Here is a 72,089-nt window from a genome sequence, read left to right on the forward strand (position 1 = left end):
TAAGTGAGTTGGTTTCGCTAGTGTGTTGCAGATGAGCTGTTGCGGATTAAAGGGTTGTGAGATAAGTATCTCTAGTTGATTTAGCTAAATTTTCAGTGGTTCGCATGGATATTTGATTGAGTTATGAGATCTGATATTGGAGTTGGTTTTTTAGTTGTTTGGTGTTGATCGGTGTTCTAGATTATGCTCCACATTGTAATATCTTGGTTTGTAGATTTGGCCGAGTGTTTGGGATGTTCATATGTGTCCTCAATTCAGATGGTTCGTGATTTGGAGGTCTGCAAGTGAATCTTTTAGTTTGATAATCAGTACAATTATGTTCTTGAAGTTCGGTATGATGATGATTCTAGTAAGTGATGTTGGTGCGGTTGTTGTTGGTGTAATTAATGATGTTTGTGGATGTTTCTAGATTGTGTCCTATTTGTGTTGATGGTCTGCATTGATCATTGTTCTCATTGTGGATGATTTCTCTGGTATGTTTGTGTTACGTGACATTCTTAGCTGACCAGATGATTGTAGTATGTTGTGGATGTCCGAGACATAGCTCTTGGAGGTGGTTCATATTCAAGGTGTTGATTTAGGTCCTGTTACTACTTATTAAGTTGCCATTAGTTTTATATCCAAAGTCATTCAATATACTCTAGTCGGTTACCTCTACCGAAACATTCAGTCGGTATGCATAGAACAGTCGGTTAAAGAAGAAAGTATTCACAGAGCCCAGTATACACTAAGCTGGCTACCAAGTATCATTCCATGTCTACCGAGCAACAACAATGATACATTGAGTGAAACATTTTACCAGATTCATTGAACCTAGACACACATGTGGAAACGTGTTACAAGATCGAGGAACATAGAATCGTTATCACATTGGAAATTGCACTTAAGGATTGTGTATGATTTTGAGGTCATCTAACCAATGAAATATTTTGTATGGTTATTCATTCAATAAATCATGTTTGTAAGATCGAAGCAATGAATCAGATCACCGACATAAGAGATCTATTTATACAACATGGATTGAGATCATATATATACATGTAGTGTGATAGAGAGAGAGATATAGAGGTGTATGAAGAAAGACATGTGTAATACATAAGAAAGCACTAAGTGTTATTACTGTTACAGAGACACAGAGGTCACCGAGAAGGATTTCAGAGAACAATCAAAGAACAGAGTAAACAGAAGGGTTTACCGAGTTACTTTATGGGTTACCAAGGTATGCTATAAGCAAGGTAATCTTATTATGAGCACATAGAATCTGCTATAACATTCCAGATGTAAAGTTGTAGATATTTGTAATGATTTATTGTAATATTGTGAAGTTGTAAGAGAAACCTTTAACAGGGTAAAAGACTCTAACAAAGTCTATAAATTGTAAAGCCTTTAACCAGGTACAACATTTAGAATAAGTGTTGTAAAATCCTTTAGCAAGGTAGATCTAAAGATCTTAATACTCCTAACAGGGTAAGCTATCAGAAATAGCTGGACATGTAGCTCTAACCGAGCACTCTTTATTATTGCAGTAGTGAAGTTGTTAGTGCTATCCCCACCACAGTTTTTCTCTCTAACCAAGAGTTTCCGTGTAACCAAAATATATGTGTTATGGAGTGAATCATGTATGATTGTTATTTATTTGTTTTAGCTTTATGTTATGTTGTAGCAGTTTTTGGTTTATGCATAACAGTAAAGATATTGTTGTTGAAAGGTTTTGAAGTACTGATTCACCCCTCCCCTCTCAGTACATTAGCTTTCCATATTGGGCCTAACAATTGGTATCAGAGCTTGAATCTTGGAAAAGGGTTTAACAGCCTAAAGAGAAAGATCTTATCAATGGAAGGCTATAAACAATCTCAAAAAATTGTGTATCTGCAAGAAGAGTTGGATCATGCTAATCAAGTGATTGCAGACATGCAAAGACAAATGCAAAAATCATTGAAAGTGAGAAGAAGATTATCTAATGATTTACAGAACTCTCAAGAGCTAGTTGAACAAATTGAAACATCATTTGAGAATAGTATATCTGAAGAGACTGAAGAAATCATTGGAGTACTGAAAGAAAAGAACAAAGCACTGGCTGATTAGCTAAAAGAAATGAAAAGAGGACATGAACATTTCAGCACACAGATGACTGAAAATCTTGATGCATTGAGGACAACTGAAGATAAAGTAAGAGATCTAGAAAGAGAAAAACAACAGCTTGAAGCATTAGTATCTAAAAAGAATGATGAAATCACAAGGTTGACTGGGATTCAACAAAATCTGTCAGATCAATTAGGTTATGCACATCATGAAGCAAATCTAAAAGATAATGAGAATCAAGCATTGAAACTTGACGTATCAAGGTTGACCGATGAACTTGAAATAGAAAAGAAATCCAAGGAAACACTAAAAAGGAGTTATGAAGCATCAAAGATGTTGGATGAGCAACTGAATACAAGAAGACCCAACAAAGATGCAGGACTCGGTTACAAAGGAAAAGACTCTACGGAGAAGGGAATTCATACTACCGAGAAAGGAGAATCATCAAAGCAAGCTAGAAATAGGAAAAATATTAAAGGAAAGAAGCCTATTTGCAACTACTGTGGAAATCAAGGTCATACTGCTAACTTGTGCCAAATTAGAAAAGGTAAGCAACCGAATGTCACTAAGTCTAATGGTTATTGTTACAATTGCAATAAATATGGTCACACATCTAATCAATGTAGGACAAAGTCTATTAACAATTATCAGAAGGCAAAATTCAAAGGGTTTTGTAAAAACTGCAATAGATATGGACATAGTACCGAGAAGTGTTGGCTTAAGCAAAAGAACTATATGTGGTCTGCACACCGAGCAAATACTAGAGGTTACCGAACTCACACAGATCCTTACTAGCAGTATTCTGCAGTACCATGGGATTACAATACAAGGATATGGTGTGAATGTTGTGGAAGATATGGATATATAAGTGTCAACTTCTTTATAAGGTTTGGAATGAACAACCGAAGATCATGGAGAAATTCTAGTATGGCATGTTTTCATTGTCACAAAGTTGGACACTTCGCTAGAGATTGCAGAGATCAACCTAGAGGAGACACTGAAGAAATAAAAGGCAAATTACAGATGATTTGGAAAAAGAAGGAAATTGTGTCAAATGAAGAAAGCACCTTATCTATAGAGTTAGGTGCACATATTCCAAATTAATGGGTAAAGGTATGAAGGGACTGCATTCTCTCAAAGATTAAATCTTAACAGTTCCTATTTTATTATGTACTTAATTCAAAATCTGCATAACTAAGATGTATTAGTAAGTTTGAAATTCTATCAAAGTCTTTTGGAGCACTTTACAGGAAGACTGTCAAGTCAGTGAATACAGGATGCCTGTCAAGTCAGTAAATGAAGAAAGTCTGGTTACTCAGTTAAAGTGCAAAAAGGAAAGAAATTTTAGTGGAACCGAGTGCATTTAATGTTTTTGACCTAACCTGCACGGAGCCCGATAAGGTATATTGTGTACTTAAAGCATTTACGCGGTCATTTTTCACTCACCAAGTTTTCAAGAAAGTAGAGCAAAGCGAATCAAAGGCGATCAAATCACCTCCCGAGCTAATTTCAAAGGTATTTACACTGGTTTACCGATCATATCAAGTTGTTATTATCTGCTAAGTGTGAAGCGTCTGCTGTTTGAAAATATTTAAACCCTAAGGATCTTTTGTTAATTCTTATCTGAAATCTACAATGGCACCTAAGATCTAGAATCCTATTGTTGTTGAGAACATCGAAAAGCCCTCACTAAAATACTCTTTAACTCCCAAAATTGCATCTGAACCGGATGACAAAACTACATTTTCACTCATCCTAGATAGAGTTTTATTAGTCGAGGATGTGAGATTCTTTACCAAATGTCAAGTTGAAGAACTAGGTCACGTTGAAATCAAAGACACATATGATGAATTGTGCACCGATGGTAAAATGGATAGCAAGTATGAGCACATTAAGATCAAGGGATTGACTGAAGCCCTAACCTATCCCCGTGTCTTCAAACCCCAGTGGATCAAGTTTGTTTTAAGCAGAGTTCATGATGACTTCATGTGGCTAGAAGAGCAACCATTTAAGATCACCAAGGAAATCATTCATTTGATCATTGGTTACCCTATTTATGATCATGCCCGAGCTCAGAAAATGATATCACAGAAGGAATTGATCAGTTTAACAGGAGTAGAATCTGATTGCAGAGGACTGAAATTGAACAATGTCACTGATGCAGAACTAAAGTTTTCCATTAGAGTAATAGGTTATTGTTTCTTCCAATCAGCAAGGGAAAATAGTGTACCCTGTGCATCAGTAGACTTAGCATATAAAATTGTGAAGAAAGGCATGAAAATTGATTTATGTGAGGTGTTGCTGAAAAACTTGTTTGAGAATCTGAACACCATAAGGAAACTAAAGAAGAACAATTTGGCCAATACACTAAAGTTTGGATCACTGTTAATATGCATATTTTTCTATTTTGTAAAATTCTTTCCATCAGTCGGTAAAGTTGTTTGGGAGCTACACCGACCAATCACCCATCATATCAATGAATTCGTCAAGAAGCTAGGTGATAATTTTAATGATATTATGGATGATTATTTCAGCAAGTTTCAGGAAAGGATGCATAATAGGTACCGGATTCCACCCAAGCTAGTGGAGAAATACAAGGATGACATATGTTTTGAAGTGGACATTGATTACTGTTATGTGAATGCTGTGGAACCAAGAACTCAATCTTTGCCATGGGTTATGAGATCGATTTTGACATAACACAATAACAAATAGATGCTTTTATGACATTACCAAGGCATGCTACCGAGCTGAGGTATGGAACATATGAAGAAGTTAAGGAAAAAGTAAAAATGAGCATTGTAGTACCCAAAACTACAAGGAAGGCAACAAAGATGATTAAGACATTAATGGAGAAATTTGGAGAAGGTTCTTCCTCCATACCTGTCAAAGGCACTATAGTAATCACTGAAGAGGAATCTGAAGCCCAAGAGGTAGCTATAACAATAAGCACCGAATTGCCTAAGGGAAAAGTGTTGAAAAGAAAGGAATAGGATACATCAAAAGTATCACCGACTCCTCCTGCTAAGCGACCTAACACAAGAGCATCTGCAGCTTCACCGAGTAAGAAAACAAAGAGTGTTGCCGCACCAAAGGTAAAAAAAACTTACAAGAAATCTACTCGGAGACTCATTTTGGCAAAAGAGTCTAGTGACACTGAATTTGAAGATGCAAGGAAATTTCAGATTGTCAAGAGCAAAAAGGTAAATGTACATAGTGTTGAAATTTTTTGTGCTAATCTAAAGAAATATGGTGGATTTGGAGCATTCAGATACGTTAAGTATGAATCCAGATCTGATGATGAAAAGAGACAAATTGAAGAAGCTGTCATCTGCACACTATTGAAATTCCGATTGGCTCCATTGGAATTATCTAAGTCACTTCCAAATGAATTATATTTTCATATTGACAACAGATGGAAGTATGTCATGGATATGGAGAAACAGATGAGAGAAAGAAGTCTGGTACATCTTTTCCCAGACATGTCAGTAGATGAGATTACCGAACATCTGACAAACTGCCACACAAAATTCCTAGTCAAGCAAAGAGTTTTGAAATTGATGAATGGCCTTTACTTGGGTGTAGAGAATGAGACCAAGGAAAAATGGCAGGAAATCTTTAAAATCAAGAATGATGGTGAGCAAGATGAAGTTGAAATAGTTGATGTCACCGAGCAAGATCCTGATATCACCGAGTAGGACCCTGCTGACACTATACAAGTAGATGAAGATATCATGGATACAGAGGCACCGAAACAAGAAATGATAGAAGGGAATGCTTATGCCCAACTTGTATCCAGTGAATTAGTTCTAGAGCATGTTCAACCCTATCCTCCGGTCAATCAACCTATTTCAACTGAGGCCCCCAAGGATACAAAGCAAAGCACTGAAGGTCACAAGACAATAGCAGGAGAAGGTACTTCTCAAGAATACACCTCTCAAGCTCCTTCTAGCGTTGAAAATGTTACATCTGAGACCCCAAGCACTGAAGCCCTGATGGACACAACAAAGGATACATCAGAGACTAAAGAAACTGACCAAAGTGTTGCCTCTACTGAGCAACCTACCGAGGGTCAACAAGCCTCACAAGCCATTGTTTTAGTCCAACCGCAAAAAGGTAAAGAAAAGAAGATGAAAAAGCATAGTTTCAAATTAGATTTGTCAAAACCAATAGTGTTGCCCAATGTTGATATATCCAAATTAAAGGGGCAAGCACTCATTGAATTTAGAGAACTATGCAAAGCCAAAGCTGAACAGGAGAAGCAAATGGCTATTCAAAAGAAAAATAAAGTACTTTAGAAGGTAAAAGCACTCTTAACCGATATGCTACCTGAAGCTATAGTAACCAAAGATGCAACCATCCACATTCAATTGGATGAACTCCTAACCAAGATAGAGACATCTGGAGTAGATGCATCCAAATATTTGAGCAAGTTAAAGGACAAGGAAATCACTACTAAAATGATTGAAGAGGTACATAAAGCTATTGCCATTAGCAAAGTTAAACTTGTCAAATTTATTGCTGAGTTGTCCCCTCAACTCAAGCACATTCTTTATTTATTTCAAAAACTCTGTACATTCTCTCTATTCATTAAGGACATAAAAAATAAAACAGAAGCAATTGAGAAAGAGATCACCGATCTCTCAAATAAGTTGACCACTGAGCCTAATTCCATTCATAATTTTTATACCAAGCTACAACAGCTCATGGCTCAACAATTGGAACTAAGGAATGAAGAACACAAGATAAGGATGGACATAATGACACTTCGAACATTATTCCTTCCTCATCTTTCATCTGTCCAATAAAAGATCAACAAAGCTACCTCTCTATCCACTCAGCAAGAGGGAATCACCTTAGATGGACTCATTTCACTGTTAGTTGACATTCAAGCACATAATTCACTCATGGATAGTGTTAAGGATGCCCTCTCTGTCGCTCTCACCGTTGCCAAAACAAAGTACAAATCCATTTTTGACCAGTTGCCACCACTGAATGGTAATTAAGTCTTGATGTTTGTCAAAAAGGGGGAGTGAGTATCATATCAAAGTATACAGGGGGAGTATATATTGAGTATATACCAAGTAGGACAGAGTATTCAAATTTTGACAGTGAACAGAAAACAAAGCAGTGAACCGAGCAGTTATCACAGAACATTGATCACCAAGCATGCAAAATTGCAAAATCAAAGTTTTGTATAGTATAAGTGATAAGGGGAGTATATCTAAATATACTATTTCATTGACTAATGTATATACTATTTGTTTAGTCAAATTTTACAAGTATATAGATTTTTTGAGTTATGACTTTGAAAGTAGTTTTGTCAAAAATCTCAACTAATGTCAAAAGGGGAGATTGTTACTACTTATTAAGTTGCCATTAGTTTTATATCCAAAGTCATTCTATATACTCTAGTCGGTTACCTCTACCGAAACATTTAGTCGGTATGCACAGAACAGTCGATTAAAGAAGAACTTACTCACAGAGCCCAATATACACCGAGCTAACTACCGAGTATCATTCCATGTCTACCGAGTAGCAACAATGATACACCAAGTGAAACGTTTTACCAGATTCATTGAACCTAGACACAAATGTGGAAACATGTTACAAGATCAAGGAACATAGAACTGTTATCACATTGGAAATTGCACTTAAGGATTGTGTATGATTTTGAGGTCATCTAACCAATGAAATATTTTGTATGGTTATTCATTCAATAAATCATGTTTGTAAGATCAAAGCAATGAATTAGATCATCGACATAAGAGATCTATTTATACAACATGGATTGAGATCAGATATATACATGTAGTGTGACAGAGAGAGAGATATAAAGGTGTATGAAGAAAGACATGTATAATACATAAGAAAGCACTAAGTGTTATGACTATTACAAAGACACAAAGGTCATCGAGAAGGATTTCAGAGAACAATCAAAGAACAAAGTAAACAGAAGGGTTTACCGAGTTACTTTATGGGTTACCGAGGTATACTATAAGAAAGGTAATCTTATTATGAGCACATAGAATCTGCTATAACATTCCAGATGTAAAGTTGCAGATATTTGTAATGATTTACTGTAATATTGTGAAGTTGTAAGAGAAACCTTTAACAGGGTAAAAGACTCTAACAAAGTCTATAAATTGTAAAGCCTTTAACCAGGTACAACATTTAGAATAAGTGTTGAGAAATCCTTTAGCAAGGTAGATCTAAAGATCTTAATACTCCTAACAGGGTAAGCTATCAGAAATAGCTGAACATGTAGCTCTAACCGAGTACTCTTTATTATTGCAGTAGTGAAGTTGTGGGTGCCATTCCCAATGCAGTTTTTCTCTCTAACCAAGAGTTTCCACGTAACCAAAATATATGTGTTATGGAGTGAATCATGTATGATTGTTATTTATTTGTTTTAGCTTTATGTTATGTTGCAGCAGTTTTTGGTTTATGCATAACAATAAAGATATTGTTGTTGAAAGGTTTTGAAGTACTGATTCACCCTCCCCTCTCAGTACATTATCTTTCCATATTGGGCCTAAAAAGTCCATACTATGTCTTAGCCGACATTATTTTGGTTCACATATGATATTGTAGTGTGTATGATTGTATTCTTGTAATTAGGAGATATGTGTTGAGCTGACCTTGATGATATTGATCCAAGGTTGATGTCATGTATAAATAAATGTAATAATTATTGTAAAAGGTGTGCAGTGTGTGAATAATGTATTAATCATTCAGAAGTAGAGCAGAAGTATGAAGAAATGTGGAGAGATGTTATGTGCTTAACTGAAACTGTAACCAGGTATGAGGAGATGCTATTCTATTAGTTCATGATCTTTTCAGATGTAATCTGAATCTGTTTGTAAGGCAGTGAGCCTTCCTAAGGTTGTAGCCCTTTTTTGTTTTGAGTAGTGAGCTCTACGTAGTGTGCCTGAATGCATGTGTGTTCTTGATGAAGAGGCATCCTTACACCTAAGGACAAGTCCAAAAGGTTAGGGTTTTACCCTAAAAATGACAAAAATGACCCTACAAGGAAGGACTCCACATCTTAAGGTTTAGAACTACTCTCCACTACTCAAGCCTAACACCTACTCAAGATGAGTAAAAGGCTTTAACTTCTTAAAAATGTCTCACAAGTGACTCCTTCTCTTAGGGGCTTTGGAATTGGTCCATTCATGACATCTAAGAACTATTCCAAGCATTGTTTTTGGACTTAGGCATCAATTCCTTATACCTCCTTTGGAAACCTACCCCTTAGGCTAGTAGCCCTTCTATACCAGTATTTTGGCTTTAACTCCAAAATTTTCCGCACACATAGACAAACTACTCACCATTATAGATACCCTTTTGGAAGTTACACTCATCCCAAAAATGGTTTGGCAAGATCTGTAACCTAAGGGTCTGAACCCCTTAGAAGCCTAGAGACCTAATTAGGGCGATTAGGCCTAATTTACAAAGCAACCCTCTTTACCGGTATCCCAATTGCAAAAAAAATTTATTATAATGTGGGGAATTCTGAATAACCTCTAATTCCAGGGTTGCACACTTGGAATCCACCGCTATTAGATTTTAGGATGGCTGTCCTAATTTTGCTTAAGGTAGTCACATAGAGATTCCCACTTAGGTTCACTTAGTCTTCCCTGCAAAAACCCATGAAAAAATTAATTTACACTGACCAATGTTGCATTCCAACAAAGGAATTAACTTATAAAGGAAGGAGATGCAAGATATGGCCATTATTTCACGAAACCCTAGTCAAACCTTGGTTTCCTGGGTTACAGTAAGAAAAATAAGGGTTTCTCACTACATAGAAATAATCAAATCCTCAAACCACCACTAAATCAAATCTATTTCATTTCTCCGTCTACTCCATGAATGGTGTTGTCAGATTCAAGCCGGTCAAGGATGTACAATCTCTGCAAAACTCAAAATTTCTGGGAAAACTTCAGTATTTCAGTGTTTTATTGCTTCATCACTTCAAACCCCAACAACAACAACCTTGGAAATAATTTCCACAAGGTTTATAAAAATCTCCAATGGCTTCCAACTAAATTTGAAGGAGGTTGGAGCCGTTGAAAGGCTTCCCCCAACTGCATTTTGAAAAGTTGCACTTTTGTACTCAAAAGTTGCATTTTCAAAAGTTGCACTTTTGTACTCAAAAGTTGCATTTTCAAAAGTTGCAATTTTGCACAAAATGTTGTCAAACTCTCTAAGGTTGGGATCCACACACTTGGATCAACCAAACACTCCTAAAAAATTCTAAAAACATATTAAAAACAAAACCAAACATTCTACTACCCCTATTGACCACATTGTCCCAATTGGCTTATCAAATTGCCTAATCAGTGACATTGGTTTACATGGTGGGGTCTTTATTAAATACATGAAACTTGCATAAACATAAGAATTGCAAAATGATCATAAGATCCTAATATTCATCATCAGTTGCATGATTTTGTTGTTGATGAGGTGCTCCTGCACCATACTCCCCAAGAGAAGAGATCTCAAGCCCACTTGAGATCAGAGTTTGGAGATCTGCACCATGGTTGGAAATTTGTTTATCTATCATCCAAACTGCTTCAAAATCTGGTTTGTCCTGCCAAGCCACCAAATACTCTATGTAATCCCAGTTCCTTGTCCTCTTTGTGATTCTTGTGTCTAGAATCTTGCTCAACTTTGGTGATTCATGCCTTGGAATATCATTATCTACTGCAACCTGCATTGGTTCCTCCACTTCATTGCCATCACCTTTGAAAAGTGTAAGATCACACACAATGAAAATGGGTGACAATCCAAGACTAGGAGGAAGTTGGATTTCATAAGCATTCTGTTCACTTTTATTCAAAATTTGACATGGTCCAATCTTCCTCTGCATGAGCTTGGTGTATTTGCCTTTCGGGAGTCTCTCCTTCTTTAAATGTACCCATACTAAATCCCCAACATCAAACTATACATCTCTCTTTTTCTTATCATCATGAGCCTTATACCTCTCTACAGATTGTTGGAGATGAGACTTCACTTGATCATGTACCTCCTTTATGGCTGATACAAAAGCTTCACCATCTGCACTAATGGATTCTTCCTTGGGAAAATCCCTCAACTCCAATACACCTCTTGGATGGATGCCATATACAATCTAGAAAGGAGACTTCCTAGTACTCCTATTTATGGTGTCATTGTATGAGAATTCTGCCTGTGATAGTATGTTGTCCCATTTTTCTCCATGTTGTCTAGTCAAACATCTTAATAGGTTTCCCAAAGACCTATTGACAACTTCAGTTTGCCCATCCATTTGGGGATGGCAGATTGATGAGAAAGCTATGTTAGTTCCCAACTTCTTCCAAAGAGTCCTCTAAAAGTGACCTATGAAATTCACATCCCTGTCTGAAACTATGTTTAGTGGAAATCCATGTATCCTGACTATTTCTTTGAAAAACAAGTCTGCAACATATGAGGCATCACAAGAGGTTTTACATGGCAAGAAATGAGCTATTTTGCTAAATTTGTCCACCACTACAAAAACACTGTCAAAACCTCTCCTTGTCCTAGGCAGATCCAATACAAAATACATGATTATGCTTTCCCATGGCCTAGAAGGAATGGGTAAGGGTTGGTACAAGCCTGCATTGGTGGATTTCCCCTTGGCTTTTTGACAGATTACACATGTCTCTACAAACTTACTTACATCTGCTTGCAACTTAGGCCAGTAGTTATGTATTTTCACAAGGTCAAGCATCTTGTCAAGACCAAAATGACATGCCATTGCTCCACAATGTTTCTCCCTAATTATATTCAGTCTCATTGAACACTTAGGAATGCATAATTGTCCACCTTTAAATAGCAATCTATCTTGTATTAGAAATTTAGAAAATTCAACATGATACTGGTCACCAAAAGTTTCACATACCTTGTAGATCTCTCCAAAGTCTTCATCAGCATCATACATGTTCTTCAAGGAGTCAATACCAACACTTTCCATCTTGATTTGGTTGATAGTTAAGACCATCCCGCTTAAGGCATCTGCAACTTTGTTCTTGACCCCCTTTTTGTGCTTGAGATTGAAGGTGAAAGCTTGTAGGGTTTCTACCCACTTCATGTGCCGGTGGTTTAACTTCTCTTGATTGTTTATGAAACTAAGTGTCTGATTATCAATAAAAAATATGAACTCCTTAGGCAATAAATAGTGCCTCCACTTCTTCAATGACTGAACCAAAGCATACATCTCCAAGTCATAGGATGAGTATATCCTCTTAGCATCATTTAGTTTTTCACTAAAAAAGGCAATTGGCCTTCCTTCCTGACTGAGCACTGCTACAATAGCCATGTGGCTTGCATCACATTCTACCTGAAATATCTTGTTGAAGTTTGGTAGGGAAAGGACTGGTTGTTCTACAACCTTCTTCTTCAAAGTTTCAAATGAGTCATCTGCCTCCTTGGTCCACCTGAACCTGCACTTTTGTCCTCCCTTTATGGTATCAAGCATAGGTGTACAAACATGACTAAATCTTCTAATAAAATTTTTATAAAAAGTTTCTAAGCCATGGAAACTCCAGACATCATTCATAGTTTTAGGTGTAGGCCAAGACAATATGGCACTTACCTTCTCCTGGTCCATTTTCAACTCACCTTGTGAGATTACAAATCCCAAGTAGATGATCTCCTCCTGTATGAACACACAATTATCCAAATTTATCATTAACTGCTCTTCTTGTAACCTTTTGAGGACCATATCTATATGTTTGAGGTGCTCTTCCCTTGAGTGGCTAAAGATCAAGATATCATCTAGGTATACTATTACAAACTTTCCTATGAACTCCACCAATACCTCATTCATCAACCTCATAAAGGTACTAGGGGCGTTGGACAACCCAAATGACATGACCTTCCACTCATACAACCCCTCATTGGTTTTAAAAGTTGTTTTCCATTCATCCCCTGACCTTATTCTAATTTGATGGTATCCACTTTTTAGATCCATTTTGGTGAAATATTTAGCACTCCCCAAGTAATCAAGCAAATCCTCTATCCTAGGGATTGGGAACCTATACCTTATAGTTATCTTGTTGATTGCCCTTGAGTCTGTGCATAGCCTCCAAGTGCCTTCTTTCTTGGGTGCAAGGACTGCCGGTACTGCACATGGGCTTAGAATTTTGCCAATTAGTCCCGATTCAAGTAACTCCTCAATCTGCCTTGCCATTTCTGCATTCTGATCTAGGGTAAGCTTGTATGCTGTTTTATTTGGTAGGGTAGATCTATGGATCATATCTATGCAATGATTGATGTCTCTCACCGGTGGCAGGGATCTTGGCATTCCATAAGAGATGATGCCTTTGTATTTGTCAAGTAACTATCTGACTACAGGGTCTATGTGCCTCTGTCCTTCTTCTTTCCCTTTTGCAAACTGCTCCTTCTTTGTCATTTTAGACTTAGGAATGAGGGCATAGCAAACTGCATCCTTCTCTGCAATCTCCTTCATGAAATGCTTGCCTTCTACCAACAACACTTTGGCATCCTTTCTCATTTGTTCTATCTCACTCTCCATCAAAGGTAAGAGTTCTATCACCTTACTGTCCTTGGTGATTGAATAGGTGTTTCTAACCCCATCATGGTAAGCCTTCAAATCAAACTACCATGGTCTTCCAAATAAGAGATGAAATGCATCCATCTTGGCTATATCAAATAGCAACCTATCCTTATATGATCCAATCTAAAACTCCACCCATGCTTACTCTTCTACCACTGCTTGCTGACCTTGGGTGAGCCATGAGACCTTATAGGGGTAAGGATGAGGCAACCTTCTCATTTTAAGCTTCTCTACCATTTCATGTGATACAAAATTTTTAGTAGACCCGAAGTCTATCAAGACCTTGCATACCTTTCCTCCTACCTTGCAGGTAGTTTTGAAAAGAGACTTTATTTGTGGGGGCTCCTTGTCAGGCACCTTCATGGTGGTTACTACTCTCCTCATCATCAGAGCCTCTCCTCTTTCAGGGTATCCATAGCTATTAGGAGCATTAACACTTTGATAGGTGTTTGCACTTGCCACACTTTGGCAATTAGATTCCTCCACCAAATTGCTCCTCCTTTCTCCCATGGAGCTTGTAGCCTTCTCCGGACACCTATTGGCCATGCGCCCTTCTTGGTTACAATTGTATCATCTAGGAGGTCCTCTACCTTGGGATCTTCCTCTAGAGAATGGTCTTCCGCCTCTAAAGTTCCCTCTTTGATTGTAGCCTCCTCCTTGGTTGGAACCGCTCTCTCCTCTGGTGCCTTCTTGATTAGACTCACCTTGGTATCCAAAGCATTTCCTTTACCTCTAAAAGGGCCTCTTCCCCCTCTTTTCTATCTCCCTTTTCCTCTGCTATTTTGTTCCTACCTTCTCTTTTTCTTTTCCTCCACCTTAAGTGCTAACTAAAAACACTTTTAGACTATCTTTGGGGTGTGGAGGTTCAAATCTTCTTGGATGGAAAATCTCAGTCCATTGAGATATCTCACCACCTTCTCATCTTCACTCTCCTTTACCTTGGTCTTCACACACAACTTCATAAACTCCTTTGTTTAGGAACTCACGTCCATCTCCTTCTGTTTCAAGTTTTGTATTCTCTTATGCAATTGGACATTATAGTCCACTGGAACATAGGCTTCCTTCACCAAAGCCATCATCTTCTTCCAAGTAGTCACTTTTCTCTTTCCCTCTTTCACCCTCTCATCTTGGATGAAAGTCCACCAAGTCAGTGCAGCCCCTTTCATTTTGGATTGGTCCATCTTCACCCTTTGGTGCTCTGGTATGTCTTCACTCTCGAAGAAATTGTCTAAGGAGTCTATCCACTCCATCACTGTATCCGGTTCCATCTTACTGAAAAACACTGGCAGATCCAACTTCACATCCATTGTTCTTCTTTCCATGGAATTGAGGACACTCATCAGGGGTCTCTGGTCTACAAGAACCTCTAGTTCTTCCTGCCCAGGGATCTCCTCTTCATCCCCTTCTTCAACACTTCCAGAGTCTCTCTCTCCCCTCTTCACTTCGTCCTTCAACTGGTCTATTTCACCTCTCAAGGCCTGATTCTTAGCTCTGACTTCTCTTCTCTCTACCATTTGCTTCTTTACCAAGACAACCAACTCAACATTGGTCATCCTTGATGGGATATCTTGGGATGCCTCTTCCTTTGACATCTTGTCTTCTTCTCCTATCCAAAGAACACTCCTATGATCTGATACCACTTGATGCAGAGGCCTCCTTACACCTAAGGACAAGTCCAAAAGGTTAGGGTCTGACCCTTCAAATGACAAAAATGACCCTACAAGGAAGGACTCCACATCTTAAGGTTTAGAACTACTCTCCACTACTCAAGTCTAACACCTACTCAAGATGAGTAAAAGGCTTTAACTTCTCAAACATGTCTCACCAGTGACTCTTTCTCTTAGAGGATTTGGAATTGGTCCATTCATGACATCTAAGAACTATTCCAAGCATTGGTTTTTGACTTAGGAATCAATTCCTTATACCTCCTTTGGAAACCTACCCCTTAGGCTAGTAGCCCTTCTATACTGGTATTTTGGCTTTAACTCCAAAATATTCCACATACTCAGACAACCTACTCACCATTCTAGATACCCTTTTAGAAGTTACACTCATCCCCCAAAATGTTTTGGCAAGTTTTGCAACCTAAGGGTCTGAACCCCTTAGAAGCCTAGAGACCTAATTAGGGTGATTAGGCCTAATTTACAAAGAAACACCCTTTACCGGTATTCCAGTTGCAAAGAAAAATTTATGAACATGTGGGGAATGCTGAATAAACTCTAATTCCAGGGTTGCATGCCTGGAATCAATCGCTATCAGATTTTAGGATGACTGTGCTAATTTTGCTTAAGGTAGTCACATAGAGATGCCTACCTAGGTTCACTTCAAGCACATCATGACCAAGTCTTCCCTGCAAAAACCCAGGCATAATTTACACTGACCAATGTTGCATTCGAGCAAAGGAATTAACTTCTAGAGGAAGGAGATGCAAGATATGACCATTATTTGGCGAAACCCTGGTTTCCCAGGTTACAGTCAGAAAAATAAGGGTTTCTCACTACACAAAAACAATCAAAGCCTCAAACCACAACCAAATCAAAGCTAGTTCATTTATCCATCTACTCCATGAATGGTGTTGTCAGTTTCAAGCCGGTCAAGGACGTACAATCTTTGTAAAACTCAGAATTTCTGGGAAAACTTCAGTATTTCAATGTTTTATTGCTTCATCACTTCAAACTCCAACAGCAAAACCTTGGGAAAAATGTACACAAGGTTTATACAAATCTCCAATGGTTTCCAACCAAATTTGGAGGAGGTTGGAGCCATTGAAAGGCTTCCGCCAACCACATTTTGAAAAGTTGCACTTTTGTACTCAAAAGTTGCAATTTTGCACAAAATATTGTCAAACTCTCTAAGGTTGGGATCCACACACTTGGATCAACCAAACACTCCTAAAACATCCTAAAAACCTATCAAACACAAAACCAAACATTCTACTACCCCTATTGACCACATTGTCCCAATTGGCTTATCAAATTGCCTAATAAGTGACATTGGTTTACATGGTGGGGTCTTTATTAAATACATGAAACTTGCATAAACACAAGACTTACAAAATGATCCTAAGATCCTAATATTCATCATTAGTTGCATGATTTATTGTTGATGAGGTGCTCCTACACCAGTTTCCCATTGTAATATTTATATACTTCTAATAGGGTATATTTATATTTTGGGTCTCAATCCCACTGTGGTTTTTCCCTTAATCGGGTTTTGCACATCAAAAATCTTGGTGTTATATGTGTTATTGACGTGATGTTGATTTATGCTTTCGCTGTTAATTATCAGATCTGAAATTGTGATTGAGTTAAGGAATTTTTTTGAGCAAACCGATTCACCCCCCCCTCAGTTTGCTGCCTTGTTGCCAATAAGATCAGTCTATAGGATACAATGTATTCCTATAATTGTTGCTGGTCCAAACCTATTCCATTACGGTTGGAACATGTTTTTAATGCTGTACTTGATGTTGCCATATCTTAAGAAATATGATATGAAGATTATAAAGAAGTCGGTAAAGACACAGGAAAGAATATGATGAATAAGGGGATAAGTTATTCAATGGGCAACTCTACCGAGTCAGACAATGATGAGATCTTAATTTTTTAGATTGTTTTAGCATCATACATATGTTGTAAAATGTAAAGGTTAATACTATACTATGTTATCAAGCAAAGAACCTATTCAGTAAACCCTAAGGAACCTAGTCGGTAAACCCTAAGGTTATCACAGTCGGTTAATGAAGATAGAATGTCTACCGAGTAAAGTTTAGTATTCACTGAGTTGTAACCAAGCTATAACAGAATGCATTAAAAGTTTACAGGTGATATTTAATGAAAGATGTTGATGAGCTGGAGTGGATCAATGATTGGCAAGCCGTAGATGAAGTTTGTTAATGAATCTAAGGCAATGGAAAGTCGGCAAGAAGATCTACAACTCAGATTAAACCACATTACCCTAACACAAGTTCCAAGGTGAATGTGCAAGTTCCGAGGCGGGGTAAAACATTTTCAGATCGAAAGATATAATGAACTTGGACAAGATTGAAGATCTGATGGCTATGATTGATCATGGGAAATGTGATCAAGGAGATTAAGCGGTTAGAAGATTGTTTATAAATAAGGAACTGTTGATAAACAATGTATGCAGGCAAGTGTATGCACAGGGATGCTACATAGTGATTACCGAGCATAAAAGCTTGAAGACCTGTTAGAATAACCAAGTATTGATGCCCAACAGATAGACAAGATTAGTTCTATGTCTTGATTGTATTGAACAAATAAGAATCTGCTTTAGCATTTTAGATGTGAAGTTGCAGATAGATTGTATTACTAGTATTTTGTGAAAGTGATAGGAAATCTCTTAATCGAGTGGACTTAACAGTCTTATATGTAAATCCTCTAACAAGGTGACATTCTGATTGAGTGTTTGAAATCCTTTAACAAGGTCACTTCTAACAAAGTGAAAATCCTAACAGATCTGAGGGAAATCCCTTAACCGGGTCACATCTAGCAATATGTTTGTAACCTTTAACAGGATTTGCTTTTAACCGAGCATACTCTAGAAGAGTATATTTCTTATTGGGTCCGAAATCCCATAGTGGTTTTTCCCTATTTGGGTTTCCACGTTAAATCCGGTGTTATGAGGTTTATATTGTTCATATGCTTTTGAGTTTGCATGTTTGACAGTTTTTGGTTATATGATTGATATATGTTACCAAGGTTGAATTTGATGTTTTATGGATGATTAAGTTTATATGATTCACCCCCCCCCTCTCATCTTGTTGGATATTGGATCTGTACTTATATTAAGTATTAGAACTATCAATTGGTATCAGAGCTTTGGACTTCGAAAGGAAAGTTTAAAGGCACTTGAGTTAAAGATCCAAAGATGTATAAGAGGGATGCACCTAAGCTGGATAAGTCAAGTTTCTCTACATGGCAGAAAAGGATGAAGCTACATCTATCAAGAGTTGGAGAATATGCTTTATACTATCTGGAGAATGATTTTGTTGCACCGAGCACCTATCCATTGACTATGGAAGAGATAAAGGCAAAGCAAGAACATATTCAAGCAACAATTGAAATAACATCTACATTGACCGATTCTGAGTTTATTGATCTAGAAGGCTGCAATGATGCAAAGGCAATGTGGACTAAGCTCATATCTGTATATGGAGGAGATGAACATGTTCAAAGAGCAAAAGTCGATAGTCTAAGAGGACAACTTGAATCTATGAGGATGAATGAAGGTGAGAACATAACCCAGTACAGTACAAGACTAAAGGAGATTGTAAATCAAATCAAAGGAGCAGGAGGAACTATTGAAGAAAAGGATGTGACAAGTAAGTTGTTAAGAACCCTTCTACCTACCTATGCAATCTGAGTCTCTGCAATCAATGAATTAAGGTCTGTACCTAATATGCCAGTTTCCTTGGATGCTACTATTGGCAAGCTACATGCATTTGAGTTAAGTAATTTTGATAATAGTGGGTCATCGGTAAATAAAGTTGAATCTACATTTAGTTCTTTTCATCTAAATGAATCTAATGTTTACAATGAGAGAAAGTATAAGTACTTTGAAGGAGATCATAGTGGAGCAAGTGAAAGATTTCAGAAGAACATGGAGGAGGTACATAAACTGTATGAAGAAATCAGAAAGCAAGAAGAGTTTGAAGCACTATTGGCCAAAAGGTTATTGAGAGGCAAAGGTAAGTATAAAGGAAAACTACCTTTGAAATGTTTCAATTGGACATATGGCTTCTAACTATCTTGACAAAGATTTCACTGAAAAGAGAGATTACCAAGATGACGGACAAAAAGATAATCATTACAGAGGACACTGAGACTTCAGAAGAAGAGATAGAAAGACATGCTTAATTGCTGATGAGGAATCTGAAGATGATAAATCAGATGAGATTGATACATAGGAAGTTGTTTATGTGGCTATCAAGGATGGATCAGATGAAGAAAGGTATGAAGAAAAAGCCCTAATATCTCACATAAACACTAATAATTCTTGGATTATAGATAGTGGATGCTCACATCATATGATAGGAGATAAACACAAGTTTGTTATGTTAGAAGATTATGATGGAGGCTATGTTAGATTTGGTAATGATGCACCATGTCCGGTAAAAGGTAAAGGATCCATAGAACTTCTTGATAAAGCAAGATGCAATGATGTTTATTGGGTTGAAGGTTTGAAATATAATTTGTTGAGTGTAGCACAGCTAAACAACACAAGTTACCAAATAGAATTTCAGAAAGGAATTGTCAAAGTTCATGACAAGAATGGAAAGTTAGCTGCTACCGGGACACAAACAAAAGGTAATACATTTCACCTTGACTCTACTCACAATAAGTGTTTGCATGCAAAGATTGATAATACCTGGTTATGGCATAAAAGGTTTTGTCATGTTAATTTTGATAATCTGATCAAAATAAGTAAGAAGCACCGAGTAAGAGGTCTACCGAGTCTTGAAAAACCTGAGAATGCTATGTGTCGAGGATGCCAGATGGGTAAGATGACAAGATCCAGCTTTACAAGTAAGTCCTACACTTCTAAGGGAATTTTAGATCTTGTGCACACTGATCTTTGTGGTCCTATGAAAGTTCAAAATTATTATGGTGATAAGTATTTCATATTATTTGTGGATGACTATTCAAGGATAATGTCAGTAATGTTTTTAAAACAAAAATCTGAAGATTTTCAAATGTTTAAGTGGTACAAGGCTAGAGTTGAAAATGAAACAGGAAGACAACTGAAATGTCTTAGATCAGATAGAGGAGGAGAGTTCACATCTGATGAGTTCAACCTATTTTGTAATGATCATGGTATTAAAAGACAAGTCTCTGCACTGAGAACTCCACAGCAAAATGGAATAGCTGAAAGAAGAAACAGATCTATTGTGGATTGTGCTACAACACTGATGATTAAAAACAAGGTTCCACAAACATTTTGGAGAGAAGCAATAAGCACAGCTGTTTACACCTTGAACTGAGTTCAATTGAAGAAAGGTACTTTGAAGACACCTTATGAAATCTGGTATGGCAAGAAACCTAATGCAAGTTACTTTAAGATCTTTGGAAGTAAATGCTATGTTCATAAAGATGATAGAAATGGCAAGTTTGATTAGAAAAGTGAAGAAGGAACATTTCTAGGATATTCTTCTAGAAGCAAAGCATTTAAATGTCTGATCAAATCATCTAACAAAATAGTAGAAAGTGCAAATGTGAAAATTGATGAATTTGTAGAAAGAACTGATGAAAGGAATTCCAAAGAACCGGAAGACTATGATGAATTTGTCTATGTGCAACCAAGAAGTCCTACCGAGATAACTATTGAAGGAAATGACAAAGATATCCAGTTACTGAGTGATGAAGAGGATCATACAGAGCCTACTAAGCATGTATTAGCCAAATATGTCAGAAGACACCATGCATCAAGTCAGATTATAGGAGACAAGGATGATCCAATGATGACAAGGAACAAACTGAGACAAAACACATGTTTGATATCTGAATTTGAACCCAGAATGGTGAAAGAGGCATTTAATAGTGAAGATTGGATAAATTCTATGACTGAAGAGATTGATCAAATCAAGAAGAATGACACATGGACACTGGTCCCAAGACCGAAGGACAAAAATGTAATTGGTACAAAGTGGATCTTCAGAAACAAGCTAAATGAGAAAGGTGAGGTCATTCGGAACAAAGCAAGATTGGTTTGCAAAGGTTATGCCCAAGAAGAAGGAATTGTTATGGTGAGACTTTTGCACCTATTGCTAGACTTGAAGGAGTTAGAACATTGTTGGCATATGCTGCTTTCAAAAACTTCAAGGTATATCAAATGGATGTCAAATATGCATTTTTGAATGGAATATTAGAAGAAGAAGTTTTCATTGAACAACCTGAAGGATTTGTTGAAGACAATAATAAAGATTAGGTATGTAAATTGAACAAAGCTTTATATGGTCTGAAACAAGCACCTAGAGCATGGTATGAAAGATTGCACTCTTATTTGATTAAGATTGGTTTTATAAGGACAAGTGAGAACAACAACATGTACATGAAGAATGATGAAAATGGAATACTAATCTCAGCCATATTTGTTGATGATATTATATTTTGTGGAAATGACTCTTTATTCAAGAACTTTGGAAATGAAATGAGCAAAGAACTTGAGATGTCATTAATCGGTGAGATAAAGTATTTTATAGGCTTACAGATACTGCAAATGAAAAATGAGATTTTCATTACTCAATCCAAATACATAAAGGAAATCTTGAAGAAGTTTGGAATGGAGGATTCAAAGCCAGTAAGTACTCCTATGACTACCAACTGCAAATTATCAAAGAATGATGAATCTGCATCTGTTGATGAGACACTCTACTGATCCATGATTAGAAAACTACAATATGTTGTTCACAGTAGGCTAGATATATCACATGTAGTAGGTATTGTTGCAAGATTCTCTGCAGATCCTAAGGAAATACACATGACAGCAATCAAAAGAATTTTCAGATACTTGAAAGGCACTGAAGATTATGGCTTAGTATATCAGAAAGGAAATGATTTTGATTTAAAAGTTTATACTAATGCTGATTGGGCAGGCAACATTGATGACATAAAAAGCACAAGTAGAGGAGCTTTCTTCTGAGGAGAAAGACTAGTGAGTTGGCTTAGCAAGAAACAAGGATGTGTTTCTCAGTCAACAGCCGAAGTTGGATATGTTGTAGCAGCACTGAATTGTACCAACATTGCATGGATCAAACAATTGTTGGAAGGTATAAATGAGAAAGTTACCAAGCCAGTAACTATATTCTGTGACAATACTAGTGCCATTAATATTTCAAAGAACCCTGTTATGCACTCTAAGACAAAGCACATATCTATCAAATATAATTATCTTAGAGAAGAAGCTCAAGAGAAGAAAGTGGTGTTGGAATATGTTAACACAAAGGAGCAGATAGCTGATATCTTCCCCAAGTCACTACCTAAGGACACTTTTGAATATCTCAGAAGTAAGTTAGGGGTCCTACCTCTATCTTTTACTCATTGACCGAGTTCAGTGAAAGCATCACTTCGATGACTCTATTGAATATCTTTTAGGGAGCTGATGCTGGAGTGATACACTTTAGAATGTTTTTCTGAAAGTGTACTGGAATTAATACTAGGATAATATAGAAAATGATACAAGGAACAGGAATTGTAAACAAATGCTCTGACCGAGACTCAGTTGATACATAACAGCAGGAAATAACTTCTTACAGAAAGAAATTATGTTTTAGTTCTATTCTTTTTGGCATTGTTGTCAAAGGGAGAGAAGATCAAGGAGAAGACCAGGGAGAAGACCAAGGAGAAGACCAAGAAGGAGAAGACCTACCCAGGGGGAGAAAACTGAGAAAAGACTATAGATTGAAATAAAGACTGAAAACATAAGAGAAGTCTGATGTATGGGGGAGAGCATTTCAGCATTTCAGAATCACAACAATCAGAATTTTTAAAGGTCAAATCAATTGGTTTTGCCATCAATGCCAAAATAATAATATCAAGACAGTAAAACATCTTTAATCAGTTAAGTCCATAATCATCAACAACCTTCTCAATATCCTTGTAATATTGCCAACAGTACTATGATGTTATTGAGGTCGATTGTGTGTGGGGTTTCTCCACAACCCATTTTGAGAAGATATATTATGTTTTTAGGCCAACTTATGCCTTGTTAAATGTTTCACATTTTGGGTCCTATTTGACTGACCTAATAGAAGTTTGCAAATGATGTGAAGGATATGTAAGAAACAAATCATTTGTAAAATAGTAGGAATGGAGCATGTGATGAACATATTGTGCAACTTTTAGAATTTATCAAAGTTTATGAAGTGTAAAGAATCAATGTGAAAAAATCAAACCGTGCTTCATAGAGGAATACAATACCAACATTTTGAGATTCTTCTTCTACAATAGTTCAACCAGTATTGTTCATGATAAATATTTCTAATGTTTTGGATATTGTACCTTTCCTTGAGGAAGTGATCTTCAGTCCGCAAGTAATTGTATCTTGCTTTAGGATAGTGTACCTTATCCTGCAAGTCTAGGTGGTAGTGAGCTTCCTTGGTAGTGTGCCTAAACTGGATATTGTAACTATTGATTATATATATTGTGAGATAATCCTCACCATGGTTTTTTCCTTGTTTGGTTTTCCATGTAGAAATTTGGTGTCCTTATGTGGTGAATTCTTTGATATATTCTTTACCTCGACAATTTTGAACTTTATGTTTTAAGTATCATTGAATGAATTAATTTTAGTGTACGCTGATTCACCTCATTCTCAACATCCGAGTGCATTCAATAACTGGTATTAGAGTAAGGTTCTTGTAGCAATAGTATAACAACTGAGGTAGATCTTTCTTTTGAACACATGGGGTCTAGAGGAAGTCTCAAAAGAAAAATTGGATCGAAGGAATGGGATACTAATCCTACTTATGGGTAGGTAGATCTTGAAGAACTCAAGTGTGCCATTAATGATCTGGATGCTACAGAAGCTGAAAATGAAGAATACAAGACCAAACTCAGTAAGGTAGGAAAAAATAATCACAAGTCTCAAAAATCAAGTTGTAGAAAGCAAAAAATACAAAGAGAGACTTAAAAGAGCTGAAGAAGACATAGTCAAATTGAAGAATGACATAAGAATACAAATTGCTTAGAAATTAAATTAATTGAAAAATTGATTGAATACACAAAACCTGAGGAATAAGTGACCGTCTTAAAAAAGGAGTTAAAGGATGTAAAAAAATAAATTGAAAAAGGGATTTAAACTCAAAAGTGGTAGTGAAATGCTTGATAAAATGCTCAGTGTACAAAAGACATCTAAGGACAAGGGCAGTCTTGGTTTTGAACAAGGGGAATGCTCTAAAATTAATGGGAAAGTGAAAAAAGAATCTAAAAGGGTAGAAGGTGACATGGATAACTTCACTAAAGTACAGAGTAGAAAGAAAAACTTCAAAAGGTCATTTCCTAACCAATCCGTTCAAAATAGGTATTCTCAATCCTTTAATGGAAATTGTTTTACTTGCAACAAGTTTGGTCTTAGAAATGTTGAATGTAGAAGCAAGATAAATTAGAATTCATATCTATCTTCAAGATCTCAACAATTTAATGGTTAATGCTTTTCTTGCAACAAGTATGGTCATAAAACTAATGAATGCAAAAGTGGAATAATGAGGAATTGCTTCATGGATAAGCAATGTTAGAAAGTTTCAATATTTTAATGGTTACTATTATACCTACAACAAGTATGGTCACAAGGTTGTTGTGTGTAGATCTAATGTTAGGAGTGGAAATGATCGACAATATGGTCCTACATGTTACAATTGCAATAAAAAAGCACATATTGCCAATTTTGTAGAGTGAAGAATGTAAGGTCTTCTATTCCATAGAAGAATATTGACATTGACCAATAAAAGGGGAAGATGAAGGAACAATGGGTAAAGAAATATGAAGTATGTGAAGGAAAGAATGGGGAAAGCAATATGTGATGGATTTGTACCTCAAGATGGTGTAGGTTCTTCTTCAAGAAACTAAACTAGACAAGCATTACCTAATATGGAGCTTCCTTTGCTGAATTTAATGAATCCCATGTGAAGTATCATTGCTGAAAATTTCAACATATTGATAAAAAATGATTATAACATATTAGTCTAGTGTTTTAGAATCTATTTATATAATTTGTATTGTATTTGACCCTCTTGTAGAAGATTAAAAGAATATTTATAGGTTGCTGGTGTATAAAAGAAATAAAAAGCTGCTAAAATACATAGCATTTAATGTAGAAGTATTGCAACAACTCTGAGGTGTATAAATTCAATATTGAGTCCTTTTTTACTTCATTCAAAGCATCTGAGTCATCCAGGAGCTTAGGAGAAAATAAAAGTTGCAAGTGTGTTGCATACAAACCTTGCTATTGTCCTTCAGGTACTCTGTAAACCCTAAGTTTAGTTGGTTTTAATGGCTACACCAATTATTGTTGATGCTTCTATGAGGCCAAGGTTGAATTTTAAACACTATCCTCTCATCACCTAGGATAAAGATGAAGTTGGAGTATTTTTGAAGGTTCTTATGGACACCGTGCACACTGGAGATGTTAGGGCATACATTCATGCTCCTCTAGAAGAAATTGATCACATGAGTTTTGAGGATTTGAGACAAAAATTGATTATGGATGACAACATCACCTACAAACTAGAGTATAAGTATATCAGAGAGAATGGGTTGGACATATGGAAAGATTTTCCAAAGTTTTGTGATTATCATAAATGAGTAAGAATTATTTTAAGTATAATTCATGACAACATCATGTTTTTGGACAAACCCTACAAAATAACTAAGGATGACATTAAGACTATGATGAGGTTGTGCACCATCAGACCTCTTCTGATGATGAAGGCCATAACAAATGCAACAGTATAAGAATTGACCAAATTGATATTTGACAAAAGATGTATGATGGTGGAAGATTCCAAGGACCTAGGGGTCTGGTACACAACAAGGGCACCACATACAAAATTTACTTTACAAATAGAGAGGGTTTTGCTACATCTACTGCCATCCATATGACATACTTGATGGTGAAGGAAGGTACCAACTATAAACTATGTGAGTTGATGAGATGTCAATTGCTAGACAATCTAAAGAGAACAAATGATATGAAAAGAAGGATCTCATGATCAAAGCTATCCTTTAACTTTGCATCAAGTGACCAACATCAACACACACAACTATGATCTCAAATGGTCAACACTCTATCTCAAACCTCTGTCACCATCTCAACACAAATTGCATAACATTTGATCACATTTATTCTTCTTCTATTTACTGAACCTCATTGATTATCCTCACATCTATATTCATCACACTTTCCTTCCTTTTCTCTCTACACAATTGAATCATACACATCCTTATATACAAGATAGGTCATCAAAGATTAAACCAAGTTGGCCTAAACCAAAATAAACTTTCTGAACAAAAAATGCATGCACTAATCTACTCTAGGAGAAAGAGAGGACCGAAACACATCTTCCAAATATCAATTCACCGATCCGCAATCACTAGAACATAACCAACAACATTACCGCATGGTACACATCCATATAAGCAATTAACAGTCAAAAAATACTCTCCAATGCAAATAACTCAAATATAGATCTCCAAACACTACAATGAGATTCATAACATATCAAACATGCTTCCACAAATCATAACTGGACCAAAGGATAGGTCTTACATAGAATCTTATAACTAACAACAATCAATGCCACAATACTCGAAGAACACAAAGATGTTTCTAGACCACATAACCATCATATCCATGATATCAAAACTATATCCAATGAAGATAGCAACAATACTCAACATCAACAACAAATTCCCGACCCAAGCACTTCTGAAACAATAAATAGATCAATTGCACCAATAACACAACAAGATAAATCTACACCACAAACATTCCAGACCGATCCAAAACAACAAGTTTGATATCAATGACAACTACAACAACACATCAATGTGAGGATGATAAAATGGTCCAAGGTTTAGATGCATAAAGAAAACATAAAATACTAATAAAGCAATCAAGATAGTAAATAACCTTTATACCTTCCCCCTCCTTCGATTGAGCTTGAAGTGGAATGCACCCTTGATGTCCCACTTGATTTGATCCTTGAGATGGGATAGATGTGGATTACTCTCCACTACACAACAAGAGATTGGATTGAGTGATTGAGTAGGATGAAATGGATTGGCTAAGTGTGGAAAGATTTTGGCATTATGATGGTATGAGGGATGATTTTGGAGCTCAATCTAGCAACATAAGATTGCATGAAGAGTGGATGATTTGTGAGGAGGGGAGACTCCAATTTATAGATTAAAGGAGGCCAAAATGGATGACCAAGATTGATTCAAAATGGAGGGCTAGGATTGAAAGAAGGTGGGAGAGGATTGAGAGGACAAGGTGTGGGATCCAAAAGATATGCCATAAAGACATTTCTTGTCTCCACACCCCACAAGTACATGGCGAAGAGTTCTCCAAGTACATTGAGAAGAGAAAAGGAATATAAAAATCCTTGAGGGAAGGGAGGAGGAATTAAAAATTCCAAAATAAAGGAATGTGTGGGAAGACTAAATGAGAAAAAGAATTAAAAATTCCTTGGGAAGAGGGGCATGGGAATGTGAAAAGATTTGACATTCCTTGGAAGAGACATAGTTGGTAGAATTAAAGGTTTGGAAGATGGGATGGGAAATCCATTTATGGAAAAGAGTTGACCCATCCCTAATCAAGGTGATTAGGAATGTGCAAACGATTAAGGGTATTGATTATGTGGGTTAATGAGGGATTAGAGTGCAAGTGGGCAAGTTAGGAGGATAGGACATGAGGAGAGAGAATGAGTGGGTGAATTTAAAATTGAGGAAAATTATGATCATGATTAGGCTAAATGGTAGGATTAAGAATGGTGATTTGTAGAAATCAATGTATTAGCTAGTTAATTGAAATCAATTAACTAATTAGGATCTAGAAGAAATAATGATTGGAATGACTTTAGAAGAATAGGGAATAATTAATTTTAATAAATTAATTATAGGACTATAGTGATAATATTAATTAAATTTGATTTAATTATTCCTAAGAAGAAGAGGATCAACACAATTAAATTAATTAATTATGTGGAAAGAATTAAATTAATTAAATATTAATTTAATTAATTTAGACATCTACAGAGTGCATAATTCCAACAATCTCCCCCTTTATCATTGATGGAAACTCTTGATGACACCTACACATCAAAGAATAATAATAATGCTCAATATCTATCAAAAAATAGACATAAAATATACATCATATTTCTGTAGTATCTCTCCCAATCTCAATCTTCAAACTGCTAACTCAATCTCTCCCCCAAAGATCAAACTCGCTCAATCTCTCCCCCTTTGCCATCAAGGAAAAAGATCACAATAACATTGCACACACCACTACTCCCCCTGAGAGCAACCATACCATCAATCCAGGAAAAAGAAATAGGCATGAAATCTCCCCTTGGAAAGATGCATCCTCATAATGCACCTATCTAGAAGAAGGAGGGGCAATGACCCCAAACTTCTGCTGAAGAAACTCAAATGTATCCTTCACCAATGCGTTAGTGAAAATATCTACAACATGCTCTTTCATAGAAATGTATTCCAATCGAACTTCCTTCTCAACAACTTTCTCCCTTAAATCTTGATATCTGATTAAAATATGTTTTATTCTTGAATGCATAACATGATTGTTTGAAACGTTTATTACACTTGTATTGTTACACAAAATAGGAATTGATTCATCATATGTTACCTTGATATCCTTAAGAGTCTATTTCATCCACATCACCTGAGTACAACAAGATGCTGTTGTAATATATTCTGCTTTTGTAGTACATAGAGAAACTAAATCTTGTTTCTTACTAAAACAAAAGACCAATTTGTCCCCTAAAAGGAATGCACCACCACTAGTACTCTTCCGATCATCAACACTTTCAGCCCAATCTACATCAATATAGGATTTCAACATAAAATCTCCACCTTTTTATACCAAATTCCATAATCCACTGTACCTTTCAAATATCTGAAAAATTCTCTTCACAACTTTGTCATGTGTCATCCTCAGATTTGCCTAAAATATAGCCACTAGACAAACAACCTGCATGATATCTAGTCTGGATATAGTCAAATACAACAATCCACCTATCATTGACTTGTACTTCTTTTATTCAACCTCCAGAGACTCATCATCTTTTCTCAACTTACATCCAACATATAAAGGGGTTGTAACTGGTTTGCAATCATCAAAACCAAACTTCTTCAACATTTCCTTCTCATTCTTTCTTTCAGAAATAAAAGTACTATCTTATAATTGAACAACTTGCAACCCAAGAAAGAAAAACAACTCACCAATCATTGACATCTCAAATTCATTTTTCTTTACATAGATCATCATTTCCTCCAAATATAATATCATCAACATAAACTATAACAATCAACAATTTATCCCCATCAATCATGAAATAAAGATTACTGTCTGTTGTACCTTTCTTGAAATTCTGTTGAAGCAAATACTTGTGTAATCTTGCATACTAGGCTCTAGGTGCCTATTTAAGCCCACACAATACCTTCTTTAGTCTGCACACCATATCCAAATCTTTTGTCAATCTGAATCCATCTGGTTTCTCAATGTAAACATCTTCTTCTAGATCTCCATTCAAAATGCTGATTTGACATCTATCTGATAAACTTTAAAATTCTTGTAAGCAAAAAATGCAAGAAACATTTGAATAGCTTCCATCCTTGCTACCAGAGTAAAATTTTCTTCAAAGTCTATACCTTCCACTTGAGAATATCCTTTACATACCAGTCTTGATTTTTTCCTTGTCACTTGTCCTTTCTCATTCAACTTATTTATGAATAGCCACTTAGTTCCTATTACATTCTTATCCATCAGTCTAGCTACTAGCTCCTAGGTCTTATTCTTTTGAATCTAATTTAGTTCTTCCTCCATTGCCTTTGCCCAACTTTCATCTTTGCTTTCTTCCTCAAAATTCTTCAGCTCAATCATTGATAAAAATCAATAATTAGCTTTATCTTGAGCTTCTACAATCTTCCTTCTTGTCTAGACACCTTTTAATTTACCTCTAATTATCCGATTCTCTGAATGATGCTTCTAAACATACTTAGCAGGAAATTTCTCTGAATTCTTCCCTTCTTCTTCTTCATCATCATCATCATCATCATCATCATCATCATCATCATCATCATCATCATTTGATTCCTTCTCCTTGTTTCCTTTCGGATCACTTGTCTTCTCTGGAACTACTGGAACAATCTCAATACCGGTCTCAGTATTAGGTTTATTCTGATTCCATTCTTCCCATACCTTCACATTTGTACTTTCTACTATTTTGTTCAGCCTCTTGTTGAAACACTGATAAACCTTGTTGTTTGTAGCATATCCCAGAAAGATTTCTTCATATGCTCTAGAGTCAAATTTCCTAAGATTGTCTTTATATCTTTTGATACAACATTTTCTTTCAAAGATCTTAAAATACTTCATAGTAGGAGGTCTTCCATTCCACAGTTCATAAGGTGTTTTGGTATGGTTTACTCTGATCTGCACCCTATTAAGAAGATACATAGTAGTATGAACTGCTTCTTTCCAATACTCATTAGCCATATTAGCATATTTTAAAAAGGTTCTAGCCATTTCAATAACACTCCTAATTTATCTTTCCACAACACCATTCTACTAAGGAGTCCTCGAAGCAGAAAAATATCTTCTGATCCTATGAATTTCACAAAAATTATCAAACTCCCATGAAGTAAATTCTCCTCCTTTGTTTGATCTTAAGCACTTAATCTTAGCATCTACTTGATTCTCAACCATGGATTTGAAAACTTTAAATGTATCAAAAGCCTCATATTTTTCCTTTAAAAATGTAAGACAAGTCATTCTAGAGAATTCATTAATGAGTAACATGAAATACCTTTCTCTATTTAAACCTCTTTGTCCTTGTAGGTCCACATAAGTTTGTATGAATCAGCTCCAAAGGTTTCATAGTAGAATACTCCTTATTCTTGAATCTTCTCTTTGTCTACTTTCCCAATTGACATTCTCTGCACACTGTATAAGTAGGCTTCACAAGTCTAGGAAAAACTTTAACTACTTCAGATCTACAAATCTTGATTATGTTATCAAAATTGACTTGTCCCATTCTCTTATGCCATAACCAACATTCATTACCCTACGTTAGAAAATAGTTACTCTCCTTTCTATCCTTGATATAATATACATTTCCACCTACTCTAACTCCTTCTGCAACTCTTTTACTAGTCTTCTATTTTTTGATCGCACATCCAGTGCTACTAAACAAAAATTCATACCCTTTTCTACACATCCGACTAACACTTAACAAACTATGTCTTAGTCCTTCAACATAATAAACATCATCAATTTCATGCTTATCATCAATAGAAACACTTCCAATACCTCGAATAGCTGCACCATCTTCTCCAACAAACTCCACAAATCCTCCATTACATTTCTTGAGATTAATAAACCCGTCTTTATCAAAGGTCATATGATTTGAACATTTAGAGTATATAATCTTTGAGGAACATAATGGACCATTAAGAGGGGGGGTGAATCAGTGGTAATCTAAAACTTTAACTTTCTAAGAGATCTAAGCTTTAATAAAATAAATCATTAAAGTATGAGCAGAGATGTGAAACACATTTACACACACACACAGAAAACTCATGACACCAAATGTATGAGGAAAACCCATAGTGAGAAAAACCTCGTGAGAAATGTTGTTGGAGTCTATTGCTCCAATCTAGCCTCACAAATAAAATTGATTACAATGTTTAGGGCACCAACCCTTGAAGTTTATTGGCACCAACCCAAAGGAGCACCAACCCCTAGCATTATGGGCACCAACCCAAAGGAGCTCCTACCCCTTCTCTGAGCACCCACTCAGAGATCTGCAATGAACAAATATTTAAACACAAATTAAGCACTTGGTTACAATTGATGTATTATACCACACTAATTATCTTCTGCTCATGAGATTGGTTTGACTCTTTTCTCCTCTATGATCTTGGGCTTCAATCTCATCTCTCTTCTCTCTGTTTATCACTGCTCTTATTCTTTGCTCTCTACTTTATGTCTTCCTTTTGACTCTACTTTGATCAATCTTTCTTCTTTGCCTCTTTGTCTTGACTCTACACTCTTAGATCTCTAGTCTCTGCTACTCTTTATCTCACTCTCTTTGCTCTATAAATTACTTCACTATTATTCTATTGCACATTTCTCAGCTCAGTTGATACACGCTCTTTTCTATTCACCTTACTCTATTCTCTGCAACTTTCCTCTGTGCTCTTCTCTTTAATAACCGATCTTAGCCTAGAATATCTTTTCTCCTCTTCTCCTGCTCGCTGCTTCTACTTCCTTCTTCCTCTGATCTCCTCTTTCATTTTTTAGATTTTTTTGCACACAAATTTTTTGCGATTTTAATAACTGTTCGGGCTTCGTGTTATTGACACCTGCGGAAAATGCTTTTCTTCAGCCTCTGCTTTTGCAAAGCTTCTTCTCATACACAATGACCACTCTAAATTACTCCTTCACACACTTTCTCAACTATCCACTAACTTCACTTAGTGGTAATCTATGTACAGTTGATTTTTTTCCCTTCAAAATAGATATTCAAAAAAATCTTATCAAGCAACTAAAAAATAGTCTACCTTATCTCTTCATTCTAGTCTTCAGCTATCCAAAAATTAAATGCCACAATTCAATTTTCACCAACCTCTGCTTTTTTTATTACTTTTTGTCTTAAGAATACACAAAAATCTTCCTGCCAAAAAGAAATTCAAAAATAGATAGCTCCAACAAAGAAAAATCTCATCTCATCATTTTAGATTTGTAACCGTCCACATTAAATGACTCTTTCCTTCTTTTCTCAATGAATCCCGATAATCTAATTTTTCACTTTACACGCAACCTCCATTTTGAAAATATAACTTCAGTTACAACTCTACTCAACATTTACTCCTCTTCTAGTTTGCTTCTCTGACTGAAAGATCTTCTTTGACAGGTATTCCCCTTTTGGTTACAAAGATCTATCAAAAAGATTTGTCTACCTAACATTCACGTGTCACTTAGCCACATGGCAGATGGTGGGACCCATCAACAACTCCCTCTGCTCACTAAAGATCCACATGTGGAAGAAAATCCACATTGTATTCATGGGCTACATTGATGTTTTTTGCAAGTCACATAACACGCGTGTTATACGTGTCACGAAACAACCAAACCTTCCTTCCTCCAAGCTGTCAGGATAACATGTTGTTTACTGTTTTCATTATCCCACACTATTTTCTCTCAGGACATCTTACCCATGCGGGGCAACGTGATGCACCTCTTACCTCATTCTTTGTTTCCCCACGATGTCATCTTATTTGCATTTTATTCGGTTTGGGATATCAGGGGCCACAATTGCCTTTTCTTATTTTAACTTTGTGCGACCCTTTTACTTTGGTCTTCCTCGATGCGGGATAGAGGGGGACTCCATTCGCCTTTCTTTTATGTTACCTGACAAGGTTATCTTATTCTTGATTAACATGCCACAGGATAGCGGGACAACATACCCTGTCATCTTATGTGCATCCCCTGTCACAATTTTGCATTAGCCCACAGGGTCACTTTCTTCCATCTACCATGTTGTGGGGTGGTAGGGTGACTAACTTGTCAGGTTATTAATGTCATCTGCCACACTTCACCATTACCCCAGAGTGTTATTTTACTTCCATCCTTTATGCCGTGGGACAACAGGGGTCGCATAATCATCACGTTATTGAAATCCCCATAATAGTTTAACATTACCACATAGGGAATTCTATTATCGGTCTTTCTTGCTGCGAGATGGGGGGCACCTAACCTGTTGTGTTATTGACGTTCCCTATCATATTTTGGCGACTAGCCCACATAGTGTTTTGCCTTAGGTGTTTCTTGCAGCAAGATGACAGGGCAAAAAATGCATCATGTTATTGACATCATCTGCCATAGTTGAGCGTTACCTTGCGGTGCTATTTTACTTCCATCCTTCGTGCTATGGGATAGCGAGGGTTGTATAACTATCATGTTATTAACTTCCTTATTGTAGTTTAGTGTTACCCCACAGAGAATTTGTTTGAGGTCTTTCATGGAAGGGAAACATAACCATCATGTTATGCACTTCACCATCATAGTTTCACAACAACCCTTTGGTCAATGCAGTGAGTTGACCACGAGATAGCACTAGAAATAATCTATGTGTTATGTGCTCTGCCTGTAACATTTGTGTAACTAACATGACCTGTTATATACAACAACGACTGATACTCCTTGTAACTGCATCCAACTAACTTGACATGTTAAACACAACTGCAACTATACTTTTTCTGAGTCACAAGCTCACACAAATGCATTTCCAACTCAATTGCCTTTGTGTACCTTGTCTATTTTCACGTCACATTGACTCACTTCCTGCTTTCCTTTTTTTTATCCTCTCGCGTGACTAACACATTGTGTTATATGATGTTGCAACAACACTTTTTCTCTTGGTCAAACCTGTTTGCCCCATGCCATCATAGCTCTATGGCCTTTGGTCTCTAACCACCCATAGGTCTAATAGAAGACTCCATTGTCCTCTCTATCTTATTTGAGGCCATTTACTCCATGCAACCTCCATGCATGTACATTTTGTTGGCAATTGATACTCATCCAATGAATATCAGTTCTTGATTAGTGGTTTAGGGTTGTCATTGATGGCAACTCTTCTTGAGATTCCTATCTAATAATTACAGATCTTGATATCCAGAAGCGGATGTCAACCGGTACCAGTTAATCGGTATTTCAAGTTGAGAAGAGTAGTTTTGGTCCGGAAGCTTTTCGGTGATTGCGGTGTTATGAATCATGCATATGATGATTGGGACAAAATAGAGACATCATTTTATCATCGATTTGGTGATCCAATCAAGCTGACTCATGATTACATGTTACATCATTAGGCTGACTTGACAAATGATTATTTTGTGATTGCAGATATATAAGACCAGTGCAAAAGATCTTTTTGGTGTGTGGTATGATTGATATGTGAGTGAGTGGTGATTGAGAATCCTTTGTAGCATAGTTTCATGTGCGCATTCTTGATCCAGTAGCTAATTGAGACAGGAAACAGAGTAGAGTTGCAGAGAAGATACAATTAGAGTTTTGGTACTTAAATAGAACTCATCTAGGCATTGTTGGATGCTATTTTGGAGTTCTTTCATTGTATTTCATCACTTTAATTAATCAGTAAGTCAGTGAGCCTTCTAGGGTTGTAGCCCTTATTGTAATTGAGCAGTGAGCTCTAGGCAGTGTGCCTGAATGCTTGTGCATTCCCCCTCATGTAATATTATTTTTCTACTAGCCATAGTAGAATAATATTGTGGGTTCAAATCCCACCATGGTTTTTCCCATTTGGGTTTCCACGTAAAAATCTTGGTGTTATGATTTTGTGGTTGGTTGCTTTGAGTTTCTGCAATTCAATTTCATGCTTATACTTCTGGTGGTTTAAAGTTAAATTAGAAAATTTGATAACAGGTAGAACGCTGATTCACCCCCCCTCTCAGTGTTCCTTGATTCCAACAATTGGTATCAGAGCCTAGTTCCTTTGAGGAATCCTAACCGCTTGAGGAAGGTCTGGGAGATTGAATCAATAGATTCTGATTTTCAAAGACAACTTAGTGTGGCACTTGAGGATCTTGATGCAGCAATAAATGAGATCAGTAGCTTAAAGAGAAACCTGAATGGAACTGAATACTTCATTAACAACTTGGAGGATCAAGTGAACTCTACAAGAGTCAAGAGGAAAGAGCTAATGGATAAGATGAAGGAGAAAGAAGATCAATGCATGGAGAACCAGGACAAAGTTGACAAGCTTGAGAGAGAGAATGCTGCATTGAAGAATGAGATGCAATCCATTGTGATGAGGCTGACTAAGGAGATTGAGGACCGAAAGAAGAATGAAGAGAATTTGACTCAATAATTGAAGGAAAGAGTATATGAATGCTTCAGGATTACCTATGAGAATGATCAGTTGAAGCTTGAGTTGACACAATCAAGGAAAAATGGTCAAGAACTTGAAAGAAAAATTGTTTCCCTAAGAGATGAACTTGCTACTGCAAATGAATACAAAGATAAATTCAATGCTATCTGTAGACACCTAAAAATGGTCAACGCTTGCGGAATCATACTTTAACATTTACACATTGCCTTATTTTAGGGTTTTTGCGTCGCATTAACATTTCTCCTATGTCACGCAGTTGGTCTTTATCATTTGTGAGCATTGAGTCCTTCTTCTTCATTCTTCATTTATCTCGCTTTCGAATTTGGTCTTGTCGACAACAATCTTCAGTCATGATTTTGGTCAATCTTATCTTGTCACATCAATGTGCGTGCTAATTTGTCATCATTTTGGACATCATCAATCCTAATTAGGGTTTTGTCCTCTTGTCGATCTTGTCATTTTGTGATCAATTTATCATCGATCGTTATCATTTTCAATCTTGTCATTTTGCGATCGATTTGTCATCGATCGTTGTCCTTCTCAATCGTGTCAATTTGGATCAATTTGTCATTGTTCCTCGTCAATTGGCGCATTTATCAATCAAATCATTTTATCACATTGGTCCTTTGTTAATCAGATTCATGACCGGGTCAATTATCTTTCATCAAGACCTAATTGTCATCCTTGCATTGCTAATTCATCTTCTAAGGTTTCGTGATTTAATCATTTAACCTTGTTTGTCATTTCTCCCTTTAGGATTAATAAATTATTTATTTATCCTAAGTCTTCTCATCGCAATTAAATGTTCATTTAATTGGCTAATTATTCCTCTTTTTGTGAATTAATTAATAAATGACAAATTATTAATTAATTCACCTAATTTATCTTAATTCCTAATTTTCCTCTTTTTCTAATTTTCTAATTTTCTAATTCCTAATTTCAATTCTCTCCTATTTTTCTCCTAATTTCATGGGAATGACATTTCAATTTGTCATAATTTATCATAATTGACAATCAATCAATTTTGACATAGAAATTTGTCATAATTTGTCATAAATTATCAATCAATCAATTTTGCATAGAAAGTGCATAATTTGTCATAATTGACATTTTTGATTTACAATTTCCATTTGAATTGAATCATGCTAATTTGATCATTTCTCCAATTTGTCTATAAATTGGATGAATTTCTTCAATCTCGGCTAATAATCACTTTGTTGAATCACTTTGTCGAATGACATTATCAATCTAATAATCACATTATCGATCTAATAATCACATTATCGATCTAAATAATCACTTGTTTGAATTACTTTGTCGAATCAATCACGCTTTGATTATTCTTGTGCCAATGTCAATCTTGCTTTCACATTAGTTTTTTTGCACTTGAAGGTGAGATCCACAAACAAAGGCTATTTGGAGAAGAAAGAAGGACAATGGAGCCACATGAAGGAGACATTCAGATCTGCATCTGGTTTGCTTAGTTTTTAGTTTTGAATGTTTTGCTTTTCATGTCTTTATTGAGTGTGTTAGGATTGATCATTGCAATCTGCTTTCGTGATTGAGCTATGACTAATATTGATTTGCTTTGATGATTTCTGATTTTCTAGCTACATTAATTGGTGAACCCGATGTGAACTAACCCCTTAATCATGCTTTTGAGTGCATTTGAGATGATTTGCAGGTCAAAAACCCAAGAAACAGGGTAATGCAGGGCTTTCTGGGGACTGCTGCGCCTGTGTGAGACAATCTACGCCTGTGTTATACATTTTGTGCCTATGTCAAGGACATTTTGCGCCTGTGTCAAGCCTTCTATGCCTGTGTTAGACATTTTGTGCCTGTGTAGGGCCAGAAATAGAGGTAAAAGACAATGTTTTTCACTTGCAAATTGTTTTCTTTTGCATTCTGTTTCTGCTTTTTTTGGTTTTTTTGGTACTGATTCTTTGTGCAGAACCTTGGCATACACATGACAAAGACAACAAATGAAACTACTAACACATTTTATGTAGGTTCGGTAGTCAAAGACTAAACATATCAAACTTCTGACTTGGGTTTTGTAGGTTGCCTTGGACTACAACTAAACTTTGTGTTTGCAATTAATGTTTAGGCACCTAGTATGATTTCTAAATAGGATGGAATGAATATATGTTTTCTTTGATTGTTGAGCTTGACATTGGAGTAGGAGAGTATGCTCTCATCCTTCTTAGGGTGATCAGAAATCCAGATCTTCAATACCATGCTCATGTTTTTGATTATGTGTCACCTTTAGAGGGCCTGCCTTCCCGACCATTTGCTTTTGCAAGCAAGTGATAATCGTGAGAAGGGACCAACCCAAAGTGAGTATGGCTAGAATACCTTGGCATTCTAACTCACTATAAACAAATACTTGATAGGTGAAAGCTTTGAAGGAAGGGTTACGTGGGAATTGCAGTTACTTGGGAAGTGATGACCCTTTAACTCTTTCTCATATCAACATCTAAGTAGGGCCTCACGGTCTAAATCGTGCTTGCGCGACTACATTTGTTTGGTATCTTGATGGGCTTAATGTCTCAAACATGCTTGCGTGACATCAAGGAGTAATGCTTAACAGAAATCCTTACTAAACACCTTGTATTTAGAGGCCAAAAATCCTTCTAGTTGCTTGAGAAGGACAAGTTCGGATACTTGGAAGAGATACTAAGTTCACCATGGGGAGATTTCCATGGGGACTGATGCTTGGCTGCCTTGAGAAGTGAGTGCTGTGGAGGGGAGCCCGTGGGGTCAAGCATCTATGTATTCTCCTTGAATCCCATAATGAGTCTACCTCTCAAGTACCTAATGTCCTTGCCTACCATAAGAAATGTGTGAATGAGCATGATTGTCTTGAGTCTAAGTTGAAATATCTTGTCTTCTTTGTTTTTCAAAAGTTGAGTTGTGTCTCATTTAAAAAACAAGACAAAGTGATTCAAAACAAGGTTAAACACAAGAACAATTTCATCCAACAAAATTCAAAAACATCTTCAAACATGGTTGTCAAACATTGTTCAAAATCTTGTCTCATCATTCATGTCAATTGGATTTAGGTTCATCTTAGGTTTGCATTTTGCAAAGTCATTGTCAACTACCAAGGTTAGGTTTCACCTAGGTCATACTCCTTTGCATATCAATAAAAGTCATCCATTTGCATATGTCCTCTTGCATTAGAGTAATACCATTGTCATTCATTCATATTTGCATACCCTAGGTCTCTTCATTAAGCTTAGGTCATTATCATATCATATTAGAGTCATTTGCATGGTAATTGTCCCTTTGCATATAGTGTCAAAACTAGGTTTTGTCATACTTGAGTAATCCAAATCTTTGATAAAACCCTAAGTCATTGTTAGGAAGTCTAGACCTTATCAAACCTTTTCTCCTTTGTCATTATTGTCATTTGGTCAAACCTAGCTTAGTATCCAATCATAATAGGGGAGACATTGTCATTTTGTCCTTTTGTCACTTGGTCCTTTTGTCCTTTGAGGTCTAGACGTCATTTCAATATCCTAAAGGTTTCTTTCTTAGATTTGCATTCCAAAAGTTTGTCCAAAATCTTCAAAAACAACAAAAACATAAGTTGCATTCTTGCCATAGATTGCATTTTCATCTATTTAGGTTGCATTTAGCTACATATCATATATTATCCTTGAAAAATTCCAAAAATATTGCATTTGCATAAGTGACATGTCTATTGAAACAAGGTTCCAAGCACCAATGATGCAAAAAATTTTGACATATCAACCAACAATGCAATCAAATTTTAATCCAAGGCAATCACAATTCTATCCAACCCAACAACAAAGCAACATTGATCAAACTTTTTATGATGAAACAAGTCTCCAAATACAAAAACTCTAGGAGAAACTAGCTCAAGAAGAGGAGATATTGGAACAAAGAGTGAAAAACATCGAGAAGAATAGATCACAAATGTCCAAAATGTTTCAAAAATTTCCAGGTCGAAATCCAAATATTGAGCCAATTGATGTAAGATCTCTTCTTGAACGATCAAACATACCAGCTCTCCTCTCCCAAATAGAGATGATGAAACAATTTCAAGAAAAGAGACAACTTCAATTTCAACATTATGTGCCTCCACAACAAGAACAAGAAGGTGTTTACTATCAATCAGATTTTCAACCATCACAACCAATTGTTCAACAGCTCCAACATTTCCAACAGACACAACCAATGGTCCAACATATACAACCAACACAATCAATGGTCCAATTTCAACAATATGTCCAACCAACTATACAATGTCCACAAATTGTTCAACCAATGGTGGAATATCAATGTCAACAACCACAACCAAATATTCAAAAACAAAGGTTGCGGCACACACCAACCCAAGTTTCAAACATGTCAGAACAATTGAACCAAGTCCAATATCAAAACATGACATCAAACCAAAACCAACTCCTTGCCAAACAAGTTCAAATTCCAGATACAACCATGTCAAAACCTCGAAAGAAAGGTGGCTTTATTGCAAGGCTCTTAAGGAACCTACCAAGTGAGTTCTTTGAAGAAGATAAAGATAATACACTTATGTCTAGCAATGCCTCATCCCCTCACAAGCAAATTGACTCTCCAGTGGCATCTATCCCTACACCTCTAGAAGTTTCACAAGAACCTTCCATATTGTCCTCATCAAACAATACACCCAAGGATGCAATTATCCAAGAGCTATCCATAATTGATTTCCAAAATAATCCAATTCATGATGCACATCCTTGTCATGTTTCAGAAATACAAGACCCAATGCCACCATACACTTTATTGCCATTACCTATTTTAGAGGATCCCATTCGAAGTCCCTCTTCCTCATGTTCAAGCATTGATTCCTTGTCAGAATCCATCATGAATGTTCAAAGTGCATTTCCTTCATCCCAAAACATTGAGCCCTTGTCAGAATCCTCCATGTATATCCAAAGTCCAACCCCATGTCAAGAGGATAATTTAGAGAATGAAGAAATGAGTCCTAAAGAAGATCAAGATCAAGATCCTGAAACCTTATCATCCCATCCAATTGTTGACCAGGATCCCATTTCCCTAGACACTCACGATGATTCCCCTATTCTTGTCCATCCTATCCAAAGTCCTATTGACACTCCATTCCCCGAGCAAGATCAAGATATCCTAGTCCATCCAATCCCAAATGATCCCCTTCCATTTCGAGAACACAATATCCTTTCAAATCCCATTAACATTCCAAATATCCCTTCCATCCTTTTCAATGATCCCATTGAAAGTCAAGAGCAAAGCACCTGTAAAGAGGATTCCAATGATCTTCCTCCTTGTCAAGATCAAATTATTCCTTTAAATCCTCCACAAGATCTTTTTGTTCCTCCATCTCCTTGTCTTAATGCTCCATATCCACTCCAAGATATCATTTCTTTTGATGATCCCGTTATTTCTCCCATTCCATCTCTTGAAGAGCTTGTCATTGAACCATGTCCACTACACAATCCTAGCCCCCCTCATGATCCTAATCCCCTTCATGATTCTAACGTGCAAGTGCAAGATGTTCATGAACCCTCGACATGCATAATGGGTTCTTCCACTTTGGTGCAATCTGATCCACTTCAAGATCTCATTATTTCTCTCATATCATATCCACCTCATAATGGACTTGCGTGTTCTTCCCAAAGAAAAGAGTCTCCTACAAGTCAAGATATTCATAAAGGCAAAGGAGTAGACCTTCATGAGAAAGAACCCCTCCATATCAAAGAAGATCTTAAGGGTCATATCTACACAACTCACTCTCAAGACGTTGGTATCCCTCCATCACAATCCAAACATATCCCTTCCCCATCATCCCTTCCATCCATCTTAGGTCCTTATATCCCTTCATCCTCTATGCAAGGTCAGAAAAGGCACACATCCTTGAGTAAATTTCATCAATCCAAAAGAACTCCATTTCATTCATATCCATCCATGCATTCCTTTCCCCCTCCAAGCAATTTGGATGCCAAGCATAAACGTCATAAGTCTAGCAATCCACATGTATTCAAGGATGAACATGTCCAATATAATCGACATGTCAAAACAAAGAACAATATGATATATAAAGAAAAATAAATATCCAAAAGGCCACAAAGGCCCACTGAGCAAAATAAAGCAAAGTCAAAATATATATGGGTTCCTAAATCCCTTGTGCAAGCAATGCACTCCAAGGAACCACAAAAGCGTGAAAAATAAAAAACCATGTGGATCCCTAAGAAGCTCCTTGAAGCACAAAAAGAAACATCCAACTTGGCATCCAAAATTTCTATTCCTCCATCCAAACCTTCTAAGTCTATTCCTTCATCACCTTTTTCATCCATTTTGGGCCCTTATGTCCCAAAATCCCAAGCTATTCCTCCATCCAAATCTCATAATCTGAGATCCATTTTTCCTCCATCAGTCCATCACCCCTCAAGGTGTGTGCCAATGTCTATCTTGCCAACATTTCCATCTACTAAAGCCCAATTCTTCCAATATCCTATCCATTATCCAATGCATATTTTTCATCCTTCGATCCCTTTGATCCAATCATTTGCATAAATCCTTGCCTTAGTTTCATCTCTTTTTCCATGTCCTTATCCTACCAACATCTTTGAGCATACCTTTAAAGGTCATGATCCATTTTTTTCAAAGCTACTATCCAAACAAAAAGATGCTTGAGTCCTTCTTCCATCCCCTATCATGTGTCCATCTTCTATTGAAAAAGTCAAAATCCAAAAAAAATTGAAAAAAAAGTGAAAAAAAAAGACAAAAGAAAAAAAAAAGTAAAGCAAAAATAATTCGTCCACTAGTGAAAACCTGGCAAACAGGCGCCTTGGGCAAGTACCGTGATGAAAACTTGGCAAACAGGCGTCATGCATAATTTATGAACCTCTTGCACACCACACTTGGGGGCAGGTTTCCTCCTTCATATCCTATTGCCCTTCATTATCCTATCATACCATGTCATACCCCTTCATATCCTATTGTCCCTCATGTCCAGTTTCCCTTTCCACCTTTGATCTTGACAAGGCTAAGGATCTTCATGAGCATCATGCATCTTGTTTGCAACTTTTAGTCCATCATAGCTTTTGGTCTTTATCCATTTGCTTATTACAACCTTTCATCCATATTCCCTGGCTTATTGCAACTTTCTACCACTATCCCTTAGCCAATCCTGACCTTCAGTCTATGTCCCTTATCCATTCTTGGTCTTGCTTATCCTATCCATATCTTATCACTATCCATACACTCTCTCTTTTTCATTCCTTGAGCTTGATCTGACATAAGGATGTGAAATGCAAAACATATTTTTCAAAAACCTCTTGACATGTCCTTCATGCCATGTTCCTGCTTTACATTGTCATATCCAGCCTCTTGTCCCATCACGCAATAGCCCTTGAAAATTGCATTCGTATTGTCTCCATGATAAAAGGCCTTTGTCTTCCCTCTATCCACCATCATTTCAGCAAGCCTATTTATTCACCTATCATATTCCTTGCCTTGCTAGACACTGGGGGTAAAAATCATAAAAAATCTTAAAAAATTGAAAAATGTCCTGAAATAATTCAAAAAAAATTGAAAAATGTCTTGAAAAAATCTCTTAAAAATTGAAAAATGTCTTGAAAAAATCTCTTAAAAATTGAAAAAAGTCCTAAAAAAATCTCTAAAAATCAAATAATGTCCTGAAAAAATCTCTTAAAAAAATTGAAAAACGTCCTGAAATAATTCATAAAAATCAAATAATGTCTTGAAAAAATCTCTAAAAAGTCATATAAAGTCCTGAAAAAATGAACACAAACACATTTCAAAACATTAAAATCCAAAAACAAGCATTTTGCATTTTGTCAATAAATGATCCCTTTGTGCATAGACAGATCGCTGAGCATCCCTCCAATGACACGCAATCAATCAAACACATTGTGCTTTAATAAAATCATGCATAAATAGATGAACTTTTTCACTCAAACCAGACATTCAAACTAATCAAAATTGTCATATCAATCAACCTCAATATCATTTGTCCTTGTCTCTACTATCATGGGTCTTATACAGGGTGCGGTATACTCAGAACCAGATTGTGTCCTGTCTTAGACGGGGTACCACATGTCCTGAAACCAGACAGCATGATCGTCCTATCAACACTTTCAACTTTTGACAATGAAGATCAAGATGTTTGTTTGATTTGTTGGAATTTGTGCATCTTATCTTTTTACTGATTTATTTTTGGCTTTGATCATGTTCCTATGTTGCTCGATGATGTCACTGAGTGATTTAGAGTGGCCGGGATGGTTCATGGTCCCTTTCTTTTTTTTGTTGTGATTGTTGTTTGTTTGCGATGTGTCTGTCTTTTGCAAAAAGGGTTGCATTTCAGCTTTGGCCTTCAACGCCATGATGCTACGCATCCATTTTGCTACATTAAAATAAAGGTTCTCACCTACAAAGTGCATTACTGAAAGCAAGTTTTTCTTCGTCTCTAACTGTCCTCCGTCTCATTTTCTTCTTACTAACATTTCTTCTGTCAATTTGGATAGTCAGTTCGGTTTGGTGCTCCGATTTCCCCAAACACATATGCTGCATCTTGCATCCATTCGATTAGTACATTTGCATTACATCAAACCTCATATCAAGTATTTTATCCATTTCATATTATCAATGCATCAAAAACACATAAAAAATACATCCATACATGTTCCACAATAATACATCAACAGTGCATAAGTCATCCATACATGGAAAATCAACATAAGTCATAACACATTGCATCCCATCATATCAATGCATATCATATCATATATCCACATAATATTGGAGTACAAAATTGGACTGTCTGGCCTAAGTATGGCCCGCAGGCTGACTACAAAATGTCAAGCTACATAATGTCCACTGTCTGTCATACGGAGCATATGCCTCTGTCACTGGGTGCTCCCTCTGTCCTCCTCATCCCTGCCATGTCTCGCGGATGATGTCCCTCATGGTCCTGGCTATGGTGGTCTCATAGGTCCACTCACCCCCATGCTGCTTAACGACCTCTGAGAGCGTGCCCTGCTCTCTGTCCTCGATCATGCCCGATATGAAGCTGCTCTCTGCTCTGGTGGAACTGCACTCTCATATAATGTCCTCCAATGGCGTATCTCCTCTCCGGTCTCTACCAACATCTGTGCCATCTCCCGTGCACTGGCATCCCGAATCAACCCAATATACTCAGTGACTCTCTGTTCTTCTCACCGTGCCTGGGCTATCACTGTATCTCGAGCCACTGTGAGTCTGGCTATCTCCACTCTAAACTAATCATTTTGTCTCTCTAATGTCGCAATATCATCCTGCTGACTCGCTATGGTAGCCCTACACATCTCCATCTCCTCTATGCTAGTTGTCTCTGGCTCTATGGGTATATCCTACAATGCCTCATGCTCGCCTGAATCTGGCTCGTCCTCATCATCCCCCTCCTCATCGTCATCCTCGTCATCCCCCTCATCCTCCTCATCCTCATCATCTCCCTCCTCCTCTCCTGCAAGTGGGAAGTCCTCCTGTCTCCTCGGTACTGGAATATCAGGATCTATCAATGGCACTGGTCGCCGTCGTGCAAACTATCTCTCATACTCCTCTATCATCCCGGCATCCACCACATCTGATCTCCAATCCCACTATCTCTGTTGTAGCTGTGAGAAGTCATTATATGCTATGTGTGGCTGAATAATACTCCCCCACTAACTTGTCTCTCTGTGAGATCGGGCAAAGTGTGCAGTCCTCCTAGGTACATCCTGCCTCTCTCCAAACTATCGTCTGACTCTCTCTGGCAGGTACATCTCAATCACTCTCTGGCGATTCACTGGTCACCCAATCAGGTACCTCTCCTGTCTACAATACAGTAGCTCATCACTATCATCTGAACATCCAGGGCAATCATGATATGGCCTCCATGTGAAGTCTCTCAGTCTGTCTAGCTCGTGTCGCCAATACAATATGTATCCAAAAGGACCCTGTCTCAGTGCTCCCCCATAGCAGTACACATATGGTCGGTGTGGTACTACCTATCTCTTTGCAATCGGTTGACATATGGCTATGTGCTCGAATGCCCATACCCGTAACAATGTGACTCCATAGCTCAAAGTCTACACTCCCTGATATGCTATCTGATGCAACTGAAAATACAGCATAGCTAGTACACATGGTCCCCATGCATACACTGTCCCCTCTATCACCATCTACTCTAGCACTCTTCCCCATCCAATAGGGAATCCATGTCCTCGTCTGTCTCCTACTAGTAGACATGCTATAACCACGACTATCACCGCATATCGTCGATCATACTTTGATGCCATGGTCTCCCAGCCAATCTCCCTCTCTACGATATCCAGATCATCTGCGTTGCACTCAAATAATTTGCACAGAGCATCTCTCCCTGTCACTGGGTCATACTCTACCATCTCTCCATGAATCGAAATGCGGAGGATACGCCATACATCCTCTAGTGTCACAGTCGCCTCTCTAGTCGCCAGATGGAATGAGGAGGTCTCCGAATGCCATCGCTCTGCCAATGCAGTAAGAAGTCTTGTGTTTTCCCTAATCTCAGGCATGAATGTGATATAGTATATCCCAAGTCCTGCTAGTGTATCTCTGTCCGTGCTCCTGAGTCTATGTTGTAACATGAAGCAGTCTGGTCGGTTCTCCCGCGTGATCAATGGATACTGTTGACTCTGCATCACAATTGGGGCATATTTTGTCAGTTTTAGGGTTTGCTCCGACGGGTTGCATTTCCTCATTTCATCCAAAAATTAGGGTGTTTCTAAGCTATTCTGACCTATCCTACCCTTATTCCCCCTTTCCAGATCATTTGCATGCAATTTTGATCAAAATTAGGGTTTACACTGCACAATTGCGCTTGTGTGATGAGTCCTACGCCTGTGTCACATAACCTGCGCCTATGTCCCCTACACAAGCGTAGAAGACATTACACAAGTGCAAGATTCTCCCTACACAAGCACAAAAGTCAGTTTCTACATTCCCTGTGGGCCTTGCAATGTCCCGCCAGCAAGTCAAATTCATGAAATTGAAAACATGGGTTTTTGATATACATACCGCTACTCCTGCGTGGTCCGGTCGTCTGTACATGCATACATGTTCTCCAAGGTGATCTGCCATTGGAATGTTCATCATCTCTCTGCAAGTGTCCTTTTCCAGAGCAACAAATCCTCTTCTTGAGCTAGTGCAAATGAGCAAATTTTTACTCTCTTTGCCTCATTTATAGATCTTTGTCAGTGCATAGATGGACGTGCACCCTATCCATCTTATGTTGGTCGCGGTCTTTTGCATCTTCTTTTGTTTTTCCTTCATGCATCTGATCTCCGATTGACAGTCTGTTCGCTCCTATCATTTTTATCGATCAATTGGCCTCTTTTCTGCATGTTTCCGGCCAATTCCTCAAGGGGGCATGCATATGTCATTGTCATTGTCTGGGGCATTTTCATTATCATTCTTTGAAACAACGCTTAAAATCACATTGTCTCAAAGAGGGGCAAAATGTAGACACCTAAAAATGGTCAACGCTTGTGGAATCATACTTTAACATTTACGCATTGCCTTATTTTAGGGTTTTTGCGTCGCATTAACATTTCTCCTATTTCACGTAGTTGGTCTTTATCATTTGCGAGCATTGAGTCCTTCTTCTTCATTCTTCATTTATCTCACTTTCGAATTTGGTCTTGTCGACAACAATCTTCAGTCATGATTTTGGTCAATCTTATCTTGTCACATCAATGTGCATGCTAATTTGTCATCATTTTGGACATCGTCAATCCTAATTAGGGTTTTGTCCTCTTGTCGATCTTGTCATTTTGTGATCGATTTGTCATCGATCATTATCATTTTCAATCTTGTCATTTTGTGATCGATTTGTCATTGATCGTCGTCCTTCTCAATCGTGTCAATTTGGATCAATTTGTCATTGTTCCTCGTCAATTGGCGCATTTAACAATCAAATCATTTTATCACATTGGTCCTTTGTTAATCAGAGTCATGACCGGGTCAATTATCTTTCATCAAGACCTAATTGTCATCCTTGCATTGCTAATTCATCTTCTAAGGTTTCGTGATTTAATCATTTAACCTTGTTTGTCATGTCTCCCTTTAGGATTAATAAATTATTTATTTATCCTAAGTCTTCTCATCGCAATTAAATGTTCATTTAATTGGCTAATTATTCCTCTTTTTGTGAATTAATTAATAAATGATAAATTATTAATTAATTCACCTAATTTATCTTAATTCCTAATTTTCCTCTTTTTCTAATTTTCTAATTTTCTAATTCCTAATTTCAATTCTCTCCTATTTTTCTCCTAATTTCATGGGAATGACATTTCAATTTGTCATAATTGACAATCAATCAATTTTGACATAGAAATTTGTCATCATTTGTCATAAATTATCAATCAATCAATTTTGCATAGAAAGTGCATAATTTGTCATAATTGACATTTTTGATTTACAATTTCCATTTGAATTGAATCATGCTAATTTGATCATTTCTCCAATTTGTTTATAAATTGGATGAATTTCTTCAATCTCGGCTAATAATCACTTTGTCGAATCACATTATCAATCTAATAATCACATTATCGATCTAAATAATCACTTGTTTGAATTACTTTGTCAAATCAATCACGCTTTGAGTATTCTTGTGCCAATGTCAATCTTGCTTTCACATTAGTTTTTTTGCACTTGAAGGTGAGATCCACAAACAAAGGCTATTTGGAGAAGAAAGAAGGACAATGGAACTGCATGAAGGAGACATTCAGATCTGCATCTGGTTTGCTTAATTTTTAGTTTTGAATGTTTTGCTTTTCATGTCTTTATTGAGTGTGTTAGGATTGATCATTGCAATCTGCTTTCATGATTGAGCTATGACTAATATTGATTTGCTTTGATGATTTCCGATTTCCTAGCTACACTATCTCAACAAGGCTTAATGAGATGCTGGAAAGTTAGAGATATGGAAAGGACATGCGAGGAATTGGATTTAAGAAAGGAGAATCCTTCAAATCTGGACAAAGCAATGCAAAGCCTAAGAACAAGAATCCTTTGGTAAGATAGCCTAATGCTCATAAATTCAATGGTAGATGCTTTACTTGCAATAAATTTGGTCACATGGGGAATCAATATAGAAGTAGGGTGAATAATTGAATGAATAATGTGAACAATGGTCCTACCTTTACCAGTCAGTGTTTCATATGCAATAATTTTGGTCACAAGTCAAACATTTGCAGAGCGGTAATGAATAATTTTCAAAACAAGAGATGCTATTCTTGTGGGATTTTTGGACATATCTCTAACCATCACAGGGGGAGACTAGATGAAATTCAGACCTATGCAAAATGTTGTTTGATGTGCATGCAATAAAACTGGTCACATTGCAAAATATTGCAGAAGCAAAAATATGAACAAGAGTGCTATGGTAGACAAGAACAAAGCATGAGAAGATGTGGGTCAGAAAATATGAATCCAAGGCAGACAATGGATCTGCACCCAAATCCGGTGTAGGATCTTCATCTGGTAACTAGGGATTTTTGCCTTAGGGGGAACTTTTCATGCAGATTCTAAAACCCCCTCTTTGGATGTCTGCAATTGATTCTAGAATGTTGAAGAAGGCTTAAATCATATATGCAAATGTTATTTGAAAGATTTAGTGAAGATTTGATGCCTCGATAAGTGACTCCATGAAAAATCAAGATAACCGGTTGCAACAATTATTGCAACACAAAATTAGGTTTTCGAAGGTTAAAAAGGACATTTCAAAACTTTATTTCTCATAATGCAATCAAGAGAAAGTGCAAAGCAGTAGAGTGAAGTAATTTGGTGATCTAAACAACGATTACAGTGATCCTAAAGTGAATTTCTATCTCCGACTGTGAATTGAGGTATTTATCCGTTTCAAGTTATCAGTTTTTGAAAACCCCAAGTTCTCAATGGCATGAGTATCTGGAATTGCTACCTCGTTGGTTGTGGAAATCAAGGATAGGGCTCAACCTGTTTTCAAGAAACATCCTTTTTAATCAGTTGAGGATGACCTAGAAGGAGCATTTTCCTCTGTACCCTATGACATTCTTCATAATGAGGACATCAGGGCATATATCCAATGTGATCTTCATGAACTCGACAACGCTGACATGTTGAACCTGTACAAGAATCATCTGGTAGATAGCTTGGGGAATCTCAAGCCGAAATATCAACATTTGTAGGTCAAGGGTTTTTCTTAGTTTGTACACTTTCCGACATTTGATAAGAAAGAATGGATCTGGTACATACTCAATAATATTCACAATGAATTTATGTGGTTTGATAAGCCTTACAAGATCACTGAGCAAGAAATCTAGGCCGTGACTTGTCTGAGTGCATCCAGTGAAGTTCCTAGCTTAAGGAAAATATCAAACAACACTGTGATTGCCGCCATTGGTTCTCAATTTGACAACAGAGTTATGACAATCAATGACATTATGAGCATGATCTCAAGTTTGCATGAATGGTGGTTGGATATAAAGTATACCAGTCAAGAAGACAAAACTCTATCTCCGGTACAACAATATACTTTGCCTATTAGATGCTGAAGGAAGATAAGAGGTATGATTTAGGTACAGTTCTCTTGAATGAGTTACTGAGCAATTTGAAGAAAATTAGACAAGACAAGAAGTACACCTTTAAGTTTGGCATATTTATTATCTGTTTGACTCTATATATCATGAATGAAATCCCCGGTGTTAAAGGGAAGGTCCAATGGGCCTATGACAAGCCAGTTGCTATGAAAATAAAGGAAGGGATTATGGGGATTTGTGATGGCACAATTAGGATATCCACTCTGTGGGGTTATTTCAAAACTTGTCAAGCCACGATGAAGAGAAAAGAAAGAATCCCAAAAGAGATAGTGGAGAGGTATGAGAAAAGAATTTGCTTCATGGTTGATAAAGATCAATGTCTAATTGAAGCCGTTGAGCCAAGGATTGTGTGTATTCTTCCAATGGGTTATGAAGTTGATGCTGTTACCCTTGATGTCTATGCTCAATATATGTTGAGTCAACGGGTTGATAAGAAAGAAGGAAGATTCGACACCTTCAAGGAAAAGGACATAGAGTTGCACAAGAAATTCACTGCACCTGCAAGGAAGAGAAAAGTATCTAAGATGGCTCAGGAAGTGGTAGTGCAGATGGGATTTACTTGAGAGGTGTTGAAGCAAGAAAGGGAGAAACATGCTCAGATGGAAGCTAAGGATGAAGAAAGGTTTTTAAGAGTTTTGCATAGGGTGAACACTAAACCTCATTTTACCCCACCATAATATGATGGGAAGTTAGATTCAGATGAATTGATGGATTGGATCTTGGAAATGGAGTAGTATTTCAATTTTGGAAACACAACAAAAGAGAGGAAGGTGAAATATACCTGTACTTGGTTGAAAGGTCATGCATCTCTTTGGTGGGAGCATTTGCAAGTTGATAGACAAAGAAGAGGTAAAGAAAATATTAAGACATGGGATCAAATGATTGGTAAGTTAAAATCAAAGTTTGTGCGGACGAATTATCAAGTGGATTTGTTCTGCAAGTTGCAGAATCTGAGATAGAAGGAATCTAGTGTGAAGGAGTACATCGAAGCATTTTATAAGTTGAACATCAAATCTAGACATGTTGATGATGAAGTTGAACAAGTTGCAAGATATTTGAATGGATTGCAGATGTCTATACAAGATGAACTCAGTACGATCAAATTGGAGAGTGTTGAAGAGGCTTACTATTATGCCCTAAAGGCTGAAGAGAAATTGAATAAAAGACATGAGTAGAGACAAAGAGGTAGAGGTAAAGGGTTACCGGAGGAAGATTTCAAGGAGAAAGAGGATATATCGAAGGGAGAGGAACCAGTATAGATCAGAACAAGGACAAGGAAGTGAGAAAAGAAGGAAATTCATATTGGAAGGATGATAGAAATTTCTACTAGAGGAGAGAACTAGATGGTTACCGGAATGAGAACTTTGGAAGATAGGACAAGAGCACATTTAGAAGAACTTGCTTTAAGTGTGGAGGAGAAGAACATTGTGTATTCGAGTGTAAGAAGACAGAGGCTACTTGAAGAGAAGTAGTGGTGGAAGAAAAACCCACCGGATCAGACAATAAATCAGAAGATGGAGAACTGTTGATGATGAGGAAAGCTTTATGTCATACCAAAGGAGATGAAGAGCCCTTGCAGAGGAAGAATCTATTCAAGACTAGATGTAAGGTATCCGATAAGTGTTGTAAATTTGTTATTGATAGTGGTAGTGCGGATAATCTTGTTTCAGAAGAGATGGTGAATAAGTTGAAATTGGAGATATTGTCACACCGTAAGCCTTACCAGATAGCATGGATTTAGGATGAACATATGTTGTTAGTAAGTGAACAATGTTTGGTGAAATTAAAAATTAGGAATTATCATGATGAAGTTTTGTGTGATATTATGCCTATGGATATTTGTCATCTTTTGTTGGGTAGACCTTGGCAGTTTGATAGACATGCAATACATGATGGGAGGAAGAATACATACACTATTGTGGCCAATGGGATGAAGAAAACTTTGTTACCTTTGGAGGATCCTTTGAAGAATGAAGTCTATACGAATGCCAAAATCTATTATAAATGGAAGGAAATTCATGGATGGACTGAGACATGAGAATGTGTATTTTTCCTTAATACCTAAGAAGACTGAGAGACTGAAACCGGAAGGAGAGCACCCAAAAGAGATAAGAGATTTGCTGAGATAATATCAGGACATCATTTCAGATAATGTACCTGATGGATTGCCATCTGTAAGAAGCATTAGTTATTAGATGGACTTGGTTTCCAAAGCTAGTTTGCCTAACAAAGTTGCACATCGGTTGACACCAACAGAGAATGAAGAATTGAATAGAGAAGTGCAGAAGTTGTTGAAGAAAGGTTTGATCAGGGAGAGTTTGAGCCCTTGTGCAGTACCAATAGTATTAGCACCTAAGATGAATGGAGAGTGGAGAATGTGTACTGATTCAAGAGCAATAAACAAGATCATAGTGAAATACTGGTTTCCTTTGCCTAGGATGGATGACATAATGGACTGTTTGAGTGGAGCAAAATACTTTACAAAGATATATTTGAAGAGTGGATATCATTAGATCAGGATCAAAGAAGGTGATGATTGGAAGACAATATTTAAGACAAATGAAGGACTATATGAATGGTTGGTGATGCCTTTTGGATTGACTAATGCATGAAGTACTTTCATGATGCTGATGAATGAGGTATTGAAGAAATTATTGGGTAAGTTTGTTATTGTGTGTTTGGATGACATTCTGATTTTTAGTAAGACAAAAGAGGAGCATTTGTTGCAGTTAAGATAAGTTTTGCAGAGGTTGAGAGAAGAAAAGTTGTTGATCAATATCAAGAAGTGTACTTTCATGAAGGATGAGTTAGTCTATTTAGGATTTGTGATAACTGAAGATGGTTTGAAGATAGACCCTAAGAAAGTGAAAGCCATTATTGAGTGGCCTACACCGGAAAGCAGTGGGGAGGTAAGATCATTTCATGGATTGGCTAGTTTTTACGGGAAGTTTATCAAAAATTTTAGTTCAGTTTGTAACCCTATGACTGAGACCATGAGAGGAGATAGGAAGGAATTCAAGTGGACCACCGAAGCAAACAAAATTTTTGAACTGTTGAAACAAAAAGTGACTGAGCAGCCTGTGTTAGCTTTAACGAATTTCAATAAAGTATTTCAAGTGGACTATGATGCAAGTGGAATAGTAATAGGATAAGTCTTGAGTCAAGAAGGGAGAGTAGTAGCCTATTTCAGTGAGAAATTGAATGATGTTCGGAAGAGATATTCAGTGTATGATCAGGAATTTTATGCCATAGTTTAAGCCTTGAAGAAATGAAGACACTACTTGTTTCCTAAGGAGTTTGTGCTATATATAGATCATCAAACTTTGTAGTATTTGAATAGTCAGAGTAAGTTGAATCAGAGGCATATGAGATGGGTAGAATTCTTGCAGAGTTACACCTTTGTGTTAAAGCATAGAAGTGGAAAATGAAGCAAATTTACTGATGCATTGAGTAGGAGAAGGAATTTTCTGATAGAGATGAGAGTGACAGTATTAGGTTTTGAAGATTTGAAGACCTTGTATGATGAAGACTCGAATTATGTAGAACCTTGGAAAGCATGTAGAGAACCGGTTATGGTTGATAGGAGAAAATAGTTGGATTATTTCATTCAAGATGGAATATTATTCAAGGGAGTTTAGTTGTGCATACCTAAGAGTTCCATGAGAGAGAACCCGATAAAAGAGAAACACAGTGGAGGTTTAGCTGAACATTTTGGCATTGACAAAACAGTTGCATTGGTGAGTGAGCAGTAATTTTGGCCCCAGATTCATAAGGATGTTAAGAGATATGTGTAGAGTTGTAGAGTTTGTCAAGTTGCAAAAGGTAGTAGTTAGAATGTGGGATTGTATAAACCTTTGATAGTACGGGTAAGACGTTGGGAGGATATAAGCATGCATTTTATACTTGGAGTGCCTAAGACATTGAGAGGGAATGATTCTATATTTGTGGTAGTGGATAGATTTTTGAGGATGGCTCATTTCATACCTTGTAAGAAGACATCAGATGCATTGCATGTAGTAGACCTATTTTTTAAGGAAGTGGTGAGATTGCATGGATTACCTAAGATCATAGTTTCAGACAGAGACACTAAGTTTGTTGACTATTTTTGGAGAACACTTTTGAAGAAGATGAAGACAGATTTGAAGTTCAGTTCTACTTTTCATCCACAGACTGGTGGACAGACATAAGTTGTCAACCAGAATTTGGGAAATTTGTTGAGATGTTTAGTGGGAAATAAAATTGGAAGTTGGGATTTGATCCTTGTACAAGCAGAGTTTGCCTAAAACAATTTAGTGAATAGAAGTACCCAAAAAACACCTTTTGAGATTGTTACCGAAGTGCACCCTAGAGGTATAGAAGAATTGAGAGACATTAACAGTGAAGACCAGAAGAGTTCAGAAGCAGAAGATTTTGCAGATCACATGGCAGCATTGCATATTCAAGTTAAACAACATTTGGAAGACATGAACAACAAATATAAGAAGGCGTATGAGAAAAGGAGACATAAGGGAGTTGAAGTTGGCAATGAAGTGATGGAATATTTGAGAAAAGAGAGATTCCCGGTTGGAACTTATAATAAGTTGTAGATGAAGAAATTTGGACCCTATAAGATTTTGAAGAAGTTCAATTCTGGAAATGCATATGAAGTGGAGCTACCAGATAGTCTAAGTATTTCACCTATATTCAACATTGCAGATCTTCATGAGTACCATGAACCAAAAATTCAGTGAGGATAGTGTTGTAGACTTGGAGAAACAGTTGCCCCAGAAGGAACTAGATCATATTGAGTATATTTTGGACACTAGGATTGGGCATAGTACCTAGAATAATTAGTATAAGGAATATCTTGTGAAGTGGAAGGAGAGACCAGTCGAAGATTCATCTTGGATTTCTCAGGAAGAGGTAGATCGCCTTTGTTTCCCTTTGACCCCAGCCAGGTGAGAGGCTCACTTTTTCATTAACCCTGGATGTCTAATGTAGGAGCATCCTCGGTTCATAACAATCTTGCATCAACCAAAAACAAATTCCTTTCTGTTTTGCTTTCTGTTTGTAGTTTCAGTTTTCCTTTCTGTGTGTCCCAGTTTTGGCTCACCGGATCCCGTGGAGTTGGATTCTACTTGAGGACTTGATAATCTTTCTTTCTTTTAGACTACATTGCATTTGGATAACTTTTCGACAAGATATCACTACCGGTTTCCATGACAATTTCTTGTTACTGGATTGACAGTTTTTTGTTACCGGTTGCCTGGATCTATTCTGGTGATCTTCCGTAACCCATTTCAAAGATTGCACAGACTTGGGCATTGATTTCAATGTTCCTTGGCATGTGGCTGACCTTTTACCATGATCTATGTTTCATCCTTTGGAATTTCCAGAGGAATCTCTTGGCGGAGGCCGACCTTGTTATTTTCATGTTAGGTCTTGTTCTTTGAGTTTTGATCCATTTTGGGCCGACTGGATCCTTTGGATTGATATATATATATATATATATATATATATATATATATATATATATATATATATATATATATATATATAGTTAAGAATGGAATGAAGAAGAGAATCAAGTAGTTATACTGGGCATAGTAGATAGATCTTTCAATTCAAGGTCCCGGTTGTGACCTATTCTACTATGCCTGTGAGCTGGTATGTTGTAACCCAGTTGTGACTGGTTGGATGTAATCAAATTTCATGCAATAAAACTATCTGTTCTGCATTGCCTCCATCATATCTATGTGTTTCTATTTTGTTACTCTTGCTGACCAGTCTGGATTGATCTTCTTGAGGTCCCTCCTCATCGGTGACTGCTTCATGAAGACAAAAAGCTTATTTTGATGTTTGTTGATGTGCTACAGAAGGTGGTTCCGGGTGTGCAACTAGATCCCAATTCTAGCCCCTCTGATAAATTACTCCAATTGATTAATAATGTAAATACCATTTTTGATTCTTTGGAGAAGTCTTCTACTAATCGAGTATTGGATAGATTCAAGGAGGTAAGAATGCAGACATTCTGAAAAATGATTGAAGATGACAGAGTAAGATTGTATAAAGGTCTACAGACTATTTCAGATACATTGGTTGAAGGTGGTAAAATATATAAGTCTTGTCTTATTCTGCCAAAGTTCATAGTAGATATAGACAAGCAAACAAGTGTTTGCCAAGGTAAACTTGCTGGTATTTCACAATCTTTTGTTCTTAATTTATTCCTAACCAGCAATGTAGAAGGCAAATATTGACTCTTAATGATCAAATCTCAAGCCTTAATATGGATAAGGACAAAATTTTGAGGAGATTTGGTGAACTTCAAAGTTTGATTGTCCCCCGACTGGACAACATGTCGAGTAATAAGGTTGATTGTATGAAGGCTATGGGACAAACTGTTCCATCTAAACTAAAGGATGTGGAGATTCATGCATATGTATTCAGTGCATTCATTATATTTTTAGATAACTTGAAGAGTGGGTGAGACACTTGCTTAGGATTTTTGAAGACCATTTTTGCTGATATCTTCAAATACTTGTAAAGTCTACGGTAGATATCTCTGTATATAAGTTTTGGACATCACCCCATCTTTGGCATGCTATCAAAGGGGGAGAGTAAAGATGAAAAATGTTTAGTGTAATATACGAAGCATGTTATAGGTTTCAAAATACTTTGTCTAAGGGGGATCCTTTAACAATTTTGATTTGGTGTACAGATTTCAACACTTAGTCATTTTTCACGAGTGTTGCCATCAATGCCAAAGTGGGAGATTTTTGGAAATTGACACTCATCCAGTGGATATCGATGCTTGATTAGTGGTTTAGGGTTTTCATTGATGGAAACTCTTCTTGAGATTCCTATCCAGTAATCACAGATCTTTATATCCAGAAGTGGATGTCAACCGATAGCCAATTAACTGGTATTTCAGGTTGAGAAGAGCAGTTTTGGTCCGGAAGCTTTCTGGTGAGTGTGGTGCTAGGAATTATGCATAGGATTATTGGGACAACATAGAGACATCATTTTATCATTGATTTGGTGGTCCGCATTTGTTTTTGGTGATTTGGTTAAGCCGACTCATGATTTCATGTTACATCAACAGGCCGACCTAATAAATGATTATTTTGTGATTGTGGATATATAAGACCGGTGTAGAAGATCTTTTTGGTGTGTGGTATGATTGATATGTGAGTGAGTGGTGATCAATAATCCTTTGTAGCATAGTTTCACGTGCACATTCTTGATTTGGTAGTTGACTAAGACATGAAATAGAGGAAAGTTGCAAAGCAAATACAATCAAAGTTTTGGCACTTAACTGAAACTCATCTAGGCATCGTTAGATGCTATTTTGGAGTTCTTTCATTGTATTGCATCATTATCATTGATTAGTAAGGCACTGAGACTTCCAAGGTTGTAGCCCTTATTGTAATTGAGCAGTGAGCTCTAGGCAATGTGCCTGAATGCTTGTGCATTCACCCTCATGTAATATTGTTTTGCTACTCTCCATAGTAGAATAATATTGTGGGTTCAAATCCCACTATGGTTTTTCCCATTTGGATTTGAACATAAAAATATGGGTGTTATGATTTTTTGGTTGGTTGCTTTGAGTTTTTGCATTTTAGTTTCATGCTTATGCTTTCTAGTGGTTTAAAGTTAAATTAGAAAATTTGATAACCAGTAGAACACTGATTCACCCCCTCTTTCAACTTTCCTTGATTCCAACACATTTAACCTGCATAGCTCTACTAACCTGATGCAACACCATATCAGTCAATTTGATCCTCTAGGGCATTCATCATCTTGCACCTCTATCCAATCTGATGTCTCTGCATCTCTAACTAGTGGGTATGATGCATCACTCCGCAAAATCTCTATCAGTCTACAATATCTTTGCAATCATTGCCCCTCATCTCATATGCAACTTGTAACTTGACCTTGTTGATAATAATGGCAACCCTGTGATCTCTTTTGCAACTTCATCAAAGCATCCCTTCTCTCACGCACACATGTTGACATCAATGACAATTTAATGCCAACAAATCTATGTACTCGGTTCTATCGTAGCATGCAATGTATTCTTAATTGATTTCTCTTCTTTTGGTTTCACCAAAACATTCTCCTTATCCTCAATTTCCCGAAGCAAGAATTCCTCATTTGAATCATCATCAAATTCAGCTTCTGATGTATGTTCTTCAATAAAACATAAGGCCTTCTCCTCTTAAACTTGTTCTTCTTTTCATCATCATTCAATCGTTTATAGTCTTCTTTGTAAGTGCAATTAGAAGCATAATGTCTAATTCTACCACAAGAAAAACATTTCAGAGGCACTTACCTTTGTATTTTCCAGTGTCGCTACAATCTTCTCACAAAATTTGCTTGAACTTCATCTAGATCTCCACTACATTCCAGATCATCAAGTCTTGAAACATTAAATGTTGCTTCTTTGTTTTCTCTCTTCTCTTGCTCCATTTCTAAAATCTCATAGGCTGTTAAGGTACCAATATGCTGATCAATGGTATACTTAAGTTATTTCTCTCTTGAATAGAATATCTCCATGGCTTGGAGGATTTAGGAAAATCCACTAAAATATTATGTACAACATCACATTCCTCTAGATTTCCACTAGCAACTCTAATGCCATCAATAAGATCAGTCACTTTGTGAATATAGTTCTCAACACTTTCATCTTCAAGAATTCTTAGGTACTCATATTTCTACTTCAAATTCATCATCCTAGCTTTCTTTCTTTTTGGATTTCCTTCATATTCCAAACATATCTTGTTCCACACAACTTTAGCTTCTTTCAATTATTTTACTCTTCCAAGCATATAATCACTTATACAACTGAGGATTATCGCTCTAGCCATTGCATTAGCTTCCTTCATTTTTATCTCATCCACAGTCTAAGAACCACCCTGTGGAGGTGTATATCTGGTCTAAATTATTTCCCAAATTCCATTCTACAATTTCTCCAAATGCAACTCCATTCTCTCCTTCTAGTATAGAAAATTTGTACCATCAAAGATAGGAACTTTGTAATGCATGTCTTGTGCCATACCATATCTACCTCAAGTGGTTAAGCTTACTCAAGAGGAACCTTGGTTTGATACCCATTGTTGAACCCAAGGCAAGACTGAGAGGGGGGTTTGAATTGGTCTAAAACAAAAAAAAAAATGCAATATATAAATAATTCAACTCCAACACACATCCAACACATGAACACCAAGATTTATACGTGGAAAACCCAAACAGGAAAAAACTATGGTGAGCACCTACCCAAAAAAATATATCCACTATGTATATCAGATTACAAAGAAAAGAACTCACTACTTCAGACTTTCACACCAAGTCTAACTTCTCATGGGGAAAGATACAAAGAGGACGTGCAAAAATTGAAGCTAAATATACTCATGGCAAGATATAGAAAATGATATGAAAAGAAGGATCTCCTAATCATTAAGCTATGCTTGAACTCTACTTCAAGTGATCAACATCAAGACACACAACTCTGATCTAAAACTGTTAACACTTTGCCTCAAACCTCTATCACTATCTCAACATAACTTGCATAACATTTGATCACAACTCTTCTTCTACTCTTTATTGAACCTCACTGATTATCCTCACATTTATATTCATCACACTTTCCTTCCTTGCCTCGCTACACAACTCAATCATACACATCCTTATATACAAGATAGATCATCAGAGCTTAAACCAAGTCGACCTGAACCAAAATAAACTTTTTGAACTTAAAATACACATTGATCCACTCTAGGAGAAAGAGAGGACCAAAAAAATTCTTCCAAAGGTCAATTCACTGATCCACAATCACTAGAACATAACCAAAATCATATCCACACACTACACATCCTTATAAGCAATTAATGGTGAAAACATACTCTCCTATGTAAATAGCTAAAATCTAGATCTCCACATGCTACAATGATACCCATAACATATCAAACACGCTTCCATAAATCATATTCGAACCAAAGGATAGGTCTTAAATATAATCTCACAACCAACAACAATCAATGCCACAATACTTGGAGAGCACAATGATGTTTCCAAACCACACATAACCATCATATCCGTGATACCGAAATTATATCCAATGAAGATAACAACAATATTCAACATCAACAATATATTTCGGGCCCAAGCACTTCTATAATAACAAATAGAATAACTACACCACAAACATTCATGACCAATCCAAAACAATAAGTCTGACATCAATGACAATCACAACAACACATATGTAGTGTCCACCCTTGGCTTGACTTGATTTGACTAGACTTGACTTTTATTTCATGCATCATAGACTTATCTAGACTCTTTATGATGTTTTGAATTATGATTATTCATGTGTTTCGGTACTCATTATGATGCTAGACATTATTTGGACATATGTTATTTTGATGATCCATATATGGATGATGACACTATCATTATTGAGTATGTGATTTGATGGATTCTATATGCTTACTATGTGATGGATTATCGATAGATTAAATTGATCATGGTTTTGATGATGATTATGATTTCACTAACCCTATTTCATGATTATATGTGATGAGATGATTATGAGATGTGTTTGATTATTGTATGACTGCCTTCGTGAGAGGGACGATGTCTCATCACTCATTGCGAGTGGGATGTGTCGTTGTGATTCCCTATCACTTGCCTATTATGAGATATATGTATATGTTGTACTGTTGCTTGTGGTTGTAGGATTTGCAGGTACCAGACATCAACTCCACCTGGCTTCACAGGTCTGAGCATGTCTTTAATCCCAATGGTTTATGTGGTTCAAAGATGACATGAGTTCCCTAAAGATACTCTAAGTCTAAGTTGTTCCTTGTGAGTCATCAGTGTCTTGATGTAATTTGTCATGTTAGTTAGACAGCTTGGCCTTCTTGGTGTTGTGGGTATGTTAGTAATTGTGGATTTATTTAATTATGTCTAGATTGATTATTTGATCCTTGATGTGTGATATTTTATAGTTAATAATGTTTATTTTAATATATTTAATTATTGGCTTTGAGTATTTAATTAATTGATATTTAATGTTTATTTATTTTATGTTGTTTAATATTTATTTAGTATTTATGGTTTAATCTTCATTGGGGTTTGATTATTTAATTGGCATTTATTTATTTAATTGCCTATGGTTTAATATTCAATTGGTAATTGATATTTTATTTGGTTCTTTAATTTATTTACGAGCCTTTGGTTTATTTATTTATTAAATCCCCATTTGGATTATTTATTTGTGGCTTATGTTTTATTTATATAGTTTGACTTTATTTATTTATTTGGGGTGTATAAATACCTTGGGGTAAATAATAATATTATTCTCCACTTAGCTTGTATAAGCATGCTTTATATTTTCTACTTACCCTTTACTCTCATTGGTTGAATTTGAAATAGGAGGTAAAAATACAATATATGGTGGGTTGGTAAAATATATTCCAAAATAGAATATTTTGATTGGTTCTCGTGGAGGCTAGGGTTTTAGCATTTTTGAATGGCTTTTTATTTTGTTTGCTGAGATGGTTTTTAGGTTGCTTCTTCCTTAAATTTTTATGCAAAATTTCTTTGTCTCTCGGTTTTGGTTTTGGCTTGGATTGCTTGAATTTGTTGAGGTTGGATTTGGAGTGCTACTTCAACATCCTTCCATCACTTCTAGTTGCAGGTTGGAGTTCTTTTACTCTTTGTATATGTATTTTCATTGTTTTCCTGTATGCTTCGTGTTTGCATATATATGGCTGTATGTTGATTTTTGGGAAATACTTTATAAAGTTTCTTCTATAGTTAAAAGAGAAATATTTCATGCATAATTTTGTTGTATAGTTTAAACTTAGGAAATGGGGTAAATAATTGGGGAGTTTTTGGTTTTGCAGCATGCACAGTTCTGTATGAATTTTCCTCCCCATGAATCTTTCCCGTGTGTGAGCATTTATCTTTGTTGAGAGTTTATGTGATCGCCCTATTGTCTTTATTTGTTTTGTGATTATTGTTTTGGCTTAAAATCTCTCTATGAGCTTCTCGGAAGGTGTTTGAGTTTGTAGTTATGAGATTGTGTTTCGTTATATCTTTCTCTATAGTCTATGATTCCTTATTATGTTTACATCAATCTTTTGGTAATGCATGGGCATCTCTATTGAGCCTTTATCCGGGCCTTTTGATTAAGACTTCAATTTTATTTGAGTCATAAAATTTCTGTTTCTGTGTGTTCTTCTGAACAAATGTGCTAAAACTGTAAAAGTGCTAAAACTCTTTGTAATTGAGCTAAAACTTTATGTATATGTGTTGTCTTATATGGCAAATGCGGTATTTGATTATGTGTAGAATGTCACCAAAATGTAATGGTGGGTGAAAAATGTGTGAATGAGAGATCAAGAGGAAAACTACCCTTTCCCTCCAAGGAGAGATGAGAGTTTCACTACGAATTTCCCTTAAAAATATTTTCACCTATTACATTGGAAGAGGAGAGGAAAAATCACTAGATTCAATCTCCAAAGAAGAAGATAGAATTTTGAGTGAAATGAGAATGATAAGGTAATCCCCTCTTCCTATTTGAAATGGAAAGGAATTGATTGAATTATATAGTGTAAAAGTGACAAAGAACTGATTATAACTTGAGATCGGAGTATGGGATGGAGCTATACACCTGGATCTAGTAGTAATATGTCGAGATGAAGCCATCCTGCAAATTTGAGGAAAATTTGCCTGGACAATGGTGAGAATGTACATGGTCCTTCAAAAAATCCACGAAATGAAAAGGGTTTTTTCGCCTCTGCAAATGGAGCCCGAATCCAAAAGTACAACTCCACACCTGCAACCTACACACTGAAAAGAGAGGAAAATGGGTTGGGATTGGGGGTTTGCCTTCAGGTCAAACCCCAGTTTTGGAATTAACCAAAGTAATGAAAGAAAGTACTTGCAAGTAGATGTAAATGAAAGACTGTAATGTAAATCACCTCAAGGGAGGTTGTGATAGCAATGTTGATATAAATGCTTGTGTGGAATTGAATTTTGGAATCAGTATCCTCTTCAAGGGTTGAATCGTTGACTTGAATGCAACACCTATCCTTGAAGGGAGACTTGAGAAAGCTCAATGCTGGAAAGGAATGATTGAATGCTTTTGAATGTAAACTTCCCACTCATCCGACTTATCCAACTTGCCAAAATGAGAGGGAAAATGCAACTTAAATACATGTCAATTAAGGTAAATTAAAACTAATTTTCATCACAGGCCGACATCGGGGAAGTTTTCCGGCTTACTGCACAACCTACAATTCATGCTTAGGAAAGGTCCTGCCCCAAAATAGGGCAGGATCAGGGGCACCATGCCCCTTTCCTATGAGGACAAGGGGATCATTCCCATGTCCTAGGGGGGACAGGGGCACCACGCCCCTGTCCTACCGCTTTCTCCAGGGCAAAGTGCAGATAAGGTGGTGCGGATGCCAAGGGAGAAGTGGCATGCATGAGGACCCTAATGCGGTCAAAAATTACTAGGATCACAATTTTATGATTCTACATTTAGCCCCCACTTTAGCGGGAGTATGAGCATACACCAATACTGCCGGTAAAGTACAAGGAAACAAGATTGAAAGACTTTTACCACGTCAAGGAGGGAAGATGCACCAAGCCCCTAGTGGACTTAGGATCTTACGACTTTTATTGACAAAGTAAAATGGAAGATTGAAAAGGGGAGAACCATGACTGCAAGTAGCAAAGTTTCCCTCACTATGAGTCATGAAAGCAAGGATACCAAAGATTACAAAGCAAAACAAAGTTCACTAAGTAATTCTAAGTATCAAGAATGAAAATATGAGCAGAGTGTATACCCCCATGTTAAAGCAACCACACACACCTTATCGGGAGAAATTTATTTAAGGTAGGATACACCCAAGAGAGAGAGAAGAGAGGGAGCATGTTATCGTAAGGATTTAGCCCCCAATCGAGGAATAAACCTAAGGATAATAAACACAAAAAATGAGGTACGAGGTAGTTTCACTTTCCTCAGGGTTAGTATGCTGTATGATAACTCATGTATATCATGTATGTATATGCATATAATAATTGTCATTCCCCAAAGAAGGACATTGCCGTGGAAGAAAGGGAAGAGAGGATGTCTTTCGAGTCAACACAAAAGAGACCAAGAAAAGATCTTAATGCTTTGCATCATCCCCAAGTAGACATTTAGGGAACAATAGAAGAATAGGCATACACATAGAAGAATGGTCACAAAATAAAAAGAAAGGAGAGAAAGAGAATATCTACAGTGCTAATATTGCTAATCTAGAACGATATCCACTTCCTGATCTTGTTGATCACTATTTTGGGAAGGCGAGCAACATGCCATAGGAGCGATATCGAGCACACCAAAAAGAGATGATGATATGATGAATCAATAAGGATCTGGTCAACTACTAAGAGGAGGGGGTGAATCAACAGATAGAAACCAAACTAAACTTTCACCAAACTTAAACCCAACTCATAAATAAATCATTGAACTAACCAGTTTAGACACTGTACCATAAACTCATACTATACTGTCAAGTTTACCGGTTGACTAAAACATCAATGATACAATGTAATAGATCTAAAACTCATATACCATTTAACCAAAACATAAAACCACTTTACTAACATCTATAATAACTCATTTCAGATCACTTTCTATCATCTAAACATATCTAAGTGGCTTTACTAGTTAAACATATTAACCATATGAAAACATATAACCACAAAATCATTCACCACTTGAAACAATGATTTTTGCCATGGAAACCCAAATGGGCAAAACCACAACGGGGATGAATACACATAAGTATTCTAAACTCTTCTGAAGTTCGCCCTGTTAGGAGCCAAGCCTTGTTAGAAACTTTACAAAAATATCATGTTAGGAACAGATCCGGTTAAGGACCACCTGGTTAAGGGATTTACTAGAATACCCTGTTAGGAGTAACCTCGATAGAGGATTTAAAATCCAAGCTAATGGATCACCTGGTTAGAGGATTTAGAAAGCACCAAGCCCGTTAAAGCTTACCTAGTTAAGGGATTTAACTGTTGTAATGGTTAGAGAACAATGTGGTTTTTGCTGATTTGGTGATAGCACTATCTTGCTTAGTTAGATCCTTTTATGCTCCTATCTACTTTCAAAACATTCTGCAAACACTCCTTCTAGTTTGGCAATCAATCACACTACCACACTTAACCAAATTGCCAACACAATTACAAACAACTCATCGACCTTAAAAATAAATACAATAGGTCGGTAACACATCACAAAACCTAAGATCTCATAGAGATTACAAACATATCAGTTCAAACATGACCATTGGATTACATAGCAATCAACTGCACATTGTTCAAGACAACTTTGACTGCTCCTGGATCACCACACATTGGATCCTATAACTCATCACGTGTTATTCACTTCATGCTATGCATTTGTTCATTCCCAAGATAAAAAAGTTATCTCTACATGCCAAAACCACTTTGAAACTCATCGCTTGCGACATGCATATGTGGCATCTTCATCTACAATCACCATTCAATCATAGATCAACATAACTGATTCACCAAGCTCCATCGGTTAGGGTTTGGCATATTCTGATCACTGTGCTTGAAATACCAATACCGGTTTCCTTCACTGCTCAACTACCGGTTGCATTACTGGATCACTACTGGTTGCAATACAACTCCATTACCGGTTGCTATTGACATCAATGAAAACATTATACTTCATCAATGCAATCTTCATGAAATACCGACAAGAACTATCACAAGATCCAAACAAGGACTATGCTCATGTTGTAAGCCACTTTGTTCGATTATAGGAGCTAGGATTTGGATTTGTGAAAATTCAGTTGATAAATGCTTGTCCACATCAAGATTTTCATACTCACTATCAAAAGCATTAGGAGTTGTATTGCCATCCTGAATAACATTTTCACCCATTTCTTCATCAAAGTTTAGAGAAAGAGGAGCAAGAACACTAATAGGAGTAAAACCATCACATGTTTTGTGCAACTTATGTTTTGGAGATGTAGGTTGAACATCTTGCTTGGGAGAAAAGGGAATCATGTCAACTATTGGAGTCTTAAGAGATTGAGTATTTTGAGGGATAGTTTCACGAGCTTGAACATGACGTCTTCGTCGGTGTTTTCTTGCACAACAATCCCGTCGAGTCTTAGTGGAAGGCTGAGAAGGAGGAGGAGCACTTGAAAAAGTAGGAATGTTTCTCTCCTTGATAGTTGAAGGTTTAGGTTGAGGTCTTTTTGGTTGAACAAGAGGAGAAGCAGGCCTCTTCTCTCGATAAGAGGAAGGAGGTGGAACTATGCCATATAAAGGAGAAATATTAGGTGTAGGAAGGAGACCAGGTCCATCATGAGGGGGAGGTATAGGTCTAACCTTAGGAATAATATTGTTCTTCTTCTTAGGAGAAGGCATAGTCACATCCATTGGAAAAGTTTGACGATCTTCCTTAGGAGGGAGATTATTTCTATCTGTGAGGGGAAGAACCTCATCTTGAAGAATAATAGGAATTTCAAGTGTTGGGGATCTATGTTGACTTAAGGATAAGATCATATATTTCTTCCATCTTTGATAATATTGAAAAAGAGAATCACTCCTTGATGGAAGAGATTGAAATTGTTTAGGCGAAAATAAATCAATAGGAACATCGGGGCATCGTTTCGATGGATAGAAATCTATGGTTCATGGTTATGAATTCTCCATTGTGAGGAAATTTCAGACACTTGTGGATTGGAGAAGCAATAGTCTTCATGGAAGATAGCCAAGGATAGCCCAACTTTACATGGAATTTCTTAGAAGAGGGTATGATAACAAATTCAACATCCATGGATTTAGTATGAACTTCAACAGGAAGGGTGATAGAGCCAATGGTAGGACAAGAGAATCCATCAAATAACTTCACAACCACATTAGAAGCATCATATATTGGTTTATGCAATCGTAAAGTGAAAAGATACTCTTTAGTTATGACATTAACCATGCAAGAGGGATCAATAAGGGCACCACGACAAGGGATATCCTTAACCTTTGCAACTATGTATAAAGGGCCATCGGGTGCTCTAATGGTCTCGCTAGGGTCAAATGCAATACAAGGATCCTTAGGAATATCTTATTTTTCTACCATATTAACCAAGTTTAGAGCCATATAGGTGAATTCCTCAGAAGAGAAACAATTAGGCACAATATCAATAACGTTAGAGGTATGAGAAGGCAAGGGATCAGTGAAAATCTTAAGATTTTGATTAGGAGGAGCTACCGATTTATTCCCTTTATCATTCACACCTGCCACAGATATAGTATTATTATCAATCAAATCTTGAATCTTATTTTTCAATGTGAAACATTTCTCAGTATCATGACCAGACTGGCGATGAAATTGACAAAATGAATTGTTATCAAAATAAGGGGATGCAAGATTAGAAGGATCAACTGGTTTTATAGGAGGAAGTTTGATAACATTTCTTTGCAACAACTGAGACATAATAATATGTAAAGGTTCATTCAAAGAAGTAAACTGTCTTTCTCTTTGGAAAAATTTAGAAATAGAAGGCACACCTATTGTAGCATTCACATTGTTGTTGTTGATTGTATCATTGAACTTGATGAAGCTTTTTGTTGGTTTGAACTTCACAAACGTTTGTTGAAAACTCTCCCCCTTATCACTTGGAGCCATCGGAGTGGATTGCTCCATTTGACTCACAACCAGTTGATAATTGTGGAGTGTTACGCATAACTATGGAAAGGAAGTAAAATCAGACAAAAGAATTTTTTCCCTAATATATTTTTGTAAATTAAAAATGAAAATTCTTTGAATATCATTATTAGGTACATGAAAAGAAATTTGAGCACACAAATGCTTATATACCAATGAAATTAGTCACTTTTTCTTTAACACCTTGATTACAATGCATTAAATCAGTAAAAGTGATTTTAGGACCAATATTGTTTTGAAATTGTTGGATGAAAGCATTTGCCAGTTGTTGAAAGGAAGTGATAGAATAAGAAGGAAAAGAGCAATACCATTGTAAAGCTTTATCTCTTAGTGTTCTTGTAAACAATTTTGCAAGCAATCTTTGATCATAAGCAAAATCGGTACACAAGGTTTGAAATGTTTTGACATGCATAAGAGGATCACCTTTTCCATTATAGAGTTCTAATTGAGGGATCTCAACATATTTAGGTGGCATTAATTTAACAATATCAAGAGAAAGTGGGCTCGCAACATCAAAGGTGGGCACACTAAACTTGGATTGACTCATAGAAGCAATTTGTTGTTGTAAGGAAGACATGGTTTGAGAAAGATTATTAATTGTCGCTTAGGTAGAATAATTGATGTTAGACATAGTTGATTGAGAAGGTGGTGTGATGTTATTGAAAGAAGGCATGGACTAAGAATAAGATGGTGTGACATTATGATAAGTAGGCATAGGTGATAATTGGGTAGGAAAAGGGACACTTAAAGGAGGAACAAAGTTGTGGAAGGAATTGCCCCCTTGAGTCATAGTGATTGTTTGAGGAATAATAGGAATAATTATGGAAGACATAGGTAAATATAGAGGATTAAATGAAGAAGAGGGATTGCCCCCATGACCAATGGTTGTAGGAATGACATTTTGAGTTGATGTAGCCATGATGTTGGAGGTAAAAGTAGGAATACTAGTCATAAGAGTAGTCAGAGGAATTGAAGGATTGATTTGTGTTGAAGGTTATGAATAACCTAGGGTTTCGACATAATTTTTTATAGGCATGACATTAGAATCAACAATATGTGGAATGCCACACAATATATCAATTCCATTCTTATCACTTTGAATCATGCGCTTAAGGCCTTCAATTAATGGAAGAGCTTCACTATTAGGGTATTCTTGGGACATCCATTGTTGAAAGTTATAAAATTGATTGTCCAGTGTGGAAAGTTGATCTATAGAGACCCTAGTTAAAGATTCTTCTTCATCATGGGTTTCGTCAATGGGGTGAATAGGCACATGATTAGGATGGAAAGAATTAGCATGATCCTCATTAAAGAAGTAACCCAAATTAGGCTCCATCTCCTCGGTAATTAAACCTTGAGAGGCCTTAATTATAATGCTTCGTCTAACAAGGATAGGATAGGTAGGACTAATAGTGATAAAACTCATGCACTAGAGGGAAAATTTGAATTTTGAATTTTGGAACAAAGCTTACAAAATTGATTAATGCAAAATTTAAGAAAATGATGATTACACAATTTGAACTTTGTTGGAGGAAGAGGATGACACAATTTTGAAAAAGAATGAAAGGAAATTGGAGTTTTAAAATTAGGGCCAAGGGAATACCAGTTAATTTTAAAATCAAATTTTCTTTAAATCAGGGCAGACTCTAAGTAACGTCTTAATTTTAAATTTTTTCTTGAAATTTGAAATGTTGATTTTTGGAGGTATTTTCGATTCTAGAGGGATAAAAAATTGACAAGATCAACCAATCTTGTGAATTTAGGCTATTAAATACAGTCTCCTGAAATTTCGGGAAAAAAATCGAGGATCATGGCGGGAACGCACATGGTTTGACCAACTTTTTTCAAAATTTTCAAGGATGAATATTATGATGATTTCAAAGATAACCCCAAAAAATTGACGAATTTTACGATTTATAGATGGGCGAAATTAAGGTTCAAATGTAAAAATAGGACCCTATTAGGGTTTTGAAGAAAAAGAGGAATTGAATTACAAATTTAAAAAATGTCAAACCTAATGGATAGGGACACCTTGGAAAATGTTTAGAAATCTGAATTTGAATGGAATTGATTGAAATTTGCACAAAACCCAATTAAATTTGAAAATTAAGGTTTTATGGCCTAACCACTTAATTTTGAAATTTGAATTTTGGGAAAAAGGAGGGAAATTGAAAATTTGAATTGTAGGAATGAAAACAAGTCTGAGAATAATCAGAAATCTGAAAATTAAATGGAAATCCAATTTTTGCACAAGTTCAAAATTATTTTTTGAAAATTAGGGTTTTAACAAGTAACCTCTTAATTTTGTAAATTTGATTTTCAAATTGAACTTGACAATGAGGAAATTGAATTTGACAAAATAAATAATTTTTAGATCTAAGATAACCACAAGCAATTTTTACAAATCACAAGTTCAATTTTAATTTTAAAAACTAGGGTTTTCAATGATTTAACCACTAAGTTTGCAGAAAATTTAAATTTGCAAATGAAAAATATTCAATTTTGTTCAAAGGAAAGCATGCAAGATGCCGGGTTCACCAAAATGTAATGGTGGGTGAAAAACGTGTGAATGAGAGATCAAGAGGAAAATTACCCTTTCCCTCCAAGGAGAGATGAGAGTTTCACTACGAATTTCCCTTCAAACACTTTTCACCTATTACATTGGAAGAGGAGAGGAAAATTCACTAGATTCAATCTCCAAAGAAGAAGATAGAATTCTGAGTGAAATGGGAATGATAAGCTAATCCCCTCTTCCTATTTGAAATGGAAAGGAATTGATTGAATTATATAGTGCAAAAGTGACAAAGAACTGATTATAACTTGAGATCGAAGTATGGGATGGAGCTATACACCTGGATCTAGCAGTAATATGTTGAGACAAAGACATCTTGTGAATTTGAGGAAAAGTTGTCTGGACCATGGTGGGGATGTACACGGTCCTCCGAAAAACCCACAAAATGAAAAGGGTTTTTCTGCCTCTGCAATTGAAGTCCAAATCTGAAAGTACAGTTGCGCACCTACAACCTACACATAGAAAATAGAGGAAAATGGGTTGGGATTGGGGGTTTGTCTTCAGGGCAAACCCCAGTTTTGGAACTAACCAAGTAATGAAAGAAAGTACTTGCAAGTAAATGTAAATCACCTCAAGGGAGGTTGTGATAGAAATGTTGATATAAATGCTTGTGTGGAATTGAATGTTGGAATCAATCTCCTCTTCAATGGTTGAATCCTTGACTTGAATGCAACACCTAGCTTTGAAGGGAGACTTGAGAATACTCAATGTTGGAAAGGAATGCTTGAATGCTCTTGAATGCTTGATCTCATGTAAACTTCCCACTCATTTGACTTATCCAACTTGCCAAAATG

The sequence above is a fragment of the Cryptomeria japonica genome, chromosome 3, assembly GCF_030272615.1.
Source record: "Cryptomeria japonica chromosome 3, Sugi_1.0, whole genome shotgun sequence".
In the NCBI taxonomy this organism is placed as follows: Eukaryota; Viridiplantae; Streptophyta; class Pinopsida; order Cupressales; family Cupressaceae; genus Cryptomeria; species Cryptomeria japonica.